The 65562-nt window shown below is 48.3% G+C and overlaps 3 protein-coding genes across 4 annotated transcripts; 1 reads left to right on the top strand and 2 right to left on the bottom strand.

The window, feature by feature from the left end:
* Positions 1-4903: 4903 nt before the first annotated feature.
* On the bottom strand, positions 4904-10787 carry LOC115511188 (testis-specific Y-encoded-like protein 1). Its single transcript, XM_030311761.1, is given in 5 exon segments — positions 4904-7784; positions 7786-7889; positions 7891-8285; positions 8560-8704; positions 10689-10787. Coding segments are annotated over 5 exon segments (1284 nt in total). The 3' UTR covers positions 4904-7243.
* PLAGL2 (PLAG1 like zinc finger 2) lies at positions 10776-25114 on the bottom strand. 2 transcript variants are annotated; one of them, XM_030309824.1, is made up of 3 exons: positions 25001-25114; positions 18711-19087; positions 10776-15918 (listed from the first exon to the last, which is right to left on the bottom strand). In XM_030309824.1, exons 2-3 carry the CDS (start codon positions 18968-18970, stop codon positions 14688-14690), a joined length of 1491 nt encoding a protein of 496 aa, XP_030165684.1. In that variant the 5' UTR covers positions 18971-19087; positions 25001-25114; the 3' UTR covers positions 10776-14687. The 2 variants fall into 2 exon arrangements, with proteins under 2 accessions (XP_030165684.1, XP_030165683.1); XM_030309823.1 differs by lacking the exon at positions 25001-25114 and adding an exon at positions 24483-24582.
* On the top strand, positions 24728-52398 carry POFUT1 (protein O-fucosyltransferase 1). The gene is made up of 7 exons (XM_030309825.2): positions 24728-24916; positions 26571-26692; positions 31024-31206; positions 32583-32695; positions 43716-43908; positions 45733-45975; positions 48792-52398. The coding sequence occupies exons 1-7, from the start codon at positions 24784-24786 to the stop codon at positions 48978-48980; spliced, it is 1176 nt and encodes a 391-aa protein (XP_030165685.1). The 5' UTR covers positions 24728-24783; the 3' UTR covers positions 48981-52398.
* The last annotated feature ends 13164 nt before the right edge of the window (positions 52399-65562 follow it).

Genomic DNA, 65562 nt, shown 5'->3' with positions numbered 1-65562 from the left:
TTTGAGATGCAAAAGTTCAATTTTGATGAGGCCCATTTTATCTATTTGTTTTGTTGCCTGTGCTTTTGGTGTGACATCTGAGAAACCGTTTCCAAATCCAACATCATGAAGCTTTCCCCCTGTTTTGTTCTAAGGGCTTAATAGTTTCAAGTCTTACAGTTGAGTCTTTGATCTGTTTTGAGTTAATTTCTGTATGTGGTATAAGGTAAGGGCCCAACTTTATTCTTTTGCATGTAGATACCCAGTTTTCCAGCACCATTTGATGAAAAGACTGTCCTTTCCCAGTTGAATGGTTGGCATTTTTTTGTCAAAAATCATTTGACTGTATTTGTGAGGGTCTATTTAACTTTTTAAATGCATGAAACACAGCTATAACTTCTAATGTCCTCAATCTACTCATTTTAACATCTGAATCTGTTGTGGGTTGGTTTTGATTGCTTGTTTTCCTCATTATGGATCATGTTGCCTGCCACTTCATCGACCTGATAATCGTTGATTGGATGCCAGACACTGTGAGTTTTACCTTGTTAGGTAGTGGATGTTTTTGTAATCCTGTAAACACTCTTGAGCTTTGTTCTGTGACAGTTAAGTTACTCAGAAACAGTTTATCCTTTTGGGTCTTGCTCATAAGATTTTTTTTAGGCAATTCCAGAGCAGTGCTCATTCTAGGGCTAATTATTGGCCGCTTTTTTTTTTTTTTTTTTTTTAACGTAGACTTCATGCCCAAGAAGGGGCTTGAACTTCATGACCCTGAGATCAAGAGCCACATGCTCTACCGACTGAGCCAGCCAGGAAGCCCTTATTGGCCACTATTAAGGCAAGACCTTTCTCAGTATTCTCCCCAATACTTCATGATACTCTCCCCGGTGCCATAGCTGTGGGAATAGACACTATTCCCCACTCATGTGAGCACTAGGCACTAGGCACTAGTCCCTTTAATTCCTCCTGATGGTCTTTACCTGGCCCTAGTTAGCTTCCTCACATGCTTGTGCTGGTTAGTATTCTGATGAACACTAATTGGTCAGTGTCCAGAGCCTTGAAAACCACTGTTTCATGTATTTTATCTGATTTTCTGGTTGTTTCAGGTGAGAGGATAAATCTGATCCTTGTTATTCCATCTTGGCTAAAAGCAGAAGTCTACTGCTGCTTTTTTTTTTTTTTTTTTTTACCTGTAAGACCACAGGGTCTCGGTGAAGGACTGTATCAGTTCTGGTAAGTGAAAAGGTCACTCACACAGTAGGTTCTCATTTATCCCCTTTTCACCTACCAAAGGTGATTTTAAAGACCCTGACTCTTAGGAAACTTAGTTAGGCAGTGAGTTGGCTAGACTTAAGGAACTCTCAGGTCCAGAAACCTTGCATTTGGACCTGTACTAGCCCAGAAGTCAGCACCCTTGAACCCGGAGGGCCATCATGGGGTGAAAGTGCCACTGGGGGCATCCCACACGAGGGCTGAATTATGACTGTGAGCTCTTAGAGTTAATCCCACTGGACATCGTGGACATCCATTTCACTTTTCTGCTCTGATGCTTGTCCCGAGCAAGCCGTGACATTGTGCTCTCTCTTGCCATAACTCATTCAAGAGTGAACATGTTGTACCCAGCTCTGGACAATTAGATGCAGGATCTGGAAAGTCTGGAAAGATGCAGCATCACAGAAAGTTTCTGTGAAAGGTTTTCTCCATTTTTTAAAAATTTTAAGTGTTTGTTTGTTTTTGAGAGAGAGAAATAGAGCGTGAGCAGGAAGGGGCGGAGAGAGAGGGAGACACAGAATCCAAAGCAGGCTCCAGGCTCTGAGCTGTCAGCATAGAGCCCGATGCGGGGCTTGAACTCGCGAACCGTGAGATCATGACCTGAGCCAAAGTCAGACGCTTAACCGACTGAGCCACCCAGGTGGCCCAAGGTTTTCCCCATTTTAAGGGAGTCATGCGAAGACACAATCGGCCTTCTCTGGAGTTACTGTTTCCTAAAATGAGTCTTGGAGCTAGTGCAACCATCTTGGCACCACGTTGAAGATGAAACCAACAGGAAAGACAGCAGATCAGAGAAGAAGTCCTAAGTCCTTGAAAACATAATTGAGCTGCTAAATCACACAGCCCCCAAAGCCCATCTCACCTCTGGATGTCCACGTAAGGAAAAAAATCAATTAAGGTCAGAGTTTCTGTTAGATGCCACCAGAAGTATTGTTGGTGAGCCAGCCACCTGGCGGGCTGGAGGTATACATGGAGGTGGGACACCTTAAAGGAACTTTGTCCCTCTACTAAGGAACTTCAAGTTCTTTGTTAGATGAGAAACAGGCTGAAAACTGCAGAAAGACATGCCCAAGGCCACACAGTGGGGAATCAAGAGCACACAGGCCTACCAGCCTTCCAGCTGGTGCCTGGTGCCTGGTGCCTACTCGACCACAGCCCTGTGCCCTTGAGATCCTGAGTCAGCATTGATGAGGGGGCTTGTAGGGTGGGGGCCTCAAAGTTCACCAACCCAAGTCAGCGTTCAGTTCTGCTGAGCAAGGGCAAGCAGATACCAGAGACTTCCTTGAATTTTTGTGTTGAAATCACGTCCTTGGAGGAAAAAAATCAAAGTCCCCCAAACCGTAATCAGGGCAGTTACAGGTAACGACTGATTGCAATAGTTTCGGAACAGATTTTTCTGATTGTAAAAACTTGTCCAAAGTTCCTCCCCAGGCCAACAAAGTGGGCGGACTCCTGAGAGCAGCGGCGAACAAAGACCTGAGGTCAGAGGTTCCTGGTGCTCTCCATGCCAGAGCAGGAAGGCCCTCCTCACATTGACCTCCTTCCTCCGCCCTTGGAGCGTGTGTGAGGCAGGCAAGCAGCTCTGTAGGAGGAACCAGGAATGAGCCCAGACACTGCCTAGAAAACAGCTACAGTGGCCGCACAGAGTTCCTATCCCCACAGATATCATCTTCCCCTTGCCCATCTAGAAGACCCTTCTAAACTCTGAGGATGTTAAAGTACTTACTGATCCCACAAAGAGTGTCTGAACCCTGAGCTGTGCCGGGTGAGGAGTATCCAGCAGTGAATAAAACAGGTCCTCACATAGGTAGAGAAAAAGGCAGGTACATAAATGAATAAATGCATATAACGTTAGGTGGTTGTAAGTGCCCTAACAAGAGCCAAACCACAGAAAGGGAGGGACAGCCACGGTGGTTTTGAGAAGGGGTCATCAGGGAAGACTTCCCGAAGAGGTAAAATTGTAACCGATGCGCTGAGAGACCTTAATGAATCGAGAGCCAGCCATGCAAGGAGAAGGTTCCAGGCAGAGGGAGGAGCAAGCAACGTTCTGAGCCTGGTTTGAAGACCAGAGGGAGGTGGTGTTGTTGGAAAGTGATCTGGAGGAGGCGAGGCGGAGGAGATGAAGTTAGACAGGTGACAAGAAGTCAAATCATGAGGCTCTTGAAGGTCATGAGGAACATGTTGGTTTTTCCTCTTGCATGAGGTGGCAGCTTTGGAGGGTTTGGAGCAGAGGAAGGACATGGCCCAACCCTGGTCCTGAGCACCACCCTGGCTGCTGTATCCATGTCAGCCCATGGGACATAGCAGGTGCTCACTAAATGTCAGTGGTTGGATTCACTGCTTTCAGCCTCACCATTGGACTCTTGAGGCCACAGAGGGCACAGATCAGAATAGTCCTCTTGTGCCCCCCAGTGCCCCGTATGGAGGGGTACTCAGACACGTGAATGAGTGAGCAAGCAGGAGTAGGTTCTGGAGACAAGACTCATGCCCCAGATGGGTGGCTGGGACACATGGTAGCCACAGCCCTTTGCTGAGGTCAGTCACAGGGTGAAAGAAGGGTGCCACCGGCCGTGCAGCAGGAAGATCAGGTAAATGCCTGCTTTGGTAAGCACCGTCATCTAGGGCCTAAGAATGTGCAGGATGCAACTGGGCCCAAATTTAGGTTGCAGGAGCCAAAGTTGCACCTGCCAACCACCAGTGCAGGGCAGGCAGACGACATGGGGCACCAATTTCTAGGATCACCACGGTGTTTAGAGGCTCACTCTAATTCCCCTGGGAGCATCACAGACAGGTGTTTGGCACAAAAAAAGAAACCCAGAGAATGTAACCCAGCCAGGCACTGGTATCCAAAATTTGGGTTCTAGGCTGTACTTGGAAGGTGGCAGATTGTTGTGGTCAAAGACGATCATGGAGGGCTTCCTGGAAGAGCTGCAGCCTGAAGTTAAACCGAAGACACTAGAGAGCTGGAGTTGCAGACACTCCCCTCCCCTTGTGTCCAGCTGCCCTGTGAACTCTCTTACCTCCGAACCACATCTAATATTCCTCCTCACTATCCATGGGCTAATTAATGCCTTGGCTTTGAATTCAAAGTTCCTATTTCCAGAAAATGGCCTTAACTTACCCCCCCTCCCCACCCCAGCCTTGTCTCTTCCAAGCAGCCACACCCAGGGTACATGCTATGCCCTGAACACATCACGCATCTTCTACCCCAGTGCCTTTGGTCAGGTCATGCCATTTGCTCTCTCAGGAATTCCCTCTCCAGCCCCACTTTACCTGAACTATTGCCTTTTCCTCATACCCCAGCTCCTGTGTCCCAACTTCAGGGAAGTCTCCACCCTCCGATCTATCACACACACTTGGGGTGAGCTGCATGCCAAGCTCGACTTGGTTGGGTTTAGTCTCTCTGGGGTGATCATTCTGTACCGGTTAGGCTACAGACTAATAGCGTAATTGTTAGTCGTGCCTCTTTCTCCCCCAGATGTGTTCCAACTCAACAACAAATTACATGGTTACCCTGCACTGCCCTCGCCCTTCTCTGCCCAGCTGAAATCCTTCGGGCAGGAACTATGCCTCATTCTTTGCTCTGTCAGGGCCCAGGGTAATACCCTGACACATCTGGATACAGTCATTCACTCACACAAGTGATTTCTGAGGTGTGATGGGGGCAGAGCAGCAGATGGAAAGGCCCCTGTTCTCCTGACCCATCAGAGGTGGAAGGAAGAAGAGAGGAAAACAAGACCATTTCAGGGAGTGACGACGATAGGGAGAAGGCCACGAAGAGGAGAGGAGGAGAGAAGATATAGAAGGAGGTAGATGACTTTAGACAGGCAGGGTGGGGAAGGCCTCTGGAGAAGTGGCATTTGACTGAGGCCTGAAAGAATTGAGGGAGCTAGAGATGAGAATATCTGCAGGTAGAGAATTCCAGAGAGAGAAAGGCAAGTTCAAAAACCCTGAGGCCGGGACGTGTTCAGTGTGTTTAAGGAACAGCAGAGAGGCGGGTGCAGGGTGAGTGAAGAGATCAACGGGAGATGTCAGCAGGGGCCAGACAATGCTGGGCTTTGTCAGCCATGGCAAGGAATCAGGACTTTTTTTTTTTTCTGCCAATGGAGGGTTCTGGATCGGGGAATATCATGATCCAAATCATTTTTTCCCCAGACTGAGAGGTCTTTATTTTTCAATCACACAGATAGAAGACCGAAGTGCCATGACTCCTCTCCTGATTGGATAAAGCCACCCCATGAACATTTCTCTGTTTAGAGGCAGACACGTCAGTTACAGCGATGTCAGTTACAACATGGTCACCAGGTACCGAATCATCAAGACCTTACCGATATCTTTCTGGAGGTTACCCTCAGAACACGGTAACAGTTTCTAGTCGTAAGTCCTACAAAACCCTTATTCATACTACTTCTAAGTACAGGGCTATGTTAACAGGCCACAACAACTTGATAACAACCACAAATAGCCATCTGAATTTCCAAATGGTGTGGTGTAGAAACATTACATGGACATTCTTGTAAATGCTCTCAGCTAAAAGCAACAAGCAGGCCTGGACAGCTCAATTTCTCCACTGAGTGGAAAAGGGGAAGGAGATGCCTAGGGTCTTACTTAAAAGCAGTGAAATGAAAAACACACAGCATTAACTTTATACATGCACAGGTCATACCTGGGCCAAGAGAACCTCTAAAGTTGCAGTGTTCAGTTAGTAATTCTTCTAATTCAAAAAACATCTTGGTGAATCAGAAAAGTTCAGAAGAATCAGGGGGCTCTCCTCCCTACACCCTGTGGGCTCTCAGCCACCCTGCCTTTCCAGCGGGCTCTGGCTTCGATTGCATTCCCCTGCCTAAAGCATCTGCCACTGTGTTTTGTGTCAAGCCCTCCCCTCCTCATACCCAGGTCCTGGAGAGCAGAGGATAAGGCCTTCCAAGGGAAGGGGGACTCCAGGAGGCAGCTAAGCTCTTCTACCTATACAATCCCACCATGGGGGGTTAGACCCAGTGGAAGGAGAAGAAAGGAGACCGGGGCTAGAGTTGGTCTAAAAGAACCCAGCACCAAACAAAACGATGAAACAGCCCCGCCCCTGGGGACCCTTGCTGAAGGGGGTAAAGAGGCTGCAAAGATCCAGCCCAGGGGTCTACAGCACAGCCCTCCCTCTCTGGAGCCAAAGAGGGGCAAATTCAACAAGAAAGACAGTCTCCTTAGTTGTTCTTAAGAAGCTTGCTTCTTCAGTTGTTTGTTTTTGAGCTGTCATTTTAAAGAAAATGAGAAGAAATATGTGAGATCTGAGCAGGTATGGACAGGTCCCATGACTAGAAACAGCCCTGCTGTACTGCAACCTGGCAGCCTAAAGACGGGCAGAGACTGGAGATGGGGGCAGGGGCCCAGGGGATTCTGTGTGGGCCCAGTGACTGGGGAAGGTAGGCTTCTGGGAAAGAACCCCCATCATTGCCCCTGCCTTGAGCACATGCCCGGATATGCCAGTGTGGCAGAGTTCCTAGGGGGCTGGGGGTTTTCTTGTGCATTGGCAGGCGGTTGTTGAGGTCCTTACAGACCTGGGAGCAGGCAGCACCGGTGGGAGCCTGGGTGGAACTCAGAAGGGATGATGGCCAAACACTGGCAGGATATCACAGATCTTGATAAGCGGATAGCAGGCCGTGGGGTAGTACCAATGCAGGGGTAAGAAAAGCAGTGTGATCACAAAGAATGCCTTGCACACTGCTTCACAGCCTTGACCTCATCATGTGGTCCTGCAGTCCTGAGGCCCTGAGGCTATGGAATGTCCAAGACTGGCTGACAGGCAGCACCAAATGCATCCCCTTCTTGGATGATGAGACTCAGCTTGCCACAGCCAATATTCTGGATGCATAAATACGAAGCCCAATGTGTTGTGGCCTTGAAGTAGTGGGCCTCCAAGAGGCCCTGGTCCTCCTAGTGCTGACTTGTGGGTGCCCTTGTCAAAAGTGGGTGGGAAGGGGGCGCCTGGCTGGCTCAGTCAGTAGAGCATGAGACTCTCGATCTCAGAATCACTGAGTTCAAGCCCCACATTGGACATAGAGCTTGCTTTAAAAAAAAAAAAAAAAAAAAGGTGTGGAGTGGGAAGGCCATGATCAGAAGCAGGCTGGGGCCACAAAGATAATGGGAGTACACATCCATAGCACTGGGTGCCTGGGTAGAACTGTGGCATGTGACAGCTATGTGATGCCCAAAGGCCGCATGGAAACAAAAGAGCTTGGCCACGGAGGCCACAATCTTGGAGCAGAGTCCACTGAATGTTCGGAGGGGCCAGGGTGCATGAAAGAGAAAGCAGACAGCAGAGCCATGTCATCGGCTTGAGCACAGGTCCACAAGAGGCAGAAGGCAGTCTTATGTAGGTGCCAGGTCCTAGCGCAGGGCAGACTGGTACCTGCAGGACATAGGAGGGGCCTCTGTGCGCCACCTTGCTAGACCTCTGCTGGCTCCGCGAGGGGAGGTGGGGGGGGGGGTGTCTCTCCCCCAGTAGGTAGTACTGCAGGAGTTTGGGCCACAAGTCCTCTAATAATCTGGACAACCTTGTCAGCCTCTGGGAGGTTGTTCTGTGAGAACCCGCTGAAGAAGCTGCGAACAGTGTCCCAGTCCCTGTGTACCAGAACAGGGGGTTCCTTGGCCCCGGTGCCATCGGATGAGACTTGCGACTGACACCACCGGTCCTGAGGATCTGCACTCATACTCCTTCACGAACACCTTGTTCCAGAAGAAGGGATGGTTCCAAAACTTGAAACTGCAGCGCGTCCTGGCATGCCTGAGCTCCCTCACCTCCAAATTCACCAAGTACCAGGGCACGTCTTCATCACGAGGACTGATCATGTCTGACAGATGCGGGTGGTTCAGAAAGGCAGTGACCCAGAAGCCAGAAATATTCTGGATGATGAAGCGCCTACGTACCAAGTGCAGACGGCGCATGCGTCCAAACCTGCGCTCGAGCCGCAGGTAGGGCCAGTCCGCCTGGGCACTCACAGCCTCCAGCTCCCACTGGATGGCCTCCGGCAGGTCCGCGGCTGGGCGTTCCAGGTTTATGGGCCCCGCTGCACCGCCACTCCCACCTCCGGGTCCTCCTCCCCCACCAGCCCCTCCGCACCTCCGCCCCTTCCAGGAAGATGGCGCCCTGCCCAGGCGTCACTTCCTCGGCCTTCCCGCCGCCTCCCGACCGCGACCCCGCCCCCCAACCTCGGCGCGGCGGGTCTCAGGGGCCTCGGTCCGACTAGGCCCGGTGACAGGCGGGGCGGTCCCGGGGGCGGGGGCGGGGCGCCCGCGTGCAGCGGCTTCGCTGACCCAGCGGCGAGGTCGGGCGACGGGCGCGTGGCGGTTCTAGGCCCCCCGCCGTCTCGTCCGCCATCACCTGAGGTAGCCTCTCGCCTGGAGGGGCTCGGGGTGCGTGGACGACACCGCGGGTCCCGCCGGAGGGGCGGTACGGCGGCTACGGGACCATGGCGGGAGGTGGGAAGGCGCGGTCTCCCCCTCGGGGCGCGCTCCGCTCCTCGCACCCTCCTTCGGGGTGTGATTCTCAGAGGTCCCCCTAGCTGCGAGGGACGAGGGTCTTGCCGGCCTGACTGAGTGGCACGGGGCTGCCTGAAGGGGATGCAACCGCAAGCGCCGGACGGAACTGGCCCCAACATTACTAGGACAATGGCGATAGAGATGGGGTGAATTGCAGGGGTGTACCAAGCAAGGAATAGTTCCGAGTGGGCACCAAGGATCAGGCACAACTCCGGTCACGGACACATAGAACTTTCCATCACAGCGACCACGCCGGGCGATTACTCTTCCCGGCGGTGGACACTGGGGGCCACCGGGCACCCACACTCGACTGTGGTTTGGGGCAGCTGTAGGAGACTCGCAGCTTTGCACAGGGTAAATTATTCAAGCATATGCAGAAAAGACTATGCAGACTCAAACTGGAAGCCGCAGATGATGGTAATTACCTGGCACGTGGAGGTGCTGGAAGTACTTCTATAGAGAAAGGAAGAAACAAACTTGGGAGTACAAGGATCTGGGGCAAGGGAAGGTCTCAAACGCTGGCAACGGGGAGCATATTGGCATCTGTATGTACAAACTGTATCCTCCTGGGCTTGTAGACTGAAAGATGGACATTGTTTCACCTTGCCCAATGCCCCAGAGGCTGCCTCTTGCTCTATACCAGACATTTCACAAAAGTGAACCCGTCTGAAATGCAGGGAATGTGCTTGGATAGGATAAGAGCCTGGATGGACCAGCCTTGCAGCCCTGATCCTGCAAATGCATCTGCACTCCTGTGGTCTTGGCTCCCAAACTTGTGGCTTATGGAGGTCAACACACCTAATTCCCCCTATGCCCGGAAGTCCCTGCTACCTCCTCCAGAAAGCTTTCAGTCTCCTCCCGCCCGATGAATAGGGTGGCGCTGAGCCCCCAGACCCATCCTGGGGTATACACTCCCTAGAGAGCAAGGTGTATTCCCTTGGGGCTCTAGCCAGGGATCTGACCCATTGGGGTGGACATTCAATCTTTGTCAAGTAAATGGAAGGCCAAAGAAATGAAGGGCTAGCCCACTGCCTTTGTACAAAACACCCGTAACACACATTAACAGTTGTTAACGTCCCATGGACTCTTGGGCTGGACTCAGGACTGTGTGGCTGTGGACAGTGGCTCCAGACCACAGAATAGTTACTCAATCTGAGCCCTGGATAGGAGCATCTCAGTACGAGTTGCAGGGCCTATGATGAGGAGGACTACCTTCGTTAGACTGGCAAAGCAGCAAGGTCAGAAGCCACGTCAGCCTTTCAACAGTTTGTCTGAACCCAGTGAGTAGGTACAAGTGTGACAAGGTCAGGTCCTAGCTCTGTCACTTGCCAGCTGTGCACCTCGGGCAATGGATGACATCTTTTCTTGGACAACCAGTATCCGTTCTTCATCCTAACAGAAGCCCCAGTTTCCTTTGAGAAACCACTCCTATCTCAGCCTTGCAATTGCTGGCTGGCTTGGGGGAGAGCACAGAGCCCTTTCAAGGCCAGTGAGACAGGAGATGCCTGGGAGGTGGGGGGCACTTCTGTGAATACAAGGACTCCTCTCTCCTTTCTCTTCCTGGTCAGCACGGAGAATGACGGATATGGAGTCATGGCAGCAATTTACTCCTACACAAAGGGATGAGCCACTTTGTAGGGCCTGAGGATGAAGTCCCGACTACACAAGAGGGTGGAGAGAAATAGGAATGACCAACCATGTTTGAGTTGCTGGATCCATCCTAAAGACTGTGCTAGATCTGGCATTTTTAGTTACATGAAATTTTCATGAGGCCAATGAGAGTTTCCTCTTGCATCCAAGTTTAAGTGATAGCATGATGCCACTTAGCTCAAGATCTTTCATTTCAAAGTATAAAGTCTGTAGGTGCTAATGTGAAGGCTTGCTACTGTCTGCCCTACACTCACCATCCCCTGGGATGCTAAAGATGTCTGTTGTTTCCAGTTCTTCCCCAGGCACTCTCCAACCCTTTCCCAATCAGACAGGTTCACAACTTCCAAACGCATCATTCAGAAGTTTTTAATAAACAACTTCATTATAAAAACTTTTTTTGAAAATGTAATTCTGTAAAACATTGAAAAATCTACTTTAACAAAGATACGCCCTGTGCATTTTCTAATGGCACTTATATTTTACAATTAAAAACCTTGTTTTATATAAAGCCAAAAATACTCCAAGAGGTTATTCACTGTGTTTACAAAGTGCTAGAAGGTTTTTGTCTTGTATTTTTCTCTTTAAATAATCTGGCATTACGAAAGAGTGGCCCCAAAGCCTTGATCACCAGGAGGGAGGGAGGCAAATGAGAAGTGGTGTCTCAGGAGTTCTAGTGCCAAATACTTAGAGGTGGAGAGGGGCAGCTATGGAAGTGAGCTTGCATCTGAAGAAACTGGGCTGGGATACTTCTTCCAGACCCCTCCACAGAAGCACTAAATTATCACGGTGAATCCTTCTCCTGTTAGAACCGGAACACCCCTTCCCTTGCCACAGACCCTCCTCTCCAGTGGTGAAGGTCATAGCCAATTCCTTCCACAGCAGGTTCAGAGCTCCAGGAGAGGCCAGGGTGAGGTCCCAGAGGAATCTGGACTTTTCTGGCCAACACCTGCCTAAGGCAAAGTTTCTTATTACATAAATATCCTTGTTAAAAAGCAAAATATTGATCCTGTACAATATAAACTGTTAAAAAAAATCGTGCTTAAAGACAGCTCCTAGATAAGAGGGAAGGTAGAGGGAATGGGGAAAACAGCTACCAAAAAGAAAGGGGGGGGGCAAGGATTCAGACTACTAGGAGAAGTTTAGGGCAGTGGAAAAATTTCAACTTAGGACAATATCTACGAGCAAAAAAGTAATCACACCTGCTTCCCGGATTTCCATTAAATGCCATTTGTATAAGGTTGGGGGGAAACTCATTGGTGCTCCTTTTCCCACCTCTTCCCTCTTTAAAAGATGTGCACAGATCCTGAGCTGACACAGCTGGGTAGGTCATCCCCTGGCCCCCAGGACTGCACTCAACCTTGACCAGCTGTGTGCAGGATGTGAGGTGCCTGCCCCCTGTTCAAGGCAACTCATCGCTGACAGAGGTTGGAGGTGGTGGGGAAAGGGGTCATTACCCCTTTTTCCTGGTCCCTGTTTGGTCTCTGCCACATGCCATGGCTCCTGTCGTGGGCAGACACCCCTCAGGCTCTCATGGCCTCAGTAAAGGTACTGAAGTGGGTTTGGTACTGAACGTAGGATAAAGCTATTCTTATCCTTTGAACAACCAGGCCAGTAAGGCTTTTTTTTTTTTTTTTTTTTTTTTTTTTAAATTTTGGGAAGGGAAGTTTAAGAAACAGCTGGGTGGCTATGGTCCAAAAAAAGGTGAAGGCAGATGTTCCTCTGTACCAGCAAAGTTCACAGTGATAGGGAAATTCCTTGTGTGGGGTGAGAGTACTGACGGAAGAGTAAAGGAGAAACAGGATGGAAGGAGAGGGGAGAAGGGGCAAGGCCCCACTTACAAGGCTTTAAATAGTTGCTCTGCCTGTTCTAGGAGTTTCCCAGCATCACTAATGGGGGAGAGAATTCAAGGAAGGGACAGAAAAGGACAGGCAGGGAAGAGTGGACTCTTTAAGCCTGAGATTTTATACTCCATGGCCAGAGGCCCACTTGCCTCTATAAATGAGGTGTGCACGGAAGGTGGCAGGGAGCGGATGAAGGGTTGCTGGGTCTAGTGATGAAGACCAGAGACAATAAGGAGAATGGCAGCACTGAGTCCTGCTTGGATCCTCACGTACCATTTCCTATAATACGAGTCCCAATAACATGCACAGCATGCAGGAGGTGGCTGCGTACCAAGGTGGACGCTTTTAAAAATAAACCTTAATTAGTCCCTGGGACTCACTGAAACGAATTTTTAGAAGCAAATCACCTAGTCTGATCCTAACCTTGCCAGACATTTTTATATCTGGTTTGTTTTTTCAAAAGTATCCCAAGCTACCCTGCCTAAATCAAAACATGCTTATTCACTCCACATTGCTTCCAATCGAGGGCCAGGGAGCTACATTTTAAGGCTTGCACCTCAAAGAGTACTGGCCTGGGCTGAAGCAAAAGCCTGGGTCTTGGACCTGCTCAGTTCCTGATGATAAAGCAAAGTGATGTCTAGAAGGAAAGAGGGGGTGTGAGGACTGGGCGGAGGCCGAGGCAGTTCCTTGGTAGTTTGTCCTGAAACCCTAGTGGAAAAGCCAGCATGAGGCACTGCTGAGAAAAGTGCCCAGAAACTACTGGCTGCATGTGTAGAAGTTAACAGTAAAGAGGTAGAAGTGTGTTTCTGAATCAGACTGGAGGCGTCTCATGAGGGTCCCACATTGGTGGTCCCTCAGCTGCCTCCCTTCTGTGAGTGGTGAGAGTAAAGCCCGTGTGGAACTGAGAAATGAAGCAGGGATGGGGTTCGGCTGGGCAAGGGCTGTGCTTTCTGTGGCAGGGAGCCCCACAAGCCAGAAGAGTGAGTCATCTGTTGCGAGAAACCCTGCTAAGTATTGGGGGCAAATTGAGGGGGGGCCACAAGAGGAAGGTGGGATTACTTTGATGGGGAGCAGAGAGGCCTATGCACAGTGGCCCTGAGTCCACTGTAACTGCAAAGTAGAGGAGTGGGGAGACTGTGGATAAGAACAAAGGTTGGTATGGGAGCCAATGACGTACCCACAGGTTAGGACTCAACTATCTGCCCAGCCCTAACTTCCTGAAGACTGTTCTTGCAACAATTCCACAACTTCCTGGAAAAGGGACAAGCAGGAGAGACACATCAGGGGTTCATACCCTCTCCTTTGCTAGCCAACCAGCTTAGAACCCGAGTCCCTCCTTCCAAGACTAAGGATAACAGCTCATGATGTTTGGGGTGGGGGCTGGGGAATGGGGGCGATAGAAGCGGGCATGCCTTTCATTTCTTGCCCTCTCCTGTTCAAGAGGAGGAGGAGGGCTCATGATGTACTTGGAGAAAAACAGAATTGCAGACCTGTGAGAAACCTGCTCCAATCTTCTTGCCTGTCTTGCAGACACTGCCGAGGAAGGCAGGAACAGACAGTCATGGAAGATGGCAGAGACTGAAGCAGTCCAAAGTCAGTTTATTTCCCCACAGGGGAAAAATGTGACCTCAAGTGAAGAGAAGTCAGTGAGACCCGACTCCGCCTTGTAAACAGGGCTCCAGTTAACACCAGGTACCAAATGGTTCCGGCTGGTGCCAACTGGACTGGACTGGTGGGAATGAATTCACGGCGTGTAAACAATGTTCACTGCAATCATTCTAAGGCTAACAGCTTGGCAAGGGAGGTGAAATGGTGTGTCTGAGGCGACTGTGTAAACGGTACCGTTGCTGGACAACACTGACTGGAAATGGAGGTGCTGCTACAGGAGGGACGGGGCTGGTGGGCAGGACAGAGGCTCTCTCTCCTGCCTATTGGTGGGAAGCAGGCGACGGAGCCAAGTGACCCTTTGCAGCAGGGCCTGACCAACTGCCGTGGGGTCTGCAGGTTGGGACCAGAAGGCGGGCTTCTTGGGCTATTTCTCTCGAGGTCATCCAAAGTGAAACCCTTTGTGTCTCCAAGAGGCCTCCCCCTTCTCCAAAGAGGAGGAGGTTCTGACACTTTGGAGAGGGAGAGGGCAAAGTGTGGCTCCCGATTCAGATCAAAAAAAGTAAAAGTAAAAATACCTGAAGTTCTATGGTATGAGATCTTTTCATGGGGTTGGGGCTCAAGGCTCCTCCCAGAACTGATCCTGGAGCTTGAGCCCCCAAACCAAGTGCTCCATACAGATACTGGAATTTTTTTCTTTTTGAACCCAGCTCTGAAAGCTCAGCTGCCTTCATGGGAGATGCAGATGGGGTGGGTACAGAGGCTCCCTGACAGAGCCTAAGACTGGGCTGAGGGCCTCCTTGGGGGCTACTGGAATGCCTGGTGGAAACGAGGCAGGGTGGTGGTGCTCAGGCCAGAGGTGAAGACAGGAGGCAAGGAGTGCAGAGGTCCAAAGTTCAGTGGTCCGCCAGCTCCCGGGGAATCTTGAGGCTGAGCTTGCAAAGTGGTGAGTAAGGGCTGTGCCTCGGCCTGGGAGTAGCCCATGACCAGGCCTCCGGTGGCCCCGGGTGGGTTACACGGGGGTAGGTTGAGTGGAAGAAAGCCCAGTAAGTGGGAGAAGTCCACATTAGCAGCGCAGAGGGCCTCAGAGAGGTTGGCGGGGCTCTTGGTGAGCAGTGCTTCATCTAGGAGGGCCGCAGCTGCCGCCGGCTGAGGTGAGGCGGGCTGGGGTTCAGCGGACGAGAGAGACAGGCTTCCAGGAAGCTCCGCCAGAAAACTATCCACCTCCACTTTGGGCAATTTGTCGGGCAAGTATGAGGTAGATCCAAGCTGGTATTTTGGAGGAAGCTGAGCTGGGGAAGAGATAGGTGAGGATTCCAGGGGGTAGCTCATACCCATGGGCAGCGTGTTGTGCACCAGGGAGTGTGGCATGCCCGTGCTGGGCATGGTAGGGATGTGGGCACCATACATGCCCATGGGCAACATGCCAGGGAAGGCCTTGGCCCCCATCACGTCCCGAGAGGCCATGCATAGCACAGGGCTCAGCTCTTCCTTCACACTGACTGTGGAGCTGCAGCTGAGGAGGCCTAACATGTCCACTGGCTCTGTCTTGATTTTGAGCAACTCCTGCGAGTGGCTCTTCTTGACATGACGTGTCAGGTGGTCCTTGCGGCCAAACCGCTGGGCACAGTACTGGCACAGGAAGTCCTTCCGGCCTGTGTGCACCACCAGGTGCCGCCGCACATCCTTACGAGTATAGAACCGCCGGTCACAGTGGTCACAGGGGTGCTTCTTCTCCTTGGCACCACCTGCTACTCGGCGTGAGTGGGCCTTCAGGTGCTCTAGCAGGGCCTGGGTACTCTCAAAGGTCTGCAGGCACACCTTGCAGCTGAGGTCACCGCTGCTGGCGGCATGCATAGCCAGGTGGCGCCGGTAGCCTAGCTTCGTATTGTAATTCTTACCGCACTCAGAACAGTGAAGGGCCTCTTTGTTGGGGTCATGGGTCTGCAGGTGGTTCCGCAGATGGTCCTTGCGGTGAAACATCTTATCACAGTACATACACTGGTGGGGTTTCTGGGCTGAGTGGGTGGCCATGTGCCTGGGGGTAGGGATGGAGGATAGAGGAGAAAGAAAGGAGATCACAAGGGCTGGCCAGACAACTGAGGTGTCCATTAACAGGGAAGTAGATACAAAAATTATGGTAGAGACACGCAATGGAATACTATGCCAACTATATTCTATAGATATCCTCACCCACCTGCAAAATCACATATGTACTCCTAGTCTTTGCAGCACTGTTTGTAGTAGTAAAGAATCAGCAACAATCTAAACGTCCATCAATAGGGAATCGGTGAAATAAATTATAAGTTCAAAAAATGACTCAAATAAAAAAAAAAAAGGCAGCTTTATATGTACCCACGGGGAACAAACTCCTAGGATACAATGAAGTGGTAAAAAGCAGTGGGACAGGACAGTGCATGCAGAATGGTACTACGCATAAGAAAAGAGGGAAAACAGATGTATGTTTGCTTGTATGTGCTTAAAAATATTTCTGGAGGGATATATAAGAAACACTGGTTCCTTATGGGGAAAAGAGATAGGGAAGCTTATGGGTTTGATGGAGAATTTTCATTTATACCTTTTGACACCTTGTGAATTTTATGTGAATGTATTTCCTTTTCAAAAAATTATATTTGGGGCGCCTGGGTGGCACAGTCGGTTAAGCGTCCGACTTCAGCCAGGTCACGATCTCGCGGTCCGTGAGTTCGAGCCCCGCGTCGGGCTCTGGGCTGATGGCTCGGAGCCTGGAGCCTGTTTCCGATTCTGTGTCTCCCTCTCTCTCTGCCCCTCCCCCGTTCATGCTCTGCCTCTCTCTGTCCCAAAAATAAATAAACGTTGAAAAAAAAAAATTTTAAAAATTTTAAATGACACCATAAAAGAAAATTGAAAAGAAAAAAATCTAAACTTCTCTATCTGGAACAATCCCAAAACATAATGAGGGGTTAAATCAAAACAGGAAGTTCAGTTTGGTGTGTGTAATCTAATCCCTTGTGAAAATAAAAAGGGAAGGGAATACATATTTCAATGTCTTAGCATGGATACACAAGAAACTGACCCCATTGGATACCTCTGGCGAGAATGGTAGCTTCCAGCATAAGGACAATGCATTTTTCACTGAATGCTCATTTGTACCATTTAAAGTGTTTGCCGTGTAAACCAGCAACATTTAAAAGTGTTCCCATGGTATAGTACCTCAGTGTTCCTTGGTTTACCTGCTCCCATCTGGAGGGACAGGAGCTCAGAGTGCAGGAGTTACAATCCAGAGCTCTACGGGACTTTCAGAATCAACTCGTAAGACTTCAAGGACCCACCATCTGCCAGGCCCTGTGTGAGTTGTCATTAACCTTGTTCTCCACAAGAGGCCGAAGCACAGGACAACCCCACCCACGTCAGTAAGTGGCAGAAACTGAATTTGAACACAGTCCTTGAAACCTGGGTTCACTCAGGTGTACCACAGCTGTCTCTAGTATAGCACCCAGTGACCCTTCCTACCTGGAAGGTATCGAACGTAGCCATTACCCTCAGGCTACGTGTGAGTGCTCACACCACCGAGAGCTACTATTAACCTCCTGTGACATATCAGACACGGTAATGTACGAGAGGGAGGTGCTGATGGACCCACAGTCCATTTTCCTCATTTTACAAGTGAGGAAACGAAGGCACTAAGAGGTTTAGTGACTCGCCTAAGCTCACGCAGTGACTAAGGTTGGAGTCAGAGCTCCTGCCTCCCAGACCCTATAGGACCTTTCCTGTAGCCTCTCGCAGACACCCAGATTGTCACTAAGGAAGTCTAAGAGGATGGCCCCAACTGGAGTCCACCTCAGACACAGGAGCACACAGTTATCAAAGCATTCCTGAGGACCACAGAACTGTCATGAGGGCAATCCTGGTCACGCTGCCCTATTACCTGCTTTAGTTCCTTCCTATCAACTGTTTTCCAGACAAGAACTGAGGCTTTCTTTGGTCATCTTGTTCATGCATTTACTTGTCTGCGGTCTGTCCCCACTATTAAGATAGACTCAAGGAGCACCCCCATCTGGCTCACTACTCTGTCCAGGGCACTTAACACCATGTGTGGTATGCAGCAGGAGCTCAATAAATTATAGTGGGCTAGATGAGTGGATGAAGCAGTGTGCATCAGGCAGTCTATCTCATTTGTAAAGGGCATATTCCTGTTCCTCTGATGGAAAGGCAAGGATAAAGTCAAAATCACTTTGGGGCAGGCGCCCCTCCCTTCCAAGCTGCTCTGCCATATCTACTTTATACTAGCACTTTCACATTCTATTTCACTTTATGTAGGGCTCTTGGGCTTAAAGTTTCAGGAAAGCTGCTGACCGAGAGGACACCAGAGATTCCACAGAGACGGAAGTAATCATGTGAGTAGCAGGCTGGTTCAGAAGAGGCACTGCAGGACCAAAGATGCTATGGGACTTTGGGTAAGTTACTACCCCACTCTGAGCCTCCACTTTAAAATTTACAGATGGGACCAGAGGGTCTCCTTTTCCTTCTCAAGTTAAGACTGATTTCTAATTTCTGGCTAACATTATCTGGCATTACCTGGCAAAGGTGGGGAGAGTAGTATTGAAAACATCGTTTAATCTAGTTTGTTCATGACGGTCTGACATTTCCCCATCAGAGTCTAGTGTCTGAATACAAATACCACCGGTAGCTTTTAGTGAGGGATTTCAAATTGTTGGTGTTCAGGGTACACTTATGGGCCAATAAACGTCTACTCTTCTGTCACAGATAAAGCCTCCCACTCAGTGGAGTCTTTCTGGCTTTGTCCTCTGGGAACCTCAGGGCAGGAAGAGGTATGGGAGCATCACCTACCTATACAGCTTGTACTTGGAGGCAAAAGCCTTGCCACAGTGCAGCTGAGGGCAGCTATATGGTCTCTGCTCTGGATGGGGGAGGCTGTGAGGCCTCAGCTTCTCCCCATTTGAGAAGGGCGTCCCCGAGATTTCGCATTGGCACTTCACTTGACTCTCCGCCTCCCGGCCCCGAGGCCTGGGAACTAGTTTCCAGCCCACTTCCTCCTCCTGCTTTGCATCTTGAATCCAGGGGGGGACGCTGGTGAAAAATGTGGTCATGGCAAGACTAATGGCGAAGGGCCATGTTATTCAGAAAGCCTCCCCATCAGCTCCACACGGGCTCTCTGCTCTGTCACAGCCTCCAACGCAGCAGCCTTCAGAAAACAATCTCTTCACCTGAAACATCAGAACACCTGGTGTTAGGGAGCCCAATACCATGAAAACATGGGCTCTGGAGGCAGACAGATCCCGTTCCGATCCCAGCCCTTCCACTTCAAAGCCACGTGACTTTCAGCCAATTACTTCCCTGAGCTATCTCATTTACAAAATGAGTTTAATAATCTCCTAAATCATAAGGATATTTCGAGGATTAAATGAGATAATGAATACACAGTATTCAGCAGAAGGCTGGGCACCTAATAAGTGCTTAATGGTAACTATTATTACTAGTTCTACCTAGGCTAATAAGAGACGAGATAATCTAAGGAAGTAAAAGCCCTAAACTCCAAATATTCTCTTCCGACTTCACTTTGATATCCTTTCCACTAAATTTAGAGATGGCAGCTCCTCCTCCTTCTCCTCCTCCCCCACTACTTTCCACAATTCTCCTCCTCATGAAGGTGCTAAAGAGCAATAAAATGCCCAAAAGGCAACAGAGAAGGAAGGAGAAGCTTTTGCTTAGGAAATTTACACCCTGGAAAGACAGCCCCTGAGCCAGATGTGTTTCTCAGTAGCACATCAATAAGAGGTTCTGCCTGAGGAGGCAACAGCAGACTCAGCATTTCTCCTAAACCAGTCCTGGTCCCATCCCACCCTCCACCACCTCTCTGGGTCTCCCAGGCCATGCTTCTTTAGCAAAGCCGTCCAACACGCCACGTGCCGAGCAGCCCCTCCTGCAGACCTTTGTAGCACATACATTTCTCCATTATGAGCAGGAAGCATACTAGCATTAGAACTCCTCCACCAAATTGATTCTTTGAAGGCTCAGATCACAGTTCTTTCATTTCCATACACTTAGCATCTAGAAAAGGACTCTCAACTTTCTTACCGTTCGATGAGTAAATTAGTCACTGAATGCAAGTTGATGCAAGGCTCACTTATGCTCACAAAGTTCTGGTTTAAACTGGTGTCACAGCTCTTCCAAAGTGGGGAGCCAATACCTTGAAGTCTGATCCTCTCTCTTGTTGAGGCAGGGGGAGGGGAGGGGTGTGGGAAAGGGGAAAACTGGAGCAAAGATGACAGAACTTTTCTCCTGACATTAATTCAGAGAGGATGGAGATTACTGTACTGACTCTCCAAAGGGGGACAACAGACCCACATTCACACTAATAAGATTACCAACTGCAAAGTAACTTGCTACAACAGGGGGATTCCTTTTGAAGAAGTCATGCCAAAATTTGGTCATGAGGCTTTCCCATGTGAAGGGAGCAAAGGACAGTGGGGACTGTCCACGAGAATCTGGGGAGGGCTCCAACCGCACAAACAGCTGTGGGCCACAGAATGCTTGCTCAGCTCATTAGCACCTGCTGCTTACAGTGACCATTCATCTAACAGACTGGCGGTGAACGAGATGATGGGATCAGCGGGTTCATGCCCCAGAGAGCTTTGCTCATCATTAACGTGAGCTACGTCCTGTTCAGGAACCATTCCTCTTGTTGAAGAAACACTGCAGTGTAATATGATAAACATTTCCCCATCACGAGTGGAGATCTGCCTAGAAAGATCTGCACAAAGGTGGCTGCATTTTGCATGAGTCACATGCCGGGGAGGGGTAGGCAGTGCTAAAAAGTAGTCCCACTTGAGCCTTCGAGTCATCGTGGCATATCTGCCTGCTTCACTATAAATCTCCAAGGCCTCTGACGTCTGCCTTTCATGGGGTAAGTCCCTCCTTCTCAAGGGTGGAATCACCCGTTTATAAAACCAGCGATTACTACGCTACCTTGGAATCGGGCAGAGAGCAAGCGTGAATTCGAACATCTACTTTGGAGGGAATTTACCCCACCCTCAAAGTCAAGTTCTGCTCCCCGCTGCTATCTAAAACCATGCATCTCAGCCTCTGAAAAGCTGGGAACGGCAGCCAGAGGGAAGCAGGTCGCATCACTTTGGCCGACACGAGAGGGGAGCCTAGCCCTGGAAATTCCACACAAACTCAGAAAGAGAACAGTACGTCCCCCACCTCCCACACATACACCTCTTCTGTTCTCCTGAACAAGCACAAACAAGACAGAGCAGTTTAGTATGCCGCTTCTGAAAGAGTGAGTAATGGGCTTCTAGGAAAGAGGCTGGTGGTGGCTAAGGAGAGCTCAAGAGGTTGTAATGACAGAACCAAAGGAGGGAGGCAGCCATGTGCTTGCCTTGATCTGCGTTTAATGGGGCTATGGCCTTAAAAAGAAAACAGCCAACACCCTGATCCTATTCCCCCTATCCTTTCAAAAAGGCACAGGGGAAGCCCTCACCCATAGTCACCGACAGGCTGCTGCCGGTGTTACCTTAGGAACCCTTTTGGGAATCTAGTCTCTCTCCCTCTGTCCTTTGTCTGCAAAGTCCTCTCCTCTAGGAAAATTCCTGGGCCTCTCTCCTTCAGACTTCCTGGGCAAAACTGAAAGAATCCTGCTTCTCTTTCAAAGCCGCTCTTCTGGTCTCACACTCTAACCTTAACAACTGTAGAGAAGCTGACAGAACCTGTTCCCATAAAACAAACACAATCAATCCCTCCCAGTTACTGGTATAACTCGGTGTATTTTCATCCAAAGATCGCTTCTGGCGCCTGATCTGAAGAGGGAGGTAGTGCGGAAAGAACCTTGGACTTGCTATCCGAAGAGCTGCCACTTACTGGCCTGTGAAAGCAGGCGCAGGTTACTTTGTTTCTCTGAATCTCAGATTCCTCAGTTTCTAAGATAAAGACGTCTTCTCCTTACCTAGAATGGTCTCACAGAGGACGAAGCGTCTGACACAAAGTGTGCGCACACATGCAGTGCCGTCTACACTGTGTCTGCCTCTTTTCCGCACAGGGCCCGAGCAGTACTTTTTTTTCCCCCTTTAATGTTACTTCTCAGGCCTCTGAGTGAGTTTCCTTCCCTTCACATCGCCCCAGAACGCAGCCTTCCCCTTTTCCCTCGCCAACAGCCGCCAGCACATCCCCTCGAGCCAGTCGCCCTTGCGCTCCCTTCCTCCAGCACCGTATCCCGGGCCGGAGCTCTCTCTCTGAGTCCCTTCTGTTACTAAGGCTCTGCGCCCCAAACACAAGTGCTTTCTAAAAACTCCCGAAGGCCCTCTTTGGCAGCCAAAAGGAGACAAACTGCTCTCCAGTCTGTCTGTCCTGCTGTGTGCCATGATGCCTGCTGCCCTCTGACGAAACTATAGTTTTTATGGTGTTACATCATCTCTATAGAAACTGCGTTCTTTCTCCATTATTAGCCTGTTTCCTCATCTGTAAAGCTAAAAATACTTACCTCACAGGCTTGTTGTGAGGATTATTTTAGTCAGGTATGCAAAGGGCTCAACATAGGGCTTGGCTTGCTGTAAGTCCCCAACAAAAGGCAGCTATTATCTTTGCCTTTGTACTGAGTTGCACGTTCCCACCTTCTGCTGCCACACTAAATTGTCCCAACCCTCCCCAAACCGTGGAGAAGCAGCCCCCCTGCAGCAAGGAAAGCGTTAATCTCTAAGTGTTCTTAACTAGAGAGACCCACAGAGGATTAACAGCTCCACTCCAGTGACTACCCTAAAATAGCTTTTATCCCTCCTGCCCAAGAGCTACTTGGGGATCTGAAGAACTCAATTCAACACCTGCCCAGGAGGAAACGTACCCGGGAACACACCCTGGAACGTTCTTTAGGGTGGACAGACTCTTCCCTTAAGCAGAGCCCAAAATAGCAACTGGGAAATTATAAATAGACCAAGAAAAAAAAACCCAGGTCTTGACCCCAGCACCAGAAACAAATCCAAAAGACACACCGACTGGCTGGAAAACAGTGAGAAAGGGGAAATGAGCATAGCTGCCCCCCCTCACTCACTCTCTCACACACACTCCAGAGTGGTGGGAGAATTAAATTACAGGGAGGCTGGAGAGTCTCAATGACTTGCATCATTCCAAGAGACATCAAACAGGATTAGCAGGGGTTGGATTTACTCTCGGGCTGCTAGTTCTTCTGTCACTGTAGATGGGCCCTCTTCGGAGTCCCTTTGATTCACTATTTCCTCTGAATCCCGCTGCCTCCCACTCCTGCGGAGGCCTTGAGCAAATGGCTGCAGCTCACTACAGCCCCATTTTCATTAAGAGGAAACCTGGTTGGACACCCCCTAGTATTCCCAACCTCCCCCCCACACACACAATCTAGTGGCCTCACCTTGGGGGGCAGGGTTAGAAATCCAAGGCCAGACTCTATCACAGTCCCAAGCTAACAAGATGGAAAAACACACAAGCCAGGAGATGGGCTACTCGTGCAGGTGAAAGCACCAGCAACTCCCCCCCCCCCACCTCCCCAGTTGTCCCCTCATCTTCCACCTTACAGGTCCCTTTCTCCCACCAAGCTGGGGCCATAGCAGGGGACTGGATTTGCAGGGAGTAACCAGGCTCCTCCGGCAGCTTCTATACCACTCCACTGTGTGGTGGGAAAGGTTAAACTCCCCGGGAGCTGGGAGAGATGGGAGTGGACGCCTGCCGGAGAAGGCAGAAGGCACAGAAATTCAGGGAGAAGTCTGGAGGAGGTCTCAGGGATGGGAAGGAAGGGCAAGTGTGATAAAGAATCATTAGCAACTTAACTGGGTCTCTAAGGGACCTCCCCCCCGGCCAACAGAAAGAAAGAAAGAAAGAAAGAAAGAAAGAAAGAAAGAAAGAGAGAGAGAGAGAGAAAGAAAGAAAGAAAGAAAGAAAGAAAGAAAGAAAGAAAGAAAGAAAGAAAGATGGGTTATAAAGGCTGGAGGATTCCAGGGATTGAAGATAGAAGTGAATTATCTGAATTTCAATGGTCTCAAAACGGGTAACCAAATAGATGATAAGGTTTGGAAGTGTAGTCACTGAGGAAGGAAATATAGGTAGGGCTTATCTGGGTTCTCCAGAACCAGGTATTTGAGGTAAGTCTCAAAATGGGCTATGCGGTTCTGGAAAACGAAACAGAGAGTAAAAAGCGACTATTTGGAGCAGGAAAGGGGGTTATGTGGGTCTGAGTAGGCGTGTCTGAGGGGAGGGAGCAGGTGCAGCTTATCTGCGTCCCCCAGACCCGGGTCCCTGGTAAGGTCAGCAGCGCGTTATCTGGGTCTCCAGGGAGCCTGGGGGTCAAGAGTAGGGGACCCTCAGGGCTGCGTCTCCAGGTCTCGGTAGGGAGGGAGCCAGTGGGGTTTCTTCCGGTCCCCCAACCCAGGTATCGGTTCCAGGGAGAGATTTCGTCACCCTGGGGCCTATCTGGGCCCGAACTGGCGTGGAGGGGGCCCCCGGTCGGGGGTGTAGGCGACCGCGCCGTGGGGCCCGAGAGGAGAGGCGCCGCCGCTCCGGGTGTCGGGCGCGCGGGCGCAGCGAGACGGCCTCCCGCCCCGCTCCCCGCCGTCCCCCGGGGCCCTCGCCGGCACTCACCGCGCTCGGGGCCCCGCGCCGCGGGCCGGGCCGCGCTCGGGCTCCGCCAGGCCCGCTCAGGCCCCGGTAGTGGCGGCGGTCGGGCCATTGTGCGGTGCATTGTGGGAGCCGCGCGAGCGGGCGCTCGGGCCGTGGAGGGGGCGGTGCCGCGGGCTCTCTATGGTCCCGCCCGCCCGCCGGCTAGAGAGGCCGGGGCGGCGCGCGGGCGGCGCGCGATGACCGCCGGGAGCGGGGCGGACGCTCGCGCCCCTCCTTCTCTCCCCGCCTGTGGGCTACCCCGCGCTCGGGCTCCGGAGCCGTCATGGGCGCCGCCGCGTGGGCACCGTCGCCCCTGCTGCTGCGTGTGTCTCTCCTGATTCTGATTTTGCCGCTCCCGGGGCTGCCCGCGGGCTCCTGGGACCCGGCCGGTTACCTGCTCTACTGCCCATGCATGGGTAAGGCCTCCCGAGCCCTCTGCTCAAATAGGGAAACTGAGGCCCAGAGAGGAGAAGGCCCTCTTCTGAGGCACTCAGAGATACCTTGACGTGTCCAGGACAGAAACCCAGCGCAGGGCATGGCCTGCTCCTCGCCTCCCTGCCCCAGTTGCAGTGGCCCTGAGGGACCTCTGTGTCCAGCCTTCCAATGTGGCAGATGAGGAAACTGAAGCCGGAAGAGGTGATGTGTCTTGTGCAAGGTCTAAGCCATCCCAGAGTTCAGTAAATGGAGTTTGCTGGGGCAGGACTTGATATGACTGACTCAACGTTGGCTCTGGACGATTTTTTCACCAACCAATAGTATTTATAGGACCCTTACTCTGTGTCCAGCCCTGTTTTCTGCTCTGCGGATACAGCAGTGATAAGCTAGAAAACGCCGTGCCCTTGTAGAACCTTCATTTTAGCGGGGGAAAGACAGACAATAAAAGATACACAGAAAAAATAAGTAACTATGTGGAGTATCATAGAAGAGGATGAACACCGTGGGAAAATAAAATAGAGAAGAGCAAGGGGGAATCTAAAAGCTGGCTGAGGGGTGCAATTTAAATGGGGCGGTGGATCGTCATCGTAGAAGTCATTTCTTTTTCAGACCCTGCAGATCTTGATGATTTGGCTCTCTGCGCATCATTACCACCACTCCCTTCTCCCCAGGTCCTCCAGCTGCAGCCACTCTTTATTCCCTCTCTGTTTTTACACACATAATCAGGTCCTGAAGCCTGTGCTATTCCCTCTGCCTGGAACACCTTCCCCTTCACTTCTGCCAGATCAACTCCTTCCCATTCTTAGGTCGCATCTTAAATGTCACCAGAAAGGGCTTCGCTGACCTCGATGCAAATAATCTCCACTTTATTGTCTATCAATCACCAAACTTTTCCTGTCTTGAAATCATCAGAATGTGTCACTGTATACTTGTTTACATGTTTAATGTCTCTGTAGCTGGACTGTGATTGCCTCGAAGGCAGAGACCTTATCCTTCTTGCTCAATCCCGTATTCCAGTACCAAGCAGAGAGCCTGGCACGTTGTGGCGTCTCTCTATTTGTGGAATGAATGAATGGATGTCATGCTAGGGACAAGGAGAAGAATCAGATAGGGTCCTCACCCCAGGCCCCCGAGGTATTTACAGGCTGAAGACACAGCCAGTACAAAGGCCAGGAAGTGAGAAAGGACATTTGAGGAAAAGTGAAGAACCGGAAATAACTCCAGTCTGAGGTGGGAGGCAGAGGAGGGGATTCAGGATAGCAGAGGATTGGTGAAAGGATCCCAGTGAATGAGGCACTGGAGTTGCCCCTTTCACGCACAAGTGAGTGGAGATAGAGGTGGAAAGGCAATCCTGGATGAGAGAACCCCAGAAGCAAAGGCATGGGGTGAGGATGGAAAGTGTAGAGCATGTTTGGGAACACCAAGGCACCTGGAAGGTCTGAGGCAGAGGGGTAGGACCTAAGGGCCTTGATTGTCAGACCCAGGAGTCCACACCTGGATCCTATGCTGCCAGCTCCCCTGGCTCTCCTTGGTGTCCCGGTCCTCCTCACCCCTGGCTCTGCGTCCTTTCTGGACCCTGCATGCCCCATGCCCTCCATGCCCCAGGCCTCACCTCAACCATCATATACCATCCAGGGCGCTTCGGGAACCAGGCCGATCACTTCTTGGGCTCCCTGGCTTTTGCAAAGCTGTTGAACCGCACCTTGGCTGTACCCCCTTGGATTGAGTACCAGCATCACAAGCCTCCCTTCACCAATGTGAGTACCTCCCACTGACCTTAGCCCTTGTCCATCTTACCCCAATCCTGCTTACCTCCTCCTGACCCCAAGTCCTTCTCTGGGCTTTACCTCCCACTCCTCTGAGCCTGCCCTGCTCCCCACCCAGAACTGTCTTCCCTGGCTACCTGGCTAACACTTATCCAGTGCCTTCGGTCTGCCAGGCACTGTCCTGAGCACTGCAGGAGGACTAGCTCTTTTCTCCTTCGTTACATGCCTATGAGGAAACAGGTTCCCAGAGGTTAGGTAACTTGCCCAAAGTCACACGGCTTATAAGTAGTGTAGAGCTGGAACTCAAGCTCATGTCCGTCTGACTCCAGAGCCTGTGATAGGAACTTAAAGCTCCATATCCACCCCTGATTGGTCCCACCCTCTGGGCATCCCATTGGTCAAAGGGTGATGGATGCTAGTGTCAGTCTGAAGGAGAAACTGAGGCACAGGTTAGTTAATAATGTGTCCAAGGCCATAAACCCAGGCGGTCTGGCTCCAGAGCTGCCTCACCCCATCATAGTGATACTCAACACCCTCTAATTCCTTGCTTTTTATTTGTGTCTTCCACTGATCCTATGTCTGTCTTTGTTCACACTGTGTCCCCCAGAGTCTGGCAGTAGGAATTGAATTAATCTGATGAACTGACTTTAAAAGTTTTTAATAAACTTTAAAAAACGATATTTAGTATGTACAAAACACTGTATTTCATTCTTACAGCTTTTTCTCTGCGTAGGTTTTATTTATTTTTATTTTTTTCTTCTGCATGCCTATATTTAGAGAGGTTTTTATCAGAAGTTAAAAGCCAGAGTACCTGAGATCATAGTTTGGCTTTGCCACTTACTGGCTGTGTAGACTGGACAGAGTACTTACTTGATCTCTTTGTGCTCAGTTTCCTCATCCTTAAAAGAGGCTGATAGTAATTGTGGCCACCTCCCATAATGAGTGAGTGATTGTAGCATGCCTTGAACATTGTATGCCTCTCTCTTAGAATCAACTAAGTTCATAGGGACGCCTGGGTGGCTCAGTCAGTTAAGCATCCAACTTCGGCTCAGGTCATGATCTCGCGGTTTGTGAGTTCGAGCCCCACGTTGGGCTCTGCGCTGACAGCTGAAAACCTGGAGCCTGCTTCAGATTCTGTGTCTCCCTCTCTCTCTGCCCCTCCCCCGCTTGTGCTCTGTCTCTCAAAAATGAATAAATGTGGGGCGCCTGGGTGGCGCAGTCGGTTAAGCGTCCGACTTCAGCCAGGTCACGATCTTGCGGTCCGTGAGTTCGAGCCCCGCGTCAGGCTCTGGGCTGATGGCTCGGAGCCTGGAGCCTGTTTCCGATTCTGTGTCTCCCTCTCTCTCTGCCCCTCCCCCGTTCATGCTTTGTCTCTCTCTGTCCCAAAAATAAATAAAAAACGTTGAAAAAAAAAAAATTTAAAAAAAAAAAATAAAAAAATAAAAAAAAAAATGAATAAATGTAAAAAAAAATTTAAAAAGAATCAACTAAGTTCATCAACGCAAAGTGTTTAGGACATAGGAAGTCCTCAGTAACTGGGAGCCACTGATGTGCTGATTTTTTGCACTCAGTGTTATAGTTTAGACATTGTCTGTTCATCTCACTCTGGCTTGTTTTCTTTCTCTGGCTTTGTCTTCTCAGCCAAAAATCTTTCCGAGTCTCTACTTCTTGCTTTTTTTGGGTTACTCAACCCGTCCAATTACTCTCCTCTTCCCCACTGGGGCTGTTCTCACAGAGGTCACCAGGGACCTCAGAATTGCCAAATCTAGGTGTCATTTCTCAGTCTTTCCCTCAGCTATTCTCCTGGCACCTGGTCCTGTGAGCCTTTCTCCTTCCTGAACGTCCCTACTCTCCTGTCTTCTAAGACACAGCCTATTCCTGCTTTAGCCCTGACCTCTCAGCATTTTCCTCTTTGTGTTGTATTGGAGGCTTTTCTCTCTCCACTCACTGTTTAAATATTAGTGTGTCTCCTCCTCCTGTTTGGGTATTAGCTCTGTGACCTCAGTTGAGTTATCTGGATTCTGTCTGCCTGGGTTTCTTCATAAGTACATTGGAGATAGTTATATTCCTACCTCTTAGAATTAGATGAGCAAGTCCATGAAATGTGATGAGCATACTAAGTCAGCACTCAATAAATATTAGTTGCTGTTATTACCATCATTTGCTTTGTTGTAAATTTCTGTTAAATCTTGTGGCTTTCACTGTTTTCCACGTACCTCCCAACTTACCTGAGGCCCAGATCCTCCTCTCATCACATCCTGTGTTTCTAATTCCTAAGCCCTTGAGTCTATTTGGATGTCCCACAGATACCTCAAATTCACAAAGCCAGAACTGAACTTGGCATCTTTCCCTCACAAACCTGTGTCACCTTCTATATTCCCAGCCTTAGTTTATGTTACCTCCATTCACCTGGATACCATGCCAGGAATCTAGAAGTCATCCTGAATACCTCCTTTTACCCGCTACTTCATCTTCCTTTACCTCTCCTAACCTGTCCATGCCTTCCATCTTCACCTGGACTTATGCTCAAAAATATATGTTGAATGAGTACTTGAACAAATAAAGGGATCGTTGCAGTAGCCTCCTGATTCCTCTTCCTCCTCTAATCTTACCATCTATATGTTCTCTCCTCTGCCACTAGAGTGATCTAAGAGGCAAATCTCCTATTATTTCTGTTTAAAATCCTTCAGCAAGACCTAGTTGCTAATGGTTAAGTGCCCCAAAGTCTGTTGGAATGCCAATGGCTTGTGAAGGAAGGGTGCAGTGGTTAAATCAGCTTGGGAAATTATATTCTCAATACCCCAGCCTCCCAAACTGGAGATTCAAACTACGTATTACCATACTGCAAAGTCCTGTAGTAAAGAAATCAGCTTAACACAGTGTTTCCCAGGTCTGTGTAACTCTGGAGCCTTTTGATTGCAGAACTCTTTATTCTCCTGAACTAGTGGAACATGCTTGAGAACCCTGAGCTATAGGGTAAAGTCTACATTTTTATTCCATGGTGTTCTAAAAAACTTTTTTAAATCCAGAAAAATACAGAGATTAATACAGTCACCATCCATGTACCTACCACTAGAAGTGATCGTTGTTAACATTTTCTTCTTTGCTTCATCTTTCTTTTTTTTTTTTAATAAAAGAAATAAAATATTATTACAGATGAAGTTGTTAAAAGATAAAGCCTCACGTGGCTCCGGAGGCTAGTCCCGCTCCCCTCCCAGTCCCAGAGGCAACCACTGTCATGGATATAGTGTCTTCAGTGTGACTCCTTCCAAGGTCTTTCTTGTACTTCTGCTGCGGCACTGAGCATCCTTACACCCATCTCCTGGTGCAAAGTGGGAGAGCTTCTCTAGGGAAAATACATAGAGGTGCAAGGAGCATTTTAAATTCTAGTAGATGCTGCAAAATTGCATTCTAAAGTGGTTGTTCCAAAACGTATACTTTGACTACCAGCCAGGTACAGCAGTCCCTGTTTCCCCATATCCTTTCCAAAAACTAAAGTTAAGTTTTTAGGTCCTGGGTGGCTCAGTCAGTTGAGCATCTGACTATTGATTTCGGTTCAGGTTTCACGGTTCAGAATATTGAGCCCCATGTTGGGCTCTGAGCTGATAACATGGAGCCTGCTTGGAATTCTCTCTCTCTCAAATAAATAAACGTGAAAAAAATTTTTTAATAAAGCTTTTTAAAAATGTTTATTTATTTATTTTTGAGAGAGAGAGAGCACAAGCTGGGGAGGGGCAGAGAGAGAGAGGGAGACACAGAATCCAAAGCAGGCTCTAGGCTCTGAGCAAATTATTGTATTTGCCCAGAGCCCCACACGGGGCTCAAACTCACAAACCGTGAGACCTGAGCTGAAGTCAGATGGTTAACCAACTTAGCCACTCAGGAGCCCCTAAAGTTAAGCTTTTAAATCTTTGCTGGTCTAATGAGTGAGAAGTGGTCTTGTAATTGCAATTTGTTTTTTTCTAATTACTAGGGAGTTTGTATATCTTTTGAGTGTATTGGCTATTTGGGTTTTCTTTGCTGTGTAAGTTGTTCACTCCTCTCCTTTGCTCACATTTTCTCTTACAGCCTATGTCTTTTTTCATCTAGATCAGCAAGCATTTTTGAACACAAGGGGTGTTACTATTTCTTTGTTAGTTTGCAGATAAATTCTCCCAGCCTGTTTCCGTTCTAAGTTTGGTGTCCTTTCCTAAAAGTTTTTCATTGGCTCACAGTCTGAGTCATCTGGGTCTTGAATGCATGCTTTTATTAAATGTCTTTAAAAGAGCCACTAGGATACTGAAGAGGGACCTCTGCCTCTCCTTTTCCACCTTTTCCTGTAGCTCCATGTGTCTTATCAGAAGTACTTCAAGCTGGAGCCCCTCCAGGCCTACCATCGGGTCATCAGCCTGGAGGACTTTATGGAGAAGCTGGCACCCACTCATTGGCCCCCTGAGAGGCGAGTGGCATACTGCTTTGAGGTGGCAGCTCAGCGAAGCCCTGATAAGAAGACGTGCCCCATGAAGGTGGGTCTGGGGGACCCTTTATGCTTGTTCCACGTCCTCTAGGCCCCTGAGACGCTGTGATGGCAATATGTGGGGGATGGCACTAGAAGGGCTTAGAGTAGAAAGATGGAGATTTAAGTCCCATTTGTGACATTTGTCAGCAGTGTCACTTTGGACAGAGTACCTTGATTCCCTTGAGACTTTATTTTTCCAGCAAAATAAAGACACCAATCCCTGCTCTGTCTCACTCATAAATGTCATGAGGGTCAGGTGTAAGAGTGCTTGTAAACTGTGAAGTGCCACATCAGTAATAATAACTAATACCCATATGGCACTTACTACGTGCCAGGTACCATGCTTAGAGCTTTACACATGTTAACCCAGTTACTCCTCAAACTGCTCCACTAGGGAAGTACGATTAATATCCCCATTTTATAGACAGGACATGAGTGTAACGCAAAGAGGTTTGGTATTTTCCCCAGGGTTACATTAGCAAACAAGTGGTGGAGCTGGGATTCAGCCCCAGGTGATTTGGCTCCATTGTCCACCCTCTTAACTTGTATACTTTCCTGCCTTTCAGTGGGTAAATAAGAAGCTGTCATATTTTATCAGGAGAAATTTATAATTTTCTGGCACTTTGGGAATAAGACAATCCCCAGTATGTCTGTAGGTGCTTATGCTAAAGTCTGGGGAGGGTGGTTGGAGGAGCCACAAAACTTGAGAAAGGAAGACTTGGCTTACAGCCCCAGCACTGGCCTCACCTTGGGCAAGTGTTTTACCCTGTCTGGACCCTGGTTTCCATCTTGAAAATACAGGCATTGAGGGGCACCCAGGTGGCTCAGTCAGTTGAGCTTGATTTCAGCTCAGGACATGATCTCACACATGGTTCATGAGAGTGAGCCCCATATCTGGCTGTGCTCTGACAGCCTGGAGGCTGCTTGGGATTCTCTCTCCCTTTCTTTCTGCGCCACCTTCTCTCTTCCTCTCTCTTAAAATAAATTTAAAAAGCACTTAAAAAGAAAAGAAGAAGGGCGTTTATTAGCTGGTCTTAAAAGTCTCTGGAAGCTCTAGTCCAAGATCCAAGGCCCAAATCCAAGGTTCACTCCCTCCCCACTTACCCCACCAATGCTGCAGCTTCAGTGGGATATGGCATGTAAAGGAGGAAAGACTCCTTTAGACACTGGTGAACATTTCCTGCTGAAAACCAGATTGGAGGCCCAGCTGCTCTCCTCAGGTCTCCAGCCCAGGCTTTACAGAGTGGCATTCCTATTGGGCCATCCCATGAGGTGTTTCAACCTGTGTGCAGTCCACCAGAGTTCCCTCACCCACAATTCCTTGGCCCCATCCCCAAAGGGCTTTCCCTCCTCAGTAAGCCTTTGATCACTCTCTTTCTGCAGGAAGGAAATCCCTTTGGTCCATTTTGGGATCAGTTTCATGTGAGTTTCAACAAGTCCGAGCTTTTTGCAGGCATTTCCTTCAGCGCCTCCTACAAAGACCAGTGGATCCAGAGGTACTTGGAGGGGGCAGTGTTGCTGGGTTTAAGGGAGGGGCCTGGGGCCCATGAGCATTCAGCACCTTCCTGACCCTCTTCCCCTCCACCACACCCTGATGTATGAGACCAAAGGTGCAGCCGTTCTATCTGTTGAACTTGGGATCCTGTGTGATCTGTTCCCATCTCAACGCCTGACACGGTGGGACGTTGACCTGCCACAAGGTTGAGCAAGAGTTTATCGGCCGATAAAGGATGTCATAAAAAGATTATTGTGCAGTCACATGGGTCCCGATTTCCTCCTCTAGGCGTGAGAATCATTCCCCTCTTAACCTTCCTCCTCACAAGGTGAAAATTGGAAGCAGCGTCTAGAGAAAAGCAGCTTCAGGTGCAGACTGAGAGATGATGTCATCCAGTTAATAATTGGATGTGCTTTATTAATTGTGCTACGGTAGGCCCTATTAAAAAAAAAAATAGGTTAGCAGGGCACAGGCACAGGCTGTGAAATATTTATAGAGCGTCTGTCATGTATGAGACATAGTGCTCAAAAGCCAGAGGTGATATATAAAAATGAAGAAGACCCAGCCTCAGCCCTCAGGGAGCCACAGGCTGGTTACAATGATGATAACTATCAGAGTGCGCTTGCCTTGATGCTAGAGCATGGCAGGAATGAACGTGGGCTTGAAAGTCAGACAGGTTGGGAGCTGTGAGGGACATATGAATTCACACAGGGTCACAGCACTTGGCATTCAGTAGACCAAGGACAGACTGATGAAGAGAAAGGAGTCACGCTCATGATAAGTCAGACCTGGGCTCTGATTCACCCCTGCTTCTTTCTCAGGCGACCCTGAGCAGCCTCTCCAGCTGTCTGGCCTGAATGGAAGGAGCACTGTGGTATCTGCTTCCTAGAGCTTAGAGCGCATGGCACATAGTAGGGGGCCAACCAATGTTAGCTGTTACTGCTGTTATTCACATGCTTTATTTCATACAAGCCTTTGAGAAACTTCATGAGGTGGGTATTATGATCAATTTCCATTTGGCAGGTAAGGAAACAGCTCAGTGAGGTAAAATAACTTGCCCAGGGTAACTGAGATGGTGAGAGGGCAGCTGCAGTCCAAATGTAACTCTTCAATAGATGAGAAAGCTACTGTTTATTTAGTGCCTGCTGTGTACCGAACACTGTTCCAAGTTTTCCTTTCACTACCTAAGTCTCCTAAGGTTACTTACTCGATACTTCCACAAGTCTGTATGACAGGCATTATTGTCTTCTGCGCTTTACACTTAAGGAGATTGAAGCAGAGAGGAGTGAAATGTGTCCAAGGTCACACAGCTTGAAGTGGCAAAGCTAGGATTTGAACCCAGGCAGTCTAATTCCAGAGCACCCATTCTTAATCACTATGGAGAAAACAGCTGTGCCTGGAACAGGTGGCAATTCCCATTTGGGACTTCCGAGCTAATTAAGGAGCTACTGAGGACACTTGGTCATGGCAGGTTCCACTCCTCCCTCATGGTTGGTCTAGGACATTCCCATTTGATCACCTACTTGGTTCTTCCTATTCAGTTCTGAGTGACCTGGAGCTATTGCCAAAAGGTAGATCTGCCCTCCAAGGGTGGAGATTTTTCTCCTATTGACAAAGTGCCAGAAAAAAAAAAAATGACACCAGCTCCAAAAGTAGCTCCAAAAGCAAATTCCAGAAAACCAGAAATATCACACAAGCCTGGTTGGAAGAGAAGGTACAGTGCTGCATGGATGCATCAGTCAGGGAATGTTGCTAAAACACTTGCTCAGTGCCTCACCATCTTGTTTGAGTTCACTGAGTTGTAGGAATTGCATGATGGCTTGGGAAAGCTTGGGCTTTACAGCCAGATTTCCCTCCCCTCCCCTCCCCTCCCTCCCCTCCCCTCCCCTCCCCTCCCCTCCCCTCCCCTCCCTCCCTCCCTCCCTCCCCTCCCTCCTCTCCCTCCCCTCCCCTCCCCTACCCCTTATTTAAGAAGCACCTGCTGGGTGCCAAGTACTGGTCTGGACACTGGGGATACTGGCAAGAATAAGACAGATAAGGTCCCTGCCCTGATGGAGCTGAGTCTAATGGGAGAGACAGTGAATAAGCCTTTACAGAAGATAATTCCAGAAGACAAAGTACTATGAAAGACACACACAGATGTTGTGTGTGAGACCTTGTCTCAGTCAGCTCAGGCTGCTGTAACAAAATAGCACAGACTAGGGGCTTAAACAGCAGGTGTTTATTTCTCGTGGTTCTGGAGGTTGGGAAGTCTGAGACAGGATGCCAGTATTGGGTTCTTGCATTGGGTTCTGGTGATCTCCCTGGCTTACTGCCTTTCTGCTGTGTCCTCACATGTTGGAGAACAGGCTCACTTATAAGGCGCTAATCTCATTATGGGGGCTCTACCCTTATGACCTCAACTAAACTTAATTGCTTCCCAAATGCCCTACCTCCTAATATTATCACCTTGAGGGTTGGGACCTCAACAATGAATTTGGGGGGACACAAGCATTCAGTCCATGAGAGACCTGAAGAAAAAGACCCATCCGTGGAAAAAGCTGGAGAGAAAGGTAGTTCTTCATGGTGGGGACATGGAGAGCAGAGGCTCTGAGGCAGGAACAAGCTTAGTATGATCAAGGGGCAGACAGAAGACCAGTGTGGCTGGTGTGGAGTGAGTGAGGAGGAGAATGGGAGACTGTGCTGTTGTCTTTTGCTGCATAATAAACCATTCCAAAACTTAGTGGCTCAACAGCAGTGTATTATTATTTCCCAGAGTTCTGTGGGTTGACTGGGCTCAGCAAGGCAGTTCTTGTGTTCTTTGATTTTCCATGTTCTTTATAGAATCCCAACTGTACAAAGTTTCAATTCATGTTAAACATCAAATTTCTTGGTGTAAGTATCCTTTAGAATACCCATCACAGATTTGGTGGGAGATTTTTTAAAATTTTTTTAATAAAGAAGAAAATTAAATTTACTCCTAATCCACCACCCTGTCAAAAAACACTCTTTGCATTTTGATGTATGTACTTCCATTCTCCAGTGCTTTTTTTAAGTGTCTTTTTAATTTTTATTTTTGAGAGAGAGAGAGGGAGAGCACGTTGCATGAGCGGGGGAGGGGCAGAGAGAGAGAGGGAGACAGAGAATCCCAAGCAGGCTCCGCGCTGTCAGCACAGAGCTCGCTAACCCTAACTCATGAACCAAAGATCATGACCTGAGCCAAAGTCGGATGCTTAACCGACTGAACCCCCCCAGGCACCCCTCCAGATACTTTTATACAAATCTACTTACCTATACAGATGAACTTAAAACGAAATTACTGCATGTAGTTTGTAATTGAATATTGTTTATCATTTCTGAAGAGTAATTAATATCAGTATTTACTAGGTTAGTAAATATTGCTGGCAGGATTAGTTCTAAACATAAAAATGTGAGATTTCAAAAAATGGTTACCATGGTGTATATATGTGTATTTGTGCCACTGGAGTGTGTGTGTTATTTATTCATTTACCATTGTAACCACTTTTTTAAGTGTACAATTCAGTAGCATAAGCACAGTGAATTGTGTGACCACCACCACCGTCCATCTCCAGAACTTTCTCATCACCCCAGACAGAACCTCTGAACCCATTAAACACTACTCCCCATTCTTCCACACCTCTGCCCATCCCTCTATTCAATTTTTCTGTCTTTGAATTTGCCTGTTCTAGGTCTCGTATAAGTGGAATTATATGATATTTGTCTTTTCATGCCTGGCTTATATCACTTGGTATAAGGTCTTCAAGTCTTGTCTGCGCTGTAGTATATATAAAAATTTTAGTCCTTTTAAGGCTAAATAGTTCATTGTATGTACAGACCACATTTTGTTTATCCATTCATCTATTGATGGACACTTGGGTTAGCTGGGCATGTCTTGCTTCTTGGTCAGCTTTCAGCTGGGGCTGGAGTCTGAAAGCTCAGCTGGACTGTGCGTCCACAAGGGCTCGCTCATGGCTAGCAAGCAGGTAATGCTGGCTGTCACCTGGGAGCTCGACTGGGGTAGTTGATTGGTGTGAGTACACTTGACCTCTCCATGTGACTTGGACTTGTGACAGCATATCAGCCAGGTTGCTGAGGATGCATCCAAGGGAATGAGTGTTCCAAGAGGTGGGAAGTAGAAGCTGCTGGCCCCCAAAGCCTGGGCCTGGTGACCGGGACAGTTTCACTTCTGCTCCATGCTGTTGGGAGGAGACATAGAGCCCACCCAGTGAGAGGCGATTTGAAGAATTGATCTGTTACACACGAGGAGATTGGAGAAGCGGGCAGGGGTCAGACTGTGCTGGGCTTTGTAGGCCCTGCTGATGCGGTCTGATAAGAAGCCTGAGTGCTTTGTAGGGGTGAGCTGGCGAATATACATATTTTAAACATTTTCTAAAATAGCGGACATGGGGCGCCTGGGTGGCGCAGTCGGTTAAGCGTCCGACTTCAGCCAGGTCACGATCTCGCGGTCCGGGAGTTCGAGCCCCGCGTCGGGCTCTGGGCTGATGGCTCAGAGCCTGGAGCCTGTTTCCGATTCTGTGTCTCCCTCTCTCTCTGCCCCTCCCCCGTTCATGCTCTGCCTCTCTCTGTCCCAAAAATAAATAAACGTTGAAAAAAAAAATTAAAAAAAAAATAAAATAAAATAAAATAGCGGACACTTGCTCGCTGTAGAAAGTTGTCCTCTGGGCCCGCGGGTATGAGTGTAGGGAGAACGGCATTGGAAAAGGTCAGGCTCTTCCCTGGCTTACTGTATGAGTAGGCAGATTGCTTCCCTTCCCTGGCCAGTGTTCTAACTGTAAAATGAAGGAGGGGAGCAAGATCAGTGGCTTCCGTACTGTTCCTCAGAATTCTTAAGAAGTGCCTGTAGTCCCACGAGGCTGGCAGTGCAGAGCCTGCTTAGATGGGCTCTGGTCCCCTCCCCCACTGCCTTTAACCAGTAATTCTCTTGTGTAACAACTGACAGTTTGGATGGCCACAGATCTAAATGTATCAGGCATAATTTAAGCTACATGTTACAGAAAACCCCAAATAACAGCAGATTAACAAGATAGAAATGTATTCTTTCTTTTTTAATGTTTTATTTATTTTTTATTTTTTTAATGTTTATTTTTGAGAGAGAGAGAGAGAGGGAGAGGGCAAGCAGGGGAGGGCAAAGAGAGGGCAGGGGAACAGAGGATCCAAAGCAAGCTCTGTGCTGACAGCAGAGAGCCCAAGGTGGGACTCAAACTTACGAAGCATGAGATCATGACCTGAGCCGAAGTCGGAAGCTGAACCGACTGAGCCACCCAGGCACCCCAGAAATGTATTGTTTTCTTAAGTAAGAGAAGCACTAGGGTATGCAACCCACGGCTGGAAGGCAGCTCCCGTCTCTCTGCCCAGCCGTCCCAGTACTGACTTTTATCCTCAGTGTCCCCTCACAGGGCTGTTGAAGCTCCAGCCATTACATCCTTGCCACAGGCAGCTGGAAGGAAAAAAGGGCAGAAGGGGGCCACAGCCTCACCTTTTTAAGGAACCTTTCTAGAAGTCCCATACAACCCTTCTTGAATCTCATTGGCTAGTTCTTAGACACATGGCCTATACCTAGCTGCAAGAAGGACAGAAATCTTATTTGGGGCTCCCATATGTCCAGCTAAAAATCGGGTTCTAGGAGAAGGGATAAGAGGTATTTCTTCCCCACTAGGTGATTTCTGAGAATCCTTCTAGCTCTGCTGCTTCTGAGTCTGAATCCCCTGGTGGAGGTTTAATTCAACAGACATTTATTGCACGTCTGCTGTTGGAAGACTGTGGACCATCATGCTGAACCATTCTCATGGCATGAAGGTAACCAGTATTTGGAGCTCTTAGGAAATTCTATCACCATCACCACCATCGTCGGTATATTGCGTGAAACCCACTGCAACTTTTTAGAAATTCGACTTTATGTTTTAGAGATTTGGCCACATTGATTGCGATAGCTTCTCTTGAAATTTTCCATTTTGCACGAATAAACACAACAGCTGTGGTGGGCACGCCCCTTTCTTCACACCCAACGCAAACACCTCCCAGCTCTCCAAGACCAGTCGCCACTCCCAAGCCACAGCTCCTACAGGAGGGCTCCCTGTCCCACTTCTCCTCTGCTGCCTTCTGCACACTGATGTGCTCAACAGCCGTCTTCCCTGCTCTCACGTCAGCCCTTATTCTTCCAGGCTGCAGCCTTCCTGAGAGGCCCTAAAGAGGTGACATGTAATTGGCAGGTCGGAGACTCGAAGGATGAGGAGCCAGCCAGGCAAAGAGCGGGAGAGAAAGATAGTCCTTCAAGATAGGAACATTAAGAGCAAGGCCCTGCCTTGTGCAGGGTGTCCCTGCATCCTCTGTACTCAGCATGGTGTTCATCCACTGTCCCACAGATGTAATCTGGGCACATAAGTGGATGCTGTGCATACAGAAACCCTGGCTTGGTGGGGGAATCTCAGTAGAGTAGGGTGGGGGGGTGGGGTGGGGGGGAGAAGAATCCCAGACGTTTACTGCACCCAGCAACAAGAGCATATGCCTTGTTCAGCTGGACAGTGACCAGGCTAAGGGCCTGATCTAGGGCACTCAGGCATATGGAGCTAGTCAATCTTTCTTTCCAAACAAGATCCCTAACGTTCCCTTGCTTTCCAAACAACACTTTCCTCTCTCATTGGGAGTAAATAAACACATCATTCTCGGCCTCTTGGTGCTTTGACTGCTCAGAGCTGATGTCCCAGTGGTGCAACCATGTGCCAGTCCAGTTCTAAGGAGAGGGGAGGGACATTCCAAATCTAGAAATCACGAAGGGTCAACTGCAGGTTCTCTCCAAGAGGGCAGAGTGAGCACAGATCCTGATTTATCCTAGTGTTCTAGCCTCCCTGGGAGATCACAAACTCTGGCTTTCCTTTTAAAATCTTTTGAGGTGACATCTAAAAGGAGTTTGGCTGAGGGCCTGGCAGTAGTAGGTGTTCAGCTCATACTCACTTCTTTTTCCTCTGACCCCTGACAGCCTGGCCTGGTCTTTCTGGTAAGACCCTTGAATTCTTCCCATCCACTCATTCATTCATTCTAAAGGTACTGATTGTACCCCCTGTGTTAGGGGTTGGTGATCAGAAACAAGACCCAGACCTGGCCTTTGAGGGGCTCGTTGATGGCACTGGGGGGCTGAGAGAGAGGTGCATAGTTAACACAGGTTCTGGGGACACCTTGGTGGCTCATTCGGTTAAGCATCTGGCTATTGTTTTTGACCCAGGTCATGATCTCACAGTTTGTGAGTCAAACCCCGCGTCAGGCTCCATGCTGACAACTCATCATGTGCTTGGGATTCTCTCTCTCCCTCTCTCTTTGCCCCTCCCCAGCTCGCTCTCTCTCTCTCTCTCTCTCTCTCAAAATAAATAAACTTAAAAAAAAAAAAAAAAAGGACAAGCCCTACATCAAGGCATCAGCGCAGAGCCCACTTCAGATCCTTTGACCCCCTCTCTTTCTGTCCCTCCCCCACTCACACACACTTGCTCTCTGTCTCTCTCTGTCTGTCTGTCTGTCTCTCTTTCCCTCAAAAATAAACACACACACACACACACACACACACACACACACACACACACAAAACCCACACAGGTTCTGGAGCAGACTGCCCAGACTCAAATCCTAGCTTCACCAGTTCCTAACTATGTGACCATGGGCCTGTTACTTAACCTTTCTGTGCCTCGATTTCCTCATCTGTAAAAAGAATAACGATAGTGCTTACTTCACAGGGCTCTTGTGAGAATCAAATGAGTTCATACATGTAAAACAATTAGAACATTGCCTGTTGCATAATAAGGCTCGATAAATGATTCACATGCACATATGTATAAAATTATTATAACAAAGAGCCAGGATGTCAGCAAACACTTGATTGTTGCTTCCTTGGCATAGGCCCTGGACCAGAGTGTGTGGGACTCACGGTGAGCATGACTGCCCAGGCTCCTACCCTCGTGGGCTGACGTGAGAGCAGGGAAGACGGCTGTCGAGCACATCAGTGTGCAGAAGGCAGCAGAGCAGTGGGACAGGGAGCCCTCCTGTAGGAGCTGAGGCTTGGGAGTGGCGACTGGTCTTGGAGGGTTGGGAGGTGTTTGCAGAACGAGGTGTTTGGGTTGGGTGTGAAGAAAGGGGCGTGCCCACCACAGCTTTTGTGTTTATTCGTGCAAAATGGAAAATTTCAAGAGAAGCTAACACGATCAACGTGGCCAAATCTCTAAAACATAAAGTCGAATTTCTAAAAAGTTGTGGTGGGTTTCGCGCAATATGACAATGATGGCAATAGAATTTCCTAAGAGCTTTCTATATGCCGAGTATTCTAAATGCTTTGCTTATATTAATCCATTTAATCTGCTCAAGAGCACTGTGACTTAGGAGCTATTATTAACCCTATTATACAGATAAGGGAACTGATGTACAGAATGGTTAAGTCACTTGCCTAAGTTAGTAGGTGGCATAGTCAACATTAGAACAAGGCTGTCTGGCTCGGCAGCCTGTGCCTTTACGATTACACTGTGTAAAAAGCACACAAAATAATACCTTTTTGTACAAATAGTAAAAGTGTAGTCATGCACAAAACCACAATATCTTCTGGGAAGAGGAAGTAAAGGAGGGAAAGAGATGACAGGATAGACCTTTTATTTTGGTCTTTCTTTTTTAAAAAAACCTGAAACAGAGCAAAGTATTAACATCTGCTAATTTGGGTGGTGGGTATGTGGGTTGTAAAATTATTCTCTGTATTTTCCTGTATGCTTTGAAATACCTAATTTTTCATTGAGATTTTTATGGAGGTAATTATAGAGTCACACATCGTAAGAAATAATACAAAGACAAGAAAACAACAACAAAAAGAAAGACCGCAAAGAGGTCCCAGATCCCGTCCACCCAGTTTCCCCCAAAGCTGGCGTTTTGCAAAACTGTAGTGTAGTGTCACAGCCAGGATGATGACATTGACACAGCCCACCCACTGTATCCGGATTTTCCTAGTTTTACTTGTACTCGCTTCTCTATGTTCATGTTTGTAGGTTTCTGCGTATGTTTAGGTCTATTCAATTTTACACAAATTTTACACATAGGTAGGTTTGTGTGTCTACCATCACAGAACACCTGAACGATTCTAACTTCCCAAGGATTCTCTGTGGTCAGTTTATAACTGCATCCATGTCCCTAAACACGCACGCATGCACGCCCACATGTGCACGCACACCCTAGCCCCTAGCAACCACTAATCTCTTCTCCACTTCTGTTCTCTATTTTGTCATTTCAAAAATGTTATGTAGGGGCGCCTGGGTGGCGCAGTCGGTTAAGCGTCCGACTTCAGCCAGGTCACGATCTCGCGGTCCGTGAGTTCGAGCCCCGCGTCGGGCTCTGGGCTGATGGCTCAGAGCCTGGAGCCTGTTTCCGGTTCTGTGTCTCCCTCTCTCTCTGCCCCTCCCCCATTCATGCTCTGTCTCTCTCTGTCCCAAAAATAAATAAACGTTGAAAAAAAAAATGTTATGTAAATGCAGTCACACAGTATGTAAGATTGAGGGCTTGGCTTTTCTCACGCTGCCTAATTGCCTTGAGATCCATCCCAAATTGTTGCCTGTCTCAGTGGTTTGTTCCTTGATATCTCCGGGTCGTATCTCATGGTGGGATATCCCACAGCTTATTTAACCTTTCACTTGTTGGATGTTCGAGTTGTTTCCAGTTTGGGGCTAATAGGAGTAAAGCTGCTGTGAACATTCATGTACTGGTCCGTGTGTGAATATAGGTTTTCGTTTCTTCGGGATAAATGCCCAAGAGTACAATTGCTGGGGGATATGGTAATTCATGTCTGTCTGTCTGTCTGTTTATTTGTTTAATGTTTATTTATTTTTGAGACAGAAACAGAACATGAGTGGGGGAGGGGCAGAGACAGAGGGCGACCCAGAATGCGAAGCAGACTCCAGGCTCCGAGCTGTCAGCACAGAGCCCGACGCGGGGCCCGAACCCACAAACCGTGAGATCATGACCTGAGCCGAAGTCGGACGCTCAACCAACTGAGCCACCCAGGCACCCCGCATGTCTGGTTTTATAAGAAACTGCCAGACTGTTTTCCAGAGTGGCTGTGCCTATTTCATAATTTTAAGAAAAGGTTTTTGGCTGACAGAGGAAAGGCAGTCCAGGTCGAGGCAAGAAACATACAGAGATCTGGAGCCGGAAAGTGCATTCAGGCTTGTGGAACCAGCAGGATGTGTCGTGTTGCTAGGACAGACTCTGGGGTTAGCTGAAGAGGGAAAACAGGTTTGCTCCTCATTCAGTCAACAAACACTTACTGGGCTCTTCCATGTGCCAGACACTGTCCAGCACATGGAAGCACCGCCTTCAGAAGCCTGTGTCTAGCAGAGAAGACAAGGTGAAATAATTACAAGGTCCATAGTTGACAAGGGTGAAGGAGAACCTTCGGGAGGGTGTGACGAGGGCATCTGCAGACATCAGGTGCTTTCTGTGAAGGTAGGGACGTGCCTGTCTCGTTCTCCCCCTGGGCCCCCCAGCACATAGTAGGCAGTCAGCAAATATGTGTGAAATGTTGAGCGGATGCTCTCACGCAGTGTACCCACTCCCTGTGAGCATGTCCTGTCCACGGCCCTCTGTAAGCAGCTGTGTGTCCCAGTCCCGCCATGTGGGTAAAAGGGCAGAGGCGAGGCCCAGACACCCCACCCCGCAGTGAATTACCACACCACAGATTGGAAGCCAGCGTGACATACAAAAGGTTGGAATGCTCTACTGTAAATTTTTAATTGTTAAACAAGCAAAGAGGGTTGTAAATTCCGTGCGACGGGACAGTATTACATATTGTGCCTGTTGTCGCCGCCACGGTTTCTTATCAGCCCGTTGGGGTTTCACAGCCTCTCGTGCTTCTTGCATGTTAGAGGGGCCCCTCCGCAGGGTCTCTGGGGCATGGTGCGACACCATCCTCTTTCCTGTGGGGGTGGCGGCCAGCTCTCTGTGCGTCCTCCATCTGACTTCCCCTCATTCCGCCTCATGTCTAGATTTTCTCCAAAGGAACATCCAGTGCTCGCCCTCCCAGGGGCGCCGGCCCAGTTCCCCGTCCTGGAGGAGCATAGGCCACTCCAAAAGTACATGGTATGGTCGGACGAGATGGTGAAGACGGCAGAGGCCCACATCCGCGCCCATCTCATCCGGCCCTACGTGGGCATTCACCTGCGCATTGGCTCTGACTGGGTAATTTCTCCCTTCCTCCCGTGGCTGGCTTGACGTGTCCCTGACTAGGGCCCATGCCTGTGGGCGTTGAACACTGAACCCACTGCACCGAGTCCCAGGCAGGGCAAAGAGGTCTCATTCAGCCAAGTCTGGTACTGTATTCCATGATCCTGCCATAGACACATCAGAAATGTGGCTCCAGAGTGCTTACTTGCCAACCCTCATTTTGACAATTGCCATTTTTGTCCATCCTTTGCAGATGGAAAAAGAAACATCAAGGTAGACTCCAAGTCAGGCAGTAAGCCAGAGAGAGACCCGCAGCTCAGGAGTCCTCTGGTCCAGCTCAGCGTTTAGCCAGTAGACTCTGTTGAAAAACAAGCTCTGGAGATTGGGTGGGGCCCCCAAGAAATGAAGATGTCATCCTCCAAATTCGGAGGCTGCTTAAATATGCAGAAACCTCATCAGATTATCTTCTGTGTGGAAATAACAGAGCAACGTAGACAGTCTCCTTAATTTACACCAGAAGATGTATGTGTGTATGTATATTAGAAATGCTCATTGTGGAAGACTTGAAAAATACTGACGAGTATAGAAATTAGATCAAAATTCACTCAGAGTCCATTGAGGAAGTACAGGTGACCCTTGAACAACTTGGGTTTGAACTGCGCAGGGGCACTGAAATGCTGATTTTGTACAGTGCAGTGCTGTACCTGTGTTTCCCTTATGACTTTCTTGGTAACTTTTTCTTGTTTCTAGCTTCCTTTGTTATAATACAGTACGCGGTATGTATAACATACAAAATATGTGTTCATTGACTATTTATGTTATCAGTAAGGCCTTTGGTCCACAATAGCCCATTAGTAGTTATGTTTTGGGGAAGTCAAAAATTATATGCAGGTTTTTGACAAAAATTATAAGCATGGGGTCGGGGATAGTGTCCCTAACCCCTGTGTTGTTCAAGGGTCAACTGTAGTCACACGCGTATGCCCTTGACTCCCTTCCCGCCCTCCTTCCACAAAGAAAAGGAGCCAGGCTCGGAGTATCTTGGCCCAAAATATCTTGTGAATGGTTTCAGTCAAACCTTTAAGAAACAGTTTCTGTCCATATGTGCTTAGAACATAAAAAGATATAAGATGCCATTTTTTATAAAGCTAGCATAGCACTAAAGCAAACTCAGATAAGGTCAATTCAGAAGAGTAGATAGTGCCCATTGTCACAAACACAGATGCCCAAATTCTAAGTAGAATATTAGCAAGTAAACTCCAATAACATATTAAAGAGCATGTAACACAAGTAAACTTCATCCCAGGAATGTAATTCACCGTATTAGCACCCAAAGAGGAAAAATCACATAATCATCTCAATAGAGGCCAAGAAAGTATTTGATGAAAGTCGACCCTCATTCATGATTTTAAAAAAAAGAAAAGCAAGGAAAAGAAAAACTTCTTAACTAACTGGGAAAGAAGGGACCCACCTTAACTTGATAAAGGCTATCTCTCCAAAACCCACAGCAAACATGTACTTCATGGGAGCTATCAGAAGTGTTCCCACTGAAGTCAGAAATCAGATAAGGCTGCCCATTATCACCACCACGGCTCAGAATTCTACTGGAGTTCCCAGATAATATAGTAGAACTAAGAAAAAAATATTTTGTAAAAAGCCAGTACGCCACTACACGGCAGTAACCGCTGTTACTGTTTTGATGCGTTTCCCTCTTCCCTCGGGAAGAGTTTTTTTAAAAAACACAATGCAGCTTCTGTACAGCCTTTCTCCACTTAGCGGCTCCTGCCCCTGGGGTCCCGGGCCATTTGCAGCCTTTAACCCTGTCCCCCTTCAACACTGCAGAAAAACGCCTGCGCCATGCTGAAGGACGGAACCGCAGGCTCCCACTTCATGGCCTCCCCGCAGTGTGTGGGCTACAGCCGCAGCACGGCGGCCCCTCTCACCGTGACCATGTGCCTCCCTGACCTGAAGGAGATCAGACGGGCCGTGAAGCTCTGGGTGGAAGCGCTGAACGCCCGGTCGGTCTACATTGCCACGGATTCTGAGAGTTATGTGCCCGAGATCCAAGAACTCTTCAAAGGGAAGGTGTGTGTGGGCCCGGTGGGGGTGCGGCGGGAAGGGAATCAAAGAAAGCTCCAGGGTGGCCCCACGGCTCCCTCTACGTGCTTTATGTCCTTCTGACACTTAGGCATTTCCGCTCCGGTTCCTATCCTTCCTTCAAACCCTGGCCCAAACACCTTGGCCCATTCTCTCCAGTTTCCCCTGCATTCTTGTAGCTAATGTGTCCCTACTGGAGCTGTCACAGTATTTTATCACAGCTGCTCTCGAGGCACTGTCTAGTCTGTGTGAGACTAGAAACACGTCCCACTTCTTCCCAAACATTGTGGCTTCTTGAAGGCAGGATCAGAGGCTGACTCACCATTCTGTTCCTCAGCTTGTAGAGGCCTTGCCGTCACCATTGTCTAGGTTAGTGCTTAACACAGTAGACACTCGGTGACTGTTGAATAAGGGCTTAAAGAGTGGGCCCTTGGGAGAAATCCAGTGTAACAGATTAAGAGCTGGACTCTGGAGCCAGAGAACTTGGGTGCTACTCATTGTGCAGTCTTGCACAAGTTACTTTAGTTCTCTGTACTTCTTTCATTTTCTGTAAAATGGGACTGAGAGTAGTCCTGTTTCATAGGGTGATTGTGAAGATCAGATATGAAGAAAATAAAACCATTCCAGTGCAAAACAAGTGCTCAATAAAGTTAGCCATCACTGATAGTAGGAGTAGGTGGTTGATGAATAAAGGGAATGCTCTTTTGTACTTCGTAAATGCTTAAGGAAGTGGTGAATAGTAAATATTCAGTGTGTGACTAAAGAGTGGGATGTGCTTGGTGCTCTATCAGTGGAGGGTAGGTAAGAAATATCAATAAAGTGACTGAATTAATACCAAGCATTCAATAAGGTTTTGTGGAATGAATGAAAGCCCTAAACACCTGCACAGACCTTAAAAGGTTTGCTTTCTAACAGTGGGAACCCTTGGCTTTATGTGAGGGGCTCCCTTCTCTCTTTTAGCCCAGACACCAGCAGGAAGCCCTGACTTGAAAAGAAGGTGCCAAGTCAGCGCATCCTGGCCTGCCTCCTTCCCACCCGCTTTTTAGAAGACCATCAGAGCTGGGAGACCTTGGGGCTCCTCCAACTCAGCCCCTGCATGTTATAGCTGAGGAAACCAAAGTCCCAAGAAGGGATAGAATTTACCCAGGAGGTCTCAAAGCTAATGATAGTGGGTATGACACGGAGCGGGTAAGTTTCAGGGTGTGGGTGGAATTATTCGGGGGATTTTGGCCATGATTATACTAGTATTATTTCTCTGCTACCATCCAAATAGCAAGATGATGATTTTTGTTAGATCAGAAATCTCTGTGTGACAGCAAAGCACTTTCAGCCCCAGCTCTGCCCACACCCCCACTTCTGTACTAAGTTGAAGCATTTGGAGAGTCCCTGGGAGTTTTTTCGTGAGTTTTTAGAGTTGATATATTTGTTACACGTTAAGTCTCTTGCCATTTTCTATTTCCTGTTCATGTGCCACTGTTGTCGTCCTTGCCTACTCCTCAACCCCTCTGTCCATGGGGTCAGAGCCCACCCTTGCTCCTCCGTTAGGCTGGGCCACTGCTGAGCTGAGGATGCTGATAAATAAGATGTAGTCTTGCCCTCCAAGACTCCCAGTCTAGACTCAGGAAAAGAGACTTTGCACAGAACTCTAATATATGCGGCAAGAGAGGTCCGGGAGCTTGAGGAGAGGCAGGGGCTCATTCATTCCTGTGTCCAGTCAACAGATATTTATTGAGACAGGCCCCAGCCAGCAGTGACAAGAAGACCACCACAGCCTGGCCCCATCAAGTACAGGAGGCTGATCTTAATCAGAGTGAAAACTACAAGCTGAGATATGTGCTCCAAAGTAAAGGAATGTGGTTCTGTGAGAGTATAGAGCAGAGGACCCTGGCCTAGACCAGGGTCTGCAGAGGTGAGACTGGAGCTGCAGTGAGGGTCAGGTAAGAAGCAGACAAAAAGATGGATGCCTCAAGCAGAGGGAGAGTGCATGCAAAGGTCCTGAGGCAGGAAGGGCCTGGTGGATAGTGGTTAGAGCTCAAGGGATGATGGGGGAAGGTATGAGAGGTGGAGAGGTGGCTTGGACAGGGCCTTGTAGGCCACATTCAAGATTTTTCATCTTCATCTGAAGAGAAGTAGGGCACCATTTAAGGGTGTTCAACTTGCAGTGGAGGGAGGGACAGAGAAAAAGTTGCTGCTCTTTGGTTCCAGCTGCTCTGTGGTAAACACACAGAGGCAGTGAGGGGACCCATGAGGAAGTAAGAGATTGTGGTGGCTGGGCCCCTGGAGTGATGGTCCACCAAGAGAAGGGGTCACTTTTGGGGAGTATCTCGGGGACAGATTGAACAAGGCTTTGGGGCTCAGAGGCATCCAGGCAGCAGAACAGGATGGGTGGAGCCCTATGTGATCAGATCACAGTTTGATGGGGAGAGCCACGCCTGCTGGCCTAGGGCTTCATGAGAATGGTGGAACTCGAGCTGAGCCTTGAACTAGAATAGGAAAAAGACACTCCAGGCAGAGGGAACCACACCAGTGAAGGAACCACACTAGAGGGTGAATGATGCTGTATTTGGAGCTGAGGCTGGCAGTGGGGGAAGGGTGTGCCGTGTGGGGGTGTGCTGAGACAGCATCTGGGCAACACTGCCGGCAGAATGCCCGACCCCATGTCTGAATCCTCTGTGCACCTCCTTTTGTGTCTGGCACTTCTGTGCAGGGGAAGAAAGCTGGGGGTATGGCTGCAGGCCTTGGCCAGACTGGCCACCTTTGCCTGCAGCCACCCTGGTGAAAACGTTCTGCCCTCCCTCCTCCAGGTGAAGGTGGTGAGCCTGAAGCCCGAAGTGGCCCAGATCGACCTGTACATCCTTGGCCAAGCCGACCACTTTATTGGCAACTGTGTCTCCTCCTTCACCGCCTTCGTGAAGCGGGAACGGGACCTCCAAGGGAAGCCGTCCTCTTTCTTTGGCATGGACAAGCCCCCTCAGCTGCGGGATGAGTTCTGATCCTGGCTGGAGCATGTTACCAGTCTAAGCTGGTCACACTTGCCAGGCCTGACAGCCAGCAGTGCTCCCAGGACCGATTCCCAAGGATGCAAGCTCTTCCCCCTCGCCAGAGACAGGAAAGCACCAGGGACTTCTGGAGGAGGAGGACTCCATCTCCCGGGGCACAGGGCTTTCAGGCTCCCGAGCCAGAGCGTCTCTAGTCCCTGTGTGCCTCTGTTGTTTCTCCTGGGGATTTCTCACACTGGCAAAGCAGTCTGACCTCCATCTTTTGGTCTGCCCTGCTCTGAGCAGCCTAGGGGGCTGAACTCTTCTCAGTGATTTTTTTATATAAAGAGAGACAGAGGTTCTTATAGTTTTGATATGAGGTCATGACTACCCTAGAACTCTCCCTCATTTTTAAAAATCAGTGAAGTTCATTACTGTAGGTATCTAAAGTGACCTTGAATGAAGATGAGGCCAGGGGTGGAGCGGTTGTATTGACCCCTTTTCCAGCTGACCCCCAAAGTAGCCCTTAGACTGGGTCAGAGCCAACCCCACTGCCTGGCCAGAGCCATCATCTACCCCTCTTCCGAGCCCATTTCCATGCTCATTGGGGCATGAGCACTTGTCTCATTATAAACACTATGCAAGTAGAAGTTAGGAATCATGATGCTGTGCACTGCTCTGCTGCAGACACGGAGTGCTGCCCACACAGCACGTTCCAAGTAAGGAGCACCTGCCATCAAACGAGACCATCATGCTATTGCTCTCAGAGTCTCCTGGTGCTTGGTGACCTGCCACAAACCTGGCTCCATCGAGATCTTGGAGCGTATCACCAGGGACCAGCAGTGGATGGCCTGGCGGCATCCTTCTGAAGGCTGCCCTCTCCTCCTTCATCTGTGTCCTAAGGGGCCTGGTTGTAGAATTTTGCCATTAAGTTGCTATCCAAAACCTGTCCCCGCAGCCTCCTGCCTGTGGCTGGAGCTCTGAGGCCATATTCTCACAAGGGAGCATTTGCTAAGCCTCTGACCAGGTAGGAGATACCCCTGACCCAGAAGCCATCAGATTCCCAATCTGCCCTTTCCTGTCCGATAAAATCTCTGCCAACCCCATGAGGCTTAAAGTATTACATTGTGCGGTTTTTTTGTTTTTGTTGTTATTGTTGTTTGTGGGGTTTTTTTGTTGTTTTTTGTTTTTTGGGTTTTTTTTTTTTTTTGACTTTCAGATGCTACAGTTGTGATAATCCATGACTCCTAAGATTCTGTGATGTTTTGGCCTTGTGGTTCTAAAATTCATGTCTAACACCTGCTGGTGTCTTCCCTGCCATGTGCCTTCCCTTGGCCTTCAATCCTGGGAAGGTGGAGGAGAGTCTAATGAGAGCCAAGCCCAGAGCTCCGTGCAGGGCTTCTCCCTTAAGTTACCTTTGGGAAGAAACATTGTCTTTGTCAAGGCCAGAGGTTGCAGAGCAATAAGGATTTCAAACACCAAAGGTGGCCTTTGCTGCTTGGAGCTGCTGCCCGACTTGAAGCAGAGAAACTAGAGAAAGGGCTTGGGAAATGTGAGATGTTCTAAATCCTGGGTGGACCCTGAGAGATGGCTTGTCTGTTCAGACTTGTTCACAAGCTTCACTCATGGGTGCAGGGGCCTGTGCACGCCTGCCTCTGTGGGGTCGCTGGGGAGGGGCGGCTCACTTCTGGTTTTGTGTGCTGAATTTGTTCGCTGTTCACAGCCTCACACTAGGCACACGCTTTAGAGTCTGGGGCTCTGATGGGCCATCCAGATCACTTTGATTAGCGTTGGCAGTGGTAACAACTCGTGTTTCTGGCGAGAAGATGCCAGTGTTGTAGTCAGATTCAATTGTGTTCCACAGGCAGGCACTCTATTCCTCTTTGACCCAGTTGCCTCACCTATAAAAATGGTGATAAAAACCGACGGGGTTGTTGAAAGCCTCAAATCAGATAAAGCATGTATAAGAGGATGTTGTAAACTAGAAAGAACCAAAGGCGCATATGTGGCTGCTGATTAATTTGATGGCCTGTTGTCGCACACCTACTCTGTGCCAACACTGTGCTTGTCAAGTGCTTTATGGGAATTTAGCCCCCACTCCAGCCCTGGGCGTAGGAACTGTTAATATCCTTCTCTTGCTGCACAGGGAAAAACTAATACTCGAAAAAATTCTCATAATTTTCTCGAGGCCACATAGCTGGTGGTGTTAAGCCAGGATCTGACCTCCCAAAGCGATTACCATTAGCCCCACACCCCCCCCCCTTACTGCCGCCAGTTCACAGGATGTACTTTACGCAGTGGGGGTGGGGAGCGGGGTTCAGATGGGAGAATGATCAGCCACTTTAGTTCCCACTGGGCTCCTGCTATGGGTCTGTTACTGCCAGGAGGTTTTGGGGAAGGAGAAATCACCCAAAAACAAAGCCCACACGAGGCTTGTAGTTATTTCGGTATTTATTCCCACATTCTTTCATTCGAGTCACCAACTATGTGCCAGGCTGTGTGTTAGGTACTAGAGATTCAGCAGAGAATCAGACATAAAGTCTGTTCTTAAGGGATTTGCATTGTAGTAAGTACACGACCCAGTGCAGACATGTACTGGGGGAGGTACTGACCAACTGCTATGAAGAAAAATAAAGGGTCTGGGGTGTTCGCAGTGCTGTTCTGGATGAGGAGTTCAGGTAAAGCCTCTCCCAAGAGCTGCCAGAAAGAAGGAAGGGGCCACTCATTCAGATATCTGGAGGCAGCACATTCCAGGCAAAGGAAACAGCAGGTGCAAAGGTCCTGAAGCTGGAATGACTGAGTGAAGAGTGGCAAGGAGCTTGCATGTTTGGAATGGCAGGACTGAGGCAGGGAACAGAGCAGTAGATCAGAGCAGGCAAGATCCTATATCCTGGAAGCCAGTGGTAAAGTCCAAACTTTTATTTGGAGAGATGGGGAGCTTTTGCAGGGTTCTGAACAGAGAAGGATCAAGATCTGCTTATAGTTTGAGGGACCCTTCTAGCTGCATGTGGAATAAAGGTGGGAGGGTGGAAGCATGGAGACCAATGCAGGGCTGGTGCTGGGATACAAGCCAGGTGGTGGGGCTCAGGCAAGGACCATTGCATTGAAGGTGATGGGAAGTGGGCAGATACTGGATATATGAATTATTTTTAAATTTCAAGCTTTTTCATTTTTTTAAGGTTTTATTTTTAAGTCATCTCTCTACCCCCAATGCGGGGCTCAAACTTAGAGCCCTGAGATCAAGAGTCACACACTCTACTTACTGACTGAGCCAGCCAGGTGCCCCATTAAATTTCAATCTTTTTTAAAGATAGGAGTCTTTGTATATTTTAATAATGCAATGTATACAATTTCATATGTTGTTTTTCACTTAACAGTATATCACATTTTCCATGTTGGTACACATCCTGAATAAACGTTTTTAATGACAAGATTCTATTGAGGGGCGTCCCATAGTTTAATGTCCTATTAGGAGAACTTAGTATGTTCCCAATTTTTCACTATTATTATTTGAATAATATTTTTATTTACTTTTTTTTCCTGTAATATGTTCATGAAGATAAATTCCCAGAAATGGATTTTATCTTTATTTTTTCATTTTTTTAAGTTTATTTATTTATTTTGAGACAGGGCGCGTGAGTGGGGGAAGGAGCAGAGAGAGAGAGAGAACCCCAAGCAGGCTCTGCACCATCAGCACACAGCCTGATGCGGGGCTCCAACTCACGAACCATGAGATCATAACCCAAGCCAAGGTCAAGAGTCAGATGCTTAACTGACTGAGCCACCCGGGTGCCCCGCAGAAATGAATTTTAGATCAAAGACCTAAAGGTAAAAATTTTTATTATGGAAAACCTTAAATCTACATAAAAATTGTGAGTAATGAACTCCCAGATCAGCGATTCTCAACATTTCACGGGTCTTGTGTTATTTGCTCTTCCACCCCCAAGTCCACATGCTGGAGTCTTTCAAAGAAAATCTGAATATGTTTTGAAGGAAGAGCCAACAGAATTTGCTGAGGCACCGAATGGGGGGTAAGAGGGAACCAGAGTCCTAGGATGCGCTAAGGTTTGGGGCCCAGGCAATGGGAAGGAGTCGTCCCCGACTTACAGGCTGGCATTGAAGGTGGGCCACCTCACCTCCAAGTTCCAGGTGCTAATGGTGGTCCAAGCAGTTTCTTCGAGGTGGTCTCCAGAGACTCCTTAGCTGGTTGACAAGGCAGATTCTGGGGACCCGCCCACCTGAGGAATCAGAATGTTTTATAGGTAGCGCCTAGGTATCTGCATCTTTTTTTTTTTTTAATGTTTATTTATTTTTGAGACAGAGAGAGACAGAGCATGAACGGGGGAGGGGCAGAGAGAGAGGGAGACACAGAATTGGAAGCACGCTCCAGGCTCTGAGCCATCAGCCCAGAGCCCGACGCGGGGCTCGAACTCACGGACCGCGAGATCGTGACCTGAGCTGAAGTCGGACGCTTAACCGACTGAGCCACCCAGGCGCCCCTCCAGGTAGCTGCATCTTAAGAAGCACCTACAAGTGATTTTGATGCCCAGTGGCCCAAGATCTATCTACTCACTTGTGGTCCTCAGACCAGCAGTATTGACATCACCTGGGGCAGCTTGTTAGAAATGCAGACTCCCAGGGGTGCCTAGGTGGCTCGGTTGGTTGGATGTCCGACTCTTGATTTCGTCTCAGGTCATCTCACCGCTTGTGAGTTTGAGCTCCATGTTGGGCTCCGAGCTGATGGCACAGAGTCTGCTTGGGATTCTGTCTCTCTCTCTCTGCCACTCCCCCTCTTGCTCTCTGTCTCTCTCAATATAAATAAATAAACTAAAAAAAAAAAAAAAAAGGGCAGACTCCCAGGCCCCATCCCAGACCAGCTGAGTCAGAGAATCTCTGGGAATGTGGCCCAGGATTTTTTTTTTTAAAGATTTTATTTTATTTTTAAATGTTTATTTTGAGAGAGAGAGCACACTTGAGCAGGGGAGGGGCAGAGAGAGAGAATCCCAAGCAGGCTCTGAATTAGCACAGAGCCCCACATGGGACTCCCATCTCATGAGCCATGAGATTATGACCTGAGCCAAAATCAAGAGTAGGACACTTAACTCATTGAGCCACCCAGACACCCTTAGATTTTAATCTGTCCCCCCTACCTGGGTCTTGAACTCACAACCCTGAGATCAAGAGTAGCATGCTCCACCGACTGAGCCAGCCAGGCACCCCTAGCCCAGGAATATTTTAACAATCTCTCCAGGAGCTAAAATCTGAGCAAAGCTGCCTGCAGCAGGATGTGGCGATCATGCACTGTGATCAGCCAGCAAGTGTTAATGGAGGGCCTTCTCAGCAGGCCCCTCCCTGACAAGCCTTGAAGTTCCCACCAAGCGTGGTCAATGGGGTAGTTTTAGGTGCCTGGTAGTTCTCAGTTTGGGTTGTGACTAGACAGAATTTGATTTATTGAATTTCATTGTTTTAGGATGGGGTCAATTTATGTAAGTGAAACAATGGGAATTACATTTTTTAAATGTTTTATTATTTTTGAGAGAAAGAGCACGAGTGGGGGAGGGGCACAGAGGCGGCGGTGGGGGGGGGGGTGGGGGGCGGCCTGCGGGGACAGAAGATCCGAAGTGGGCACTGCACTGACAGCAGTGAGCACTTGGATTCAGGAACTGAGACCATGACCTGAGCTGAGGTTGGACACTCAACCGACTGTGCCACCCAGGTGCCCCACATTTACAAAAAAAAAAAAAAAAAAAGTAACTCCGGTAGAGGCAGGTTGTAGATTAGGCAGAAATGAAAAAGCTGGTATTCAAAGGAACCAAAGCTGGGAAACGCTGTCCTGATACATCATAAATCCTTCAGAATATATGGAATGGAGTGAAAAGGAAGGGAGGAAAGACAAGGAAGGAGAGAAGGGATAGAAGGAAGAGGTGAGTTCTCATTTCCATGTTCCGATCACTTCAGAGAATCTTAGTGAATAATAAGATTTGCCTGGCCCCAAAATAAAGATCCCTTTTCCTCCTCAGTTTTCTCTCTTTCATTAGTGGAGTTGACAGAAAAAACCCCGTAGCCTAAAGGCAAATCCTGCAGTCTGGATTATGTTGTCAGAATTAATTCAAATTCTTACTTGAAACCTGGTTTATTTCAGAGCTGGGACGTTTCCCTTGAAATAACATTATTTAAGGACAAGCAGGTTTAGTTTGTTTTTACGTCTAATCCTTTATTGATCATCAGCTCAGGGTGCCAAGCCCAACCAGGTGAACAGCGGGACTGGACTGAAAGGGACAAAAGGCCTGCCCCAGAAACTGTCTCCTTCTCAGGTACAGTGACTCAGCACAAGTGGGGAACAATGCCCACCCAGGAGTGGCAGAGGAGGAGCCTGGGAAGATGCCCCATCCCTCTCTGAAAATCTGCCTCTCTTAAAAAAAAAAAAAAAAAAAAAAAAAATTTGGCAGTGCACCTTGCCATTTGACATGTGTTCTCTCGAGTGTGGGGGATATTTTCCTTTCTAACAATGTGCTCAATGGCTTAGGGGGTACAGGGCGCTAGCAAAAGAGAATTATCTTCTTGTTTTCTCACTCCTGCTAACAATGCCAAAGAGAAAGTCTCAGTTCAGTGCCAGCAGGTCATTAATTTCTGTACCACTTGCTAATAATCTGCCCGGGCAACAGAGAGCAGACCTCAGAGTCAGACATTAGCTAGCTAGAATTTAGTGACACTGTTTTGCTTTCATTTTGTTTATGTCAGAGATGCTTTGTATTTGCGTTTTTTTCATTTACAGATGTGGTTGACAGCTTCCTTTTAAGAAATGTATTTAGTTTACAAAAAGTGAGTTGATGTAGAGAAATGTATTAAGTAAATGATGTGGTGTGGATTATGAAGGTGAAACCTGGGAGACCTCACTGAGCCTCATCTTTATGCCAGGCCCTGGAGACCCTCCGAATGAGACCCACAGGGCTGTCAGAGGGGAGAAGCAAGTGCTGAAATTACTGTGAGAGAGAAACTCCACTGTGCATTCGTATTCCACTTGCCCTTCATGTCTCCGCGCTACTGTTTAGGCTTTCCCTCTGCTTATATCACACTCAGTAGTGTTTCAAGATCTTACTCTAAGAAATGTTCCTCTCCTGAGCTCCTAGGACCTTGAAATTGTAGTAATACCCAATATGTATCGTTTACCACTTGCCAGGCCATGTTTAAGCACCTTATATAAGCAACCATCTAGTTCACAGACTAACCCTATGAAGTTGATCCTCCTATTATCTCCATTTTACAGATAAGGGCACTAAAGCACAGAGAGGTGGAGTAACTAGCTCAAGGTCACACAGCTTATGAGGAACCCTGGAAGTAAGAGATTAAGAACCAGTGTCCTTGGGGCGCCTGGGTGGTTCAGTGGGTTAAGTGTCTGACTTCATCTCAGGTCATGATCTTGTGGTTCATGAGTTCAAGCCCTGCATCGGGCTCTGTGCTGCTCAGAGCCTGGAGCCTGCTTCGGATTCTGTGTGTGTCTCTCTCTCCTTCTGCCCCACCCCCGCTCACACTGCACTGCCTCTCTCAAAAACAAATAAAAAACATGAATAAAAAAAATTAGTGGCACCTGGGTGGCTCAGTCAGTTAAGCGTCTGACTTCAGCCTAGGTCATGATCTCACAGTTCGTGGGTTCGAGTCCCATGTCATGGCTCTGTGCTGACAGCTCAGACAGAGCCTGGAGCCTGCTTCAGATTTTGTGTCTCCCTCTTTCTCTGCCCCTCTCCCGCTTGTGCACTCTCTCTCTCTCTCTCTCTCTCAAAGATAAACATTAAAAAAAAAAAAAAAAAAAAAAAACTGAGGGGAAAGACTGTGAAGTGAAAACCAGAAAGAGAGCTAAGTTTGTGGGGAGCAGTGAGCAGTGTTGTGTGGGGATCCAGGGAGTTGGAGAGCAGAGATGAGGTTGCACAGGAAGCCTTAGCCTTTTCCCTCAGGGAGCCAGAGAAGGCTTTTCAACCTAGAGTGTTTGATCACATTTTAATCAGGGCTTGTCTCTGGGTCAAGGGCAAGCAAATAAGGTGATGGTGGAAGGAGGGGCTTTTCAGGGCTCACTAAGGGGCCCCCTGAGCCATCTATGTGCAAAGGGGTCCCCGTGGTGCCCCTTGAGGGCAGAGCTCTGACTATGGAAGTTATTCAAAAATTTTATTGAAAATAAATTCATGGGGGCGCCTGGGTGGCTCAGTCGGTTAAGCGTCCGACTTCGGCTCAGGTCATGATCTCACGGTCCGTGAGTTCGAGCCCCGCGTCGGGCTCTGTGCTGACAGCTCAGAGCCTGGAGCCTGTTTCAGTCTGTGTCTCCCTCTCTCTCTGACCCTCCCCCGTTCATACTCTGTCTCTCCCTGTCTCAAAAATAAATAAAATGTTAAAAAAAAAAGAAAAGAAAAGAAATTCATGCTCAAGGTAAAGCATTCAAAAAGTACAAAAGAATGTACCTGTAGAGTGAAAAAAAAAGTGTCTGCTCCTAGCCCAGAACCCTCCCCAGAGGCAAACAGTGCTAACACTCTCTTGTAAGCCTTTCAGAAATTTTCCATGCTATCTCTGGAGCTATGTCTATGTATATATCCTCTAAAAAAAAAAAAAAAACCCACAAAGTCGTACTGTCTGGCTTTTGCTTTTTTCACATAACACATTTAGAGCTTTTTCAGTATCAGGTGTGCAGATCTTTTTCATTCTTTTTTCCCTCCTCATAATATCCCACAATATGAATGGAGCATAATGCATTTAACCTATTCTGAGATATTCGAGTTTGGTGTTTTGGCCACATGTGCAAATACATCAGTGGGATACGTTTTTGGTAGTGGACCTGGTGGGTCAAAAGGGGGTGTGTATGTGTTGGTGAGATGCCTCAGTTTGTCTCCACAGGATTGTTTGCGTGTCCTATCAACACTGGCTGGCTTCCCCCAGAGTGAGTGATTCAAGAGACCAAGGCAGAAGCTGCAGTGTCTTTTATGACCTGGCCTCATAGACCATAAGTCATATACCATCACTTCTGTCACTTTAATTGCTCACACACGCCGACCCTCTTCAATGTGAGGGGCAGAGGTAGGAGGAGGTGAGGATCATTGTGAGCCATGTTGGAGCCTGACTACCACAAGCTGTTTGTTTGTTTCAGTTAACATGCAATAAAATTAACTCTTTTTTTTTTTTTTTTTTTTTTTTTGGTGGATAGGTCTAGGAATGTTAACACGTGCCTTTGTGTAACCACCACCGCAGACAGGAAACAGAACAGTTCCATCACCCCTCAAAAAACCCTTGTGTTTCCCATTGTAGTGACACACTCTCTCCACCCTTAACCTGTGTTAACCACTGATCTATCACTATAGTGTTTGTCTTTTGGAGAATGTCACATAAATGGAAGCCTGTAGCATGGCACCTTTTGAAACTGGCTTCTTTCGCTCAGAATAACACCATCGAGATTTACCTAAATTGTAGCAGGTGTCAATAGTTCATTCCTTTTCGTTGCTGAGCTGTGTTCCGTTGTATGGATGGACCACATTTTTGTTTATTGATTTACATATTGCAGGGTAAATCCAAATTGGGAGGGGAGATGAATAGAGCTGCCAGAAACATTCATGCACCAGACCCTCTCTCCCGTCCTTCTACTCTGATGACGACCGCTGTGTTAAACCTTTTAACATTGTGCCACAGGTCCCATAGACCCTGCTTATCTTTTTTCAACCTTTTCCCCTCTGCTGTTCATATGGGGCAATTTCTACTGACTGTCTTTGAGTTCATAGTTTCTTTCTTTCCTGTGACATCTCCATTCTGCTGTTGAGCTCACCTATTGAGTTTAAAATTTTTGTTTATTGTAGTTTTCCATTTCAAATCTATATTTGGTTGGGGCACCTGGGTGGCTCAGTTCGTGAAGAGTCCAAGTTCGGCTCAGGTCATGATCTCTTGATTCATGAGTTCAAGCCCCACATTGGGTTCTGTGCTAACAGCTCAGAGCCTGGGGCCTGCTTCAGATTCTGTGTCTCCCTCTCTTTCTGCCCCTCCCCTGCTAGCACTCTGTCTTTCTCTCTCTCAAAGATAAACATTTTAAAAAATTGTTTTAATAAAAAAATAAGATAAAATAATCTATATATTTGGTGTATATCCATATACCAAATGGAGATCTTAATGTATATCTGCTACTTATGAAAAAACTGAAGAAAGCCCAGAGTCTCCATCCTTACTTCTTGGAGTCTTTTATTTTTTTTTTTAATTTTTTAATGTTTATTTATTTTTGAGAGAGAGAGAGAGAGAGAGGGAGAAAGAGAGAGTGCAAGCGGGGGAGGGGCAGAGAGCACAGGGCCTGATGCGAAGCTAGACCTCACGAACTGTGAGATCATGACCTGAACTGAGGTTGGATGCTTTAACCAACTGAGCCACTCAGGCGTCCCCCGCCGCCCCTCACCCCGCTTTTTTTTTAAGGAAGCTCCAGCCCCAATTTGGGGCTCAAACTCATGACCTTGAGATCAAGAGTCACATGCTCTACTGACTGAGCTAGCCAGGCCCCTCTCAAATTTACCGTTTTAATCAATTTTAAGCATACAGTTCAGCGGCAGTGAGTACGTTCCCACGGCTGTGCTGCCATCACCACTTAGCCATCTCCAACCCTTTGTCTTCTTCCCAAACTGAAACTCCATACCCATTAAGCACTAACTCCCCCTGCTCCCCCTGGAGTATTTTTACAGCAGTTGCTTTAAGGGCTTTTCCAGATCTTTCCAGCACCTTCGAGTTGGCATCCTTTCATTGTCTTTTCCCGAGCAAGCTGAAATGTTCCTGCTTCTTTGTATTGCGAGTCATTGACCCTGGACATTTTTAATATCATGTTATGAGCTCCGGGTTACATTGAAATCCTGCAGAGACAGTCGATGTGTTTGTCTCAGCAGGTAATTGGCAAAGTGGGTTTGAGCCGCAAGCTCTGCCTGCCTTCTCTGGGTTGTGGTTCCAGTGTCAGCCCTGTTTTCAAACCCTCTGTGACGCCACATACATCTGTCCTGTGCGAGTGTCACTCACTGGCCAGAACTCCGGCATCAGCCTAGTTCATGATTCAGCTTCTCAAAGTGTGCGGTGAGCTGTTTAGGCTAGATCCACTCATGCGCAGCTACTGGGTGAGCCCAGAAGTCCATAAATAACTTTGTGGGGTCACTTTCCCAAAGTCCTCTTTCCTGGCAACTTTGTGGTTCCCTGAAGCTTCATTTACCTGACTCGGATGCGCATTTCCCACAGCTGCACCCACATCTGGGGCCAAAGCAGTATGGGTTCATCCCACCATCTTGGGAGCCACAACTCTTGGGCTCTTGGGAGCCACAGCTCCTGCAGTTAGAGAGGAAGGTTCTTCCTCATAGTTTCAGGCTCCTGTAGGCACCGGCCACTGCCTCTACCACCAGGAAAGCCTGAGGGCTAGGATACAAGAGAATGGGGAAAAGAAATGGGAATCAACCTCATCTCTCTGATGGTTAAGAGACCTCATTCCTGTCTCTGCAGCCAAAACTAGAAGGTGTCTCTCTTTTTTCTTTTTTTTTTTTACGTTTATTTATTTTTGCGAGAGAGAGAGGGAAACAGAGTGTGAGCAGGGGCAGGGCAGAGAGAAAGCGAGACTCCAGGCTCTGAGCTGTCAGCACCGAGCCCGACATGGGGCTTGAACCCATGAACCGTGAGATCATGACCTGAGCTGAAGCCCGATGTTTCACCGACTGAGCCACCCAGACGCCCCTAGAAGGTGTCTGCTGTCACCCCCTCCACTTGCACTGATGCCCACCTCTAGGTTCGGGGCTTCACTGACACCAGCCCAGGGAACACCAGAAGGAAAACCAAGTGTAAACTCACTGCCAGGTTGGTGGTACTTCTTCCCCGGTCTGCCTGTGACTGTTGACTTTTCAGAGCCTGCCTGAACTGCTCCAGGCCTCTGTCCAGAGTTTGGAGCTACCTTCAGCAGCAGAGGTCGGGTGGAGACTCCTCACCATCCTACTGGAAGTTGAGGCATGACCTGGGTTTCATTACATCAGCCCCTCTGGCTGTCGAGCATACCGTGGACTGACAGGGCTGGGTTGGGCACAAGGAGGCCTGTGGGGCTGACAGGGGAACCATCACAGAGATGCCCCATAGGTTGAGTCTTAAAGATGGGTGGTTGTTTTCAGAAGGCTGGATTGGGGATAGAGCTTGCAGGGCAGAGGGATCAGTGTGAGCGATGTCTTGGAGGGGTTTAAGAGCAGATCGGGGAGTCTGGGGCGATGTCTGCAGGACTGAGGCAGGGTGAAGGGGGAACACCATGGGAGAGAAGTCTAGAGAATAGGGTGGGACTCCATGTTGGGAGGTGAGTGGTTGGTTGCTGATTTCTATGTGTTGAAGAAAAGGGCCAGGTAGTGTTTTCCACTAGTGTGCACAGAAAGGAAGCCCCCACCCCCAGACCCGAGACAGGATGTGGGGATGTGCGTGGGTGTCTGAGGTCTTGGCAGGGAAAAATGGCATCTAGGCTGAAAAGGCCAATGTCCCAGTTCCTGTGGAGAAAGAAGGGCACAGTCTTACAGCTGCTGAAAGGGGACACCACGCTGCTGCAGACTTTCTTGGGTCAGATGATCTGTGAGAAGGGTGAGGGACATGTCTGCTTCTGTCCCCAGGATGATAAACCTAACATTCCCCAAGGCCTTACTCCAAATTAAGTGGGGGTGAGAGGAGAGGATAGAGGACCAGGTGAGAGTTTAGAGGTGATAGTGACAAAGAGTTTCTACTACATCCTTTTCAAAAAAATTTTTTAATGTTATATTTATTTTTGAGAGAGAGAGAGACAGAGTGTGAGTGGGGGAGGGACAGAGAGAGGAAGACACAGAATCTGAAGCAGGTTCCAGGCTCTTAGCTGTCAGCACAGAGCCCGATGTGGGGCTGGAACTCACGAACCGTGAGATTATGACCTGAGCCGAAGTCAGACAGTTAACCGACTGAGCCACCCAGGCACCCCCTACTACATCCTTTTTTATATATTTTTTAAAATCTCGAACCGCACACAGTAATATATTGTTGCAAATAAATTACTCAGTAATTTATTAAACTTGGTAGCTTAAAACAGTGGACATTTATTACTTCATGCAGTTTCTGAGAGTTAGGAATCTGGGATCAACTTCATTGGGTGGTTCTGGCTCAGGGTCTTTCATGAGGTTGAGTCAAGATGGCCAGGGTTGCAGTCATCTGAAGGCTTGACTGGGGCTGGGGGCACCTACTTCCAAGATGGTTCATCCATGTGACTGTTGGCAAGAGTTATTCCCCATGTGGGCCTCTCCGAACGGCTGCTCATGATACAGCAGTTGTTTTCCCCAGAACAGAGAGAGAGAGAGAGAAAGAAACTGAGCCAAAGCTGCAGTGCCTTTTAGAACCTAATCTTAGAAGTGGCACACCAACATTTTTGCCATATTCTGTTCGTCATACAAGCCACTGCAGTTCGGTATGGGAGGGGACTATGCAAGGATTTGAATTCAGTGTGTGTGAGGGGGTCTTTGAGGGTGTCCTTGGAAGCTGGCTACCACAACATGTGAATGGATCACTAACAATTCAAGTTTTGTTTTTTTTTTTTTTTGTAAATTTAAAAAGATCACTGAGACTTTGTTATTGAGGAAAAGCAAGTTGAGTTTTTCTATTTTCTTACTTAAAAAAAACCCCACAAAACCTATATCTTTCTATTATACCCACATATGTAAATGTATAGAAAAAGGTCTGGAAGGATACACTTAAAACCGCTAACTGCATTACCTCTGGGGAGTGAGATGGAATGAAATGTTGTGAAAAGAAATGTATCACTTTTACACATATTTTTCTTTATGGCTTGGATCATTGGGTTACTGTTCAAATTTTATGTTGCTGGAGATCAAACCACCCCAAACTTAGTGATACAAAGCAACAATCCTTGGGGGTGCCTGGGTGACTCAGTCGGTTAAGTGTCCAACTTCAGCTCAGGTCATGACCTCACAGTTCGTGAGTTCAAGCCCCACATCGGGCTCTCTGCTATTAACACAGACCCTCCTTTGGATCTTCTGTCCTCCTCTGTCTCTGCTCCTTCCCTCTTCACATGCACTCTCTCTGCCTCTCTCCAAATTAAACAAACATTAAAAAAAAAAAAAAGAAACCTGCCACAGTTTTATAATTTTAAAATCTATTTCAGGTAAAAAGTGGGAAATAAAACTTGGAGGCTGCCTTTCCTGGGAGCATCTAAGCATATACTCACAGCTGCGGCATCTAGACTCTTAGGTCCTTCTGTTCTTTGTGCCCTTGAGCTTGAGAATCTCAGAGAAATTGAGATAACTTGACAGTTACAACTCATATATCTTACAAGCTATACAAGCTATTCAGTGCACAATTCTTTTCTGTTGTTGTTTCTTTTCTATACCGGGAACCAAGCCCGTTATGTAAGTATTTATTATAGATTTATTTCTTCCCCATGCCTTGTTCCAAAAAGGATTTGAGGAAGCTTATAAGAATTCATACAGCATACTCATATGATCAAAATATATAAATAGATCAAGAAACTAAGGTGAAGGGAAAGGAAAGTTGAAACAGTAAGTTGAGACCAGAAGGGGAAGTTAGTTCTTAACAATATATGCTGCAAAGTCGTAAGTAAATATTTGACATTGCAGGGCCAGAAGGGACTAGATGTTATTTGACTCAGTTCCTCAACTGGCTCTTGAAATCCCTTCCCAACACCCCCAGTGAGTAGCCAGCCAGCTTCAGTTTGCACACCTCTGGTGATGGCAAGCTCACTACATCCCAAGGCAAATCCAACTACTAGGAAGTGTGAACCCAGTGGTCATAAACTCAAATGCTTCCAGGGGCTGGACAGGCAACAAAAATGAACGAGGCAGGTCAGTGGGAAGCTGGGGAGCATATGACAGAATGGAACACACACATCAGTTGTCCCTGGGGCAACTGTGACTCCCTCCAGCTAATGATTGACACATGGAAACCCAGGTCCAGTGTGGCCAAGTCTTGGAGATCCCAATTTATATGGGACCTCCCAATTTATATGGGTTTTTTTAACATTCATAACTAATTCTCTATTTTATAAAGTGTTGAGTAGGCCAAATAAAACACAACTGCAGGCAGATGTTGCCTGTGGTCCTCCGCTTTGTGAGTCCAGAAAAGGCCAAAGTTGTGGGCTTTCAAGCTGCATTAGAACAGACTTTGACTCTGGCTCTGCCCCCTTATTCATTTGGTAATCGCTCCATAGCCTCAGTTCTCATCTGTAAAATGGGGATAATAATAGGTCCTAGCTCTTAAAGAGATAGCTATGTGGTAAGAAAGATAGGCTGTAAAGTACTTACCACAGTGCCTGGCAGAAAGGAAGCACCCAATAAATGCAGTGCTGTATATAAATAGTTTATAAATAAGAGAGGAGAGGAGGGAGGGAGGTAGGGAGGGAGGAAGAGATGGAAAAAGAAAGAAAGAAGAAAGAGAAGAAGAAAGAAAGAGAAGAAAGAAAGAGGATATTTATAAATAAACACGCAGTGCTAAATAAATGCAATAAATAAACACACTATGAGGGGCTTTTCTGGGCTTCCTTCCATCCACTGATCTCAAGTCTGCCTATGAAGGTTATTTTTTGATCAGGGTTGTTAAGAGGTTTTTGTGTCCAAACTCTGGGGACTTTGTTTTAATTTTAATTTAATTGTTTTTATTTAATTTAATTGTAATGTAATTGTGCAATTGCATATATTTTCCCATCAGGTGCTAGAACACACAGCATATTCCTATGTCCAGGTGGGGGTGAGGAACGGATAGGAACAGAGATGTGCCGTGTGTGTGTGTTTGTGTGTCCATGTGTAGACGGGGTTCAGGGGAGAGAGCGTTCTGGCAGGGAGAACCCCTAAAACAAAGGCACAGAGAGGCCTGTGAGCTGGTAGAGCCAGGCCAGAGAGAAAAGAGAAGAAACCCACCGACAGTGACAGGAGGGGCCTGGGGCCTGTTCCTTTGGAGAGGAGGAGGCCTCAGAGAGTTGCGGGCAGGGGCCGGTCTGCAGGGGCAGGGGTAACTGAGAATTATCATGGTTTGCCAATCACTGAATGTGCTGAATGTGCTTCCGTGGGCCTTACCTCATTTCGGAGTAAAGCGTTTGTGTCTCCTGTCTACAAGACTGGCAGCCTCCGAGGAGGAGGGGAATAGAACATTTTTTAAATCTTGCTGCCTTAGAAACATGCCCATTACCTGCAGAGGGCTTGAGAGAGTGAAGGGCCTGCATGGGGGCCATAAGACTGAGTGCAGAGGTGAGAGTGTGGGCTCCGGGCTCACGTGGGGACTCTGTCCCCTTGGCCAGTTTTCCCATCTGTAGGGGGGTGATGTAATCATACCTTCATGCTAGGGGATTGTAAGGATTGATTTTTTTTTTAATGTTTATTTATTTTTGAGACACAGAAAGAGAGGGAGGGAGGGAGAAAAAGAGAGTGGGAAAGGGACAGAGGGGGACAAAGGATCCGAAGCAGGCTCCATGCTGACAGCAGAGAACCTGATGTGGGGCTCGAACTCACAAACCATGAGATCATGTCCTGAGCCAAAATCAAACACTTAGCTGACTGAGCCACCCAGGCAACCCTGATGTTCTTGACTTGTTGTA

This window comes from Lynx canadensis, chromosome A3 (assembly GCF_007474595.2).
Source record: "Lynx canadensis isolate LIC74 chromosome A3, mLynCan4.pri.v2, whole genome shotgun sequence".
Classification (NCBI taxonomy): domain Eukaryota; kingdom Metazoa; phylum Chordata; class Mammalia; order Carnivora; family Felidae; genus Lynx; species Lynx canadensis.
This window is presented reverse-complemented; position numbering and strand designations above follow the sequence as displayed.

What these genes read in the sequence shown, in the direction of transcription:
- PLAGL2 (XM_030309824.1), bottom strand. Translation starts at nt 18,970, where the DNA reads ATGACCACATTTTTCACCAGCGTCCCCCCCTGGATTCAAGATGCAAAG. An exon ending in TCCAAGTACAAGCTGTATAG is followed by an intron (nt 15,919 to 18,710) that starts GTAGGTGATGCT and finishes CCCTACCCCCAG; the next exon opens with GCACATGGCCACCCACTCAG.
- POFUT1 (XM_030309825.2), top strand. Translation starts at nt 24,784, where the DNA reads ATGGGCGCCGCCGCGTGGGCACCGTCGCCCCTGCTGCTGCGTGTGTCT. An exon ending in AGAAGACGTGCCCCATGAAG is followed by an intron (nt 31,207 to 32,582) that starts GTGGGTCTGGGG and finishes CTCTTTCTGCAG; the next exon opens with GAAGGAAATCCCTTTGGTCC. An exon ending in AAGAACTCTTCAAAGGGAAG is followed by an intron (nt 45,976 to 48,791) that starts GTGTGTGTGGGC and finishes TCCCTCCTCCAG; the next exon opens with GTGAAGGTGGTGAGCCTGAA.